The sequence below is a fragment of the Xenopus laevis genome, chromosome 6S, assembly GCF_017654675.1.
Source record: "Xenopus laevis strain J_2021 chromosome 6S, Xenopus_laevis_v10.1, whole genome shotgun sequence".
Taxonomy (NCBI): Eukaryota; Metazoa; Chordata; class Amphibia; order Anura; family Pipidae; genus Xenopus; species Xenopus laevis.
This window is the reverse complement of record NC_054382.1, coordinates 39,192,017-39,264,105: the sequence shown is the minus strand read 5'-3', so window position 1 is coordinate 39,264,105 and position 72,089 is coordinate 39,192,017. Positions and strand designations below refer to the sequence as shown.

General features: G+C 39.7%; 3 protein-coding genes across 7 annotated transcripts; 1 reads left to right on the top strand and 2 right to left on the bottom strand.

Annotated features, from left to right (window-relative positions):
* Positions 1 to 11,769: 11,769 nt before the first annotated feature.
* rpl15.S (ribosomal protein L15 S homeolog) lies at positions 11,770 to 18,038 on the bottom strand. 2 transcript variants are annotated; one of them, XM_018269279.2, is made up of 4 exons: positions 17,923 to 18,038; positions 16,577 to 16,759; positions 15,305 to 15,441; positions 11,770 to 12,116 (listed from the first exon to the last, which is right to left on the bottom strand). In XM_018269279.2, exons 2-4 carry the CDS (start codon positions 16,746 to 16,748, stop codon positions 11,811 to 11,813), a joined length of 615 nt encoding a protein of 204 aa, XP_018124768.1. In that variant the 5' UTR covers positions 16,749 to 16,759; positions 17,923 to 18,038; the 3' UTR covers positions 11,770 to 11,810. The 2 variants fall into 2 exon arrangements, with proteins under 2 accessions (XP_018124768.1, XP_018124769.1); XM_018269280.2 differs by having other exon boundaries at positions 17,642 to 17,933.
* Positions 18,039 to 19,224: 1,186 nt separating this feature from the next.
* Positions 19,225 to 28,606, top strand: nkiras1.S (NFKB inhibitor interacting Ras-like 1 S homeolog). Of its 4 annotated transcripts, XM_018268523.2 has the most exons (5): positions 19,772 to 19,789; positions 20,728 to 20,791; positions 21,113 to 21,222; positions 23,679 to 23,920; positions 28,200 to 28,606. In XM_018268523.2, the coding sequence occupies exons 3-5, from the start codon at positions 21,129 to 21,131 to the stop codon at positions 28,440 to 28,442; spliced, it is 579 nt and encodes a 192-aa protein (XP_018124012.1). In that variant the 5' UTR covers positions 19,772 to 19,789; positions 20,728 to 20,791; positions 21,113 to 21,128; the 3' UTR covers positions 28,443 to 28,606.
* Positions 28,607 to 34,248: 5,642 nt separating this feature from the next.
* On the bottom strand, positions 34,249 to 71,275 carry ube2e2 (Ube2e2 protein). The gene is given in 5 exon segments (NM_001094478.1): positions 34,249 to 35,058; positions 36,835 to 36,982; positions 40,904 to 41,036; positions 60,781 to 60,831; positions 70,872 to 71,275. Coding segments are annotated over 5 exon segments (621 nt in total). The 5' UTR covers positions 71,063 to 71,275; the 3' UTR covers positions 34,249 to 34,960.
* Between the last annotated feature and the right edge of the window lie 814 nt (positions 71,276 to 72,089).

The following is a 72,089-nucleotide window of genomic DNA, read 5'->3' as shown; positions in this document are numbered from 1 at the left end:
ATAAGGATATAATTTACAAGATATTCATGGCTTTTGTGTATTATATATATGATCTATTGATAATGAGAGGTTATTACATTGGTGTTGTGAATATTGACTTTATTTCTAATTAAATTGTATAAAATGTGTTTTTCTGTCGTGTTTATTGATGTCTTAAAGGAATTGTTCAGTGTAAAAATAAAAACGGGGTAAATAAATAGGCTGTGCAATATAAAAAAATATTTCTAATATAGTTAGTTAGCCAAAAATGTAATGTATAAAGCCTGGAGTGATTTGATGTATAACAAGTCAGTCAGAGCACTACTTCCTGCTTTTCAGCTCTCTTGGTTTACACTGACTGGTTACCCTGGCTACCAGGCAGTAACCAATCAGAGACTTGAGGGGGGGGGCACATGGGTCATACAGTATCTGTTGCTTTTGAATCTGAGCTGAATGCTGAGGATCAATTGCAAACTCACTGAACAGAAATGTACCATGTGCCCCCCTTCAAGTCGCTGACTAGCTCAGAGTTATAGAGCTGAAAAGCAGGAAGTTGGATTCTGGCTGTTTTATTAGACATCTGTTCACTCCAGCCTTTATATATTACATTTTTGGCTAACTAACTATATTAGAAACATTTTTTATTTTGCACAGCCTATCTATTTATCCAGTTTTTATTTTCATACTGAACTATTCCTTTAAATATTTAAATTGTTAGTATATGGATCAGAGGAGCATGTTAATGTTTTATAAAGCAAATTAAAGTATGAGTTCATCAGTGCAATTTCCACCCTTACTTTCTTGTTACAGTTGGTATGGTGGATTTCCAAGTTAAATCAAATAGAAAAGTTAATGTTTAAATTTTGCCTAAGCACACTTAGGTCAGTTTTAACCCTTTACTTTTTTGGGAATCCAATTAGCATAAAAATTGGAGCATTGGATTGTACATGCTTCAGTGAAATGCACTTATTTAACCAGGAGAAACTTGAATATTGATGAATTAGCTCTGCTAATGTACCTAAAACTGGCCATACTGTAGATGTTGAGATTTTTAAAAGAGCCGATCCTCATCGTGAGACCACAATTTAAATATACGAATTGAACATCAACTAAAAAGACCAATTTGCCAAGAAAACAAAGGGGAGCTGCCTGCTTGGCCCTGCAAACATAGATAGATTGCACTGGGACCGACAAAGATTTTTTGACCAGGCCAATCAATTTTCTGACAGATGTCGGCCGAAAAATCGTAAGATGTACGATGGTTGGAATTCCACTAACCGCACGATAATTTCGAAGGATTGGTCGGACTTCCCTAAAATCAGTCGTTCAGCAAGAAGAATCGTCGCGTCTATGGGGAGCTTAAGTGTCCCAGAGTCTGATCAAATGGTTGGACAACCTTGTGTTATATGCCTTTGTGAGATGTTATGTGCTATTTCATTCACCAAAGAATATGGTTATAGGTTTACCCCTTTCAGTTTTTCCAGTTTCCTAAAGCAGAACAGTTCAAACATCATCACTGGCAGAGGTTGCAGATTTGCATCATTACATTGTTATGCAAAACAGTCATAATAAAATGCAGAAATGAGAACTTAAAAATTTTGGCTCATGAAGTTATTAGGAGCTGCTTTTTGCTGCCCCTGCTAACATTATTTGGTTCCCTGTGAGTTATCTACTAGAGCTCCGAATGGGGCTAGAAATGTAATATGGTCTATAAAAAGTTAATATTGGAATAATATGAGAATATTAAGGGAATATTAAGGGATATAAAAAGGCCTTTCATATATAATTAATTGACAAATAATCATCTTGCTATAGAAGATACCGCTGAAGAATTACACTAAAATATAACTAAGGGTGGGATAGCTAGATACTGGAATTGCACAGGTCTGGTTAACATGGTGAACAAAGTTGCACAAGTCAGAGCTGGAAGATGAAACACAGGCTGGAGAACCACCAGATCATACTGGCCTTTATTATGGCCTTTAATTGTCATAGGGGTCATTGCCTTGCTAAAAAATACAATGTCCCAGAACACATCCAGAAACATCTTAAGCAGGGGTGCTTCGCCAATGAGGCGAGTTGAGGCTGTCGTCTCAGGCGGCAGCACCCCACTAGGTACCAGGGGCAGCAAAAATGCCACTCCTAGTACTTTAAGAGCCGAATTTCAAGTTTTCAAACCAGAAATTTGGCTCTTCTAGCGCAGAGAGCACGGAGAGCCCAGTTAGGCTCTCTGCGCTAGCGTACTGGCCCTCTCTGCCGCCCTCATTGACCCAAAGAATTGACCAAAAAAGTAAGAACACGGGGGAGGGGAGGCGGCAGCAACTGCTGCTGCCTCAGGCAGTGGAGGGTCCAGGATCGCTCCTGATCTTAAGGACATCACAGTTATGGCCTTAGAACAAATTCTTACTCAGTTCCTACTATATTCCTCCTCAATAAACAGGTTACATTGCCTTAAGGTTACAATCAGACATGTTACAGGTTTTACATTGCAATAAGATGTCCACAAGGGGGAGCCAACGTGTGCCAGTGATATAGTTTACATACCGGTATTTCTATACCAGCTTGATGTTTTATATTCTTATGTGTTACTGATCTGTCAACCCATTCTTCAACATGGGATTATGCTGTAATCTGATTCACAAAAACTTTTTCTGTGCCACAAGCTGCTTGTATTGTCACTGTTGGAAGTAATAATCTAGCTATGTTGGCTATTAAACGACAAGGAAAGTCTAAAATAGAATAAGGCTAGAAATGCTGTATTTTGTATACTAAACATAAACATGAACTTACTGCACCACAAAGCCTAATCAAATCAAATGACTTATGCTTTTAAAGTTGGCCACAGGGGGCTGTCATCTTGTAACTTTGTTAAACATTTTTGCAAGACTAAGACTAAGTGCACATGCTCAGTGTGGTCTGGGCTGCTTAGGGATCATCATAAACAAAGCTGCTTGAATTCTGCATGGCTGGTAAGTAAGGCGGGGACTCCCCCTGCTGTTCATAAGAATAATTGTTTCCCTGCTCAGCAGTTAGGGACCATCTGACAATTCCTATCCACAGCAGTAAATGAAGGGAGAATTTCACTGCATACAGTCACTGCATAAAGTATATTAGAGATAGGTTTCTTTTTCATTAAAGAAAGTAAAAATGGGATTTTATTTTTTTGCCTTTCCTTGTCCTTTAAGTGCTGTAGGTTGGGTGACACTGCCATATACAGTAAGTGCCAGTTCCCAGTTCAGGTGTTTTACAATAGAATTTAATATATTATTACTTTGCCATTGTATCTACACCTATATCAACTGCCCTATCAAGGCTACTCTCTATTAGTCATTGGTGATGCCTGGCTGCAAATCTGACCCATCAAATAATTCCAAATCTTTCAGTGTAAAAACGGATTATTTCCCTTTACCAAAACCCCCAAAAAAGTGGCCCTATCAGATGTTCACTTTCACACAGATGACAATCATGATGATTAGCTGCTATAAGATACTGGACCATGTACCTACTTTCATTAGCCCCCAATATATATTAATTCTAATTCAGGAGCAGACATGGAGCAAGATAAGATGTAGTCTATATAATATGCACACAGACAAAATATCTAACGATAATGACATTTCATCACCTGTTCAGAAATTAACTTTAAGGGCTCTTACTCACCGGCGTTCTGACCTGCGCTCCCCTGCGTTCCGTTTTTTGGCGTTAAGCCGCAGGGGAGTGCAGGAATAGACGCATGTCATTATTTCAAATGGGGCTGTACTCACTCAGGCGCGTGTAGGCGCCGAACGCAGGTTGAGACGCAACATGCTGCATTTTTCCTGCGTTCGGCGCCTACACGCGCCTGAGTGAGTACAGCCCCATTTGAAATAATGACATGCGTCTATTCCTGTGCTTCCCTGCGGCTGAACACCAAAAAACGGAACGCAGGGGAGCGCAGGTCAGAACGCCAGTGAGTAAGAGCCCTAAAGGACAAGGCAACCACAATAAATGATCTACTTGCACTGAAGTCTGCAGCACTGCTGATTCTTCTTAGCCCTGCACAATATCACTGTACCACAGTCATCCATGTAAAAATATCCATTACTTAAAGGGGTTGTTCACCTTCAAACAACTAGTTGTTTTCCATAGATCGCCAGAAATAACAACCTTTTCCAATGACTTTCTATTTTCTATGTGTCATAGTTTTTCTAATATTGAAGTTTAAAGTATCTTTTTTCACCTTCTAAAGCAGCTCTGGGAGGGGGGGTCGCAGACCCTGTAAACTGCTCTAAATTGATACATTTAGTTAATACATTTCTTATCTTTGTCTCTGCTGAGCAGAATCCCTGGGTTTCATTACAGACAGCTGTTAGAATTGATACAATAGTTGCTAATACTCCAGAGATGCTGCTGAGAAATATAAATGTTGCAAAAGTTTTAAATTACTGAGCTGCATGACTCAAACACCAAAGACAGGGACATTCAACTTTAAACTTAGATTTTGGAAAAACGGTAAAAAATAAATAATGTAAAGTAATTGAAAAAAGTCTTTATTTCTGGGGAACAATCTGAAAACAACTGAACTGAAAAAAGTGTTTGGAAAGTGAACAACCATTTTAAGCAATGTAAATTTCCCATAATTCACCGGCCTAAGACAAGACCAAGACTGGGATTCTGTGCAGAATAATCCAAGCAAGGATTTGTGTATTCACAGATGATCCAAGACAGTGAGAAGGAAAATGTGGCGCATGCGCTGAAGTTATTTGGCGGCCAATGTGACACTGTGTGGGGGGGAAATGATGACTGCGATAAATGAAGCAGCATACGTTTTAAATAAAGTAAGATCTGTAGGGCAATACAAAGTTAGCATTTGCATAATATCAAGTGGGACAATATTGTTTTAAAAGAAACAAATTTTTTTTAATTTTGCTACACACAAATGTTGCTGAACAACTCTCAGAGTACTGTAACATTTACCTGCATAAGGTTAAAGGAAAACTAAAGCTTAAAGGGATACTGTCATGGGAAAAAAATAAATTTTCAAAATGAATCAGTTAATAGTGCTGCTCCAGCAGAATTCTGCACTGAAATCCATGTCAGATTTCAAAATTGAATATAAAAAAATCTGTTTGCTCTTTTGAAAATGGATTTCAGTGAAGAAGTCTGCCGGAGTAGCACTATTAACTGATGTGTTTTGAAAAAAAAAATGTTTTCCGATGACAGGATCCCTTTAAACGGGACTTGTTGCATAAAAAGTTGTATAATAAAAATTATTTTCAAATTAAAATTCTTTCGTTTTTAATTAAACCATTCATACCTGTTATAAACTCGTTTAAAAGTCCGGAATTGTACTTTATAATAAAGGATATTCTCTTGACATAAGTATATATATTGTTTTGTTCTCTCTTATATGAACACATTTCTTAATACTACCATTAAGAACCTGCAATAAGCTTATAAAAAACTTAAATCTTGTCAGGTCAGCACCCCTTCAAATTGGGACCATCCCAATGATTATTCTACTGCTGAGAGCAGTAATTCCGATTTAGCTCCTCTCCTTCCCTCTGTGAGACGATTCCTGCTATTCAACGCCACAATTCTTCTTGCCGAACGACCAATTTTAGGGAAGTCCGACCAATCCTTCGAAATTATCATGCGGTTAGTGGGATTTGAACGATCTTACATCTTACGATTTTTCGGCCGACATCTGTCAGGAAATTGATTGACCAGGTCAAAAAATCTTTGTCGGTCCCAGTGCAATCTATCTATGTTTGCAGGGCCAAGCAGGCAGTTCCCCTTTGTTTTCTTTCTGGTCTTTTTAGTTGATGGTCAATTCGTAGGATCGTACGATTGTTCCGAGAAAATTGTGGTCTCACGATGAGGATCGGATCTTTTAAAAATCTCAACATCTATGGCCAGCATTAGAGAATCTCCTTCTAATGAAAGGGCATGTAAAGGCAACAAAAATAAAATCCCATTTTTACTTTCTTTAATGAAAAAGAAACCTATCTCCAATATACTTTGATTAAAAAATGTGTACCGTTTTTATAAGAAACCTGACTGTATGCAGTGTAATTCTCCCTTCATTTACTGCTGTGGATAGGAATTGTCAGATGGTCCCTAACTGCTGAGCAAGGAAACAATCATACTTATGAACAGCAGGGAGAGCCCCCGCCTTACTTCCCAGCCGTGCAGAACTCAAGCAGTTTTTTTTTTCCCTGTATAGTATTTTCCCTGTAATACTTTAAAATCCACATTAGATTACACAGGACCCAGAGCAGTCTGCATATTCTGATTATTTGACTTGTGCTGTTTTGATAATTTATGACGATCCCTAAGCAGCCCAGACCACACTGAGCATGTGCACAGTCTTGGTCTTGCAAAGATGTTTAACAAAGTTACAAAATGGTGACCCCCCTGTGGCCAACTTTGAAAGCATAAATTATTTGTTTGATTAGGCTTGTGGTGCAGTAAGGTCATGTTTATGTTTAGTATACAAAATACAGCATTTCTAGCCTTATTCTACTTTAGACTTTACTTCCCCTTTAAGAAGGTCTGCCAAGCTGTGTGTGATATAGAGACTATAAATGAACCTGTGTATAGCTGTGTAACTACATTCATTATTGAATCTTATAGGTACAGTTTGGCTGTGGGTTTTGCCTATAACCATTCTCACATTAACCCCTGCAGTTCCTTGCCCTGATGCTCCATTGTATGATATCCCCCACCTATCCATGGCCTCACGCTGCTCACTGTCCTCCTTTACCCAGTCCCTTCTCCCCCAGACTCACCTCTCTGTCTCTAATAACCCCCTGCCTCACTCTATATATCTGTATAGATAGAAATATATCTTATAATATATATTTTTGCACCTCACCCCCCTCTCCTGCTCCTGTATTCACCTCATTTCTTTTTGGATGACTCATCATTTAACCCTTCTGCCACTCTGGAAACAAAGCAGAGTTTTTACCCTAAATTGAAATAGAATGTATAAATATAGATTATATACTAGTGACATTTTGTTGTGTACTACCTCTTCCTGCTGTTGTTACTCTACTTTATGTACAGTAGAACCCGCATTTTACATTTTTTCAGGGGACCAGAAAAAATTGTGTAATGTCAGGGAAATGTATTATATATTGGTGGTACCACAAAAAATGGTATAACATATGGAAAAACTTACAATGAGGGTACATAAAATGGAGGCTTCCAGTGTCGGACTGGCGCCGGGGGACACTGCTGCGCATGCACACCGAGCGGCTCCATGAAGAATTCAAACTGATCTGGCGCGTCACAGTAGGGGGCAGGGGGCCCTGGACAGCAGTCCCAGTGGGCACCGGGCCCCCCAGTCTGACCCTGGAGGCTTCACTATATGTATACAACTCTTAACTATAGCTCTTGAGGTAATAACATTCTACAAACCGCTGGCTAGTAATTGTGCTAAGAAATAGAGAATACCAAGTGCTGTCCTGGCAAAGAAGGCGTTTGTGACACTTATAGAATGGCAATACTATACATGTGTAAGTTTATATATATTTATATATATATTTATAGAAATAGCTGTTGTATGGTTTCTGTGGAAACCAAAATATGGGTACAAGTAATTTGTGTAATATGTTTTCTTCCTTGCCCCCCCCCCCGGAAAATTTTCTGCGGACGCCCATCTAATGATGCATGGGCATTAGTTGCCCCATTCTGGCAAATAAAGAAGATTTTGACATGATGCAAAAGGTTGTCTTAATAACAGTGTCCACAAATGGCAACTACCTGCTTATTGTGATTGTGACTTCAAGGACTAAAAAAAAAAAACAAACATTATTTATATGGTATAAGTGAAGTTTACTTTGATGACTAACATATAATGGAATTTGGAATTATTTCTGTCCTTTTAACCAAAAAAATGGAGCAGCAATGTTGTATATTATGCTGGGCAGGGGGTGGGCCCCATGAAGTCAGTGGCGGACCTCTTTGATGTCAGGGGGGCAGGCCAGTGATGATCCGGGGGTGTGCCCATGATGATCCGGGGGTGTGCATATGCACATATTAACTCTCATGATTTACCATGTAAATAAAGGTTTTTAATATGGAGTTTTACAGCCGATAGAAAATTACTCCTTAAGCACTTTGTTTTAACTTAAATTAATATGATTTTACCACTCAAAAACAAATGTATTCTCAAAAATATTTCCGCTTGTACCTGAAACATATCACAGATCACCTTTAATAGTAGGTCCCAACCCTATGTCCTTCATTTATGCTGGTAATGGTTTTGGATAAAGTAATAATCCTTCTGTAATGGGGCCCTGAGTAGCTGCCACTATTTGCCTGCACATATATCTCTTCCGTGTACTTTCAGCAGCTGAGATCAATTGTATTCCAATTTATCCTTTATTAGCTGCCTGTAATAGTGCCCCACTGAAGATGTCAAACAGGCATAAAGATAGGCTAAGAACACACACTTTTTGCACAGGTGTCATGCCAAACAGTCCAGGAAAATAAAAGTAAAGGGGTTTAGCAAACGGAGCAATACTCATTTTGTGCTGTGCGAATACAACAGGGCCCTGGACCTTTATTTTCAAGTTCGACTTGAACTTGAGCATCCTTTTGGTGAAGGAAGAACTTTCCTGTTCATTCGCATGGCAGTGGGCACCAATGGGTTCATCCCTGTCACGTGACCTAAATTAGCAAGCATCAAATTTGGCTACCCACCCCCAAGCATTATCTCATTTCCTGTCACTCAAGCTCACCCAAAGTGCCAGTAGGGTCTCTGGGCTCTACCTGCTGAAGCTCCAGGTCTGGGTACTATTACCTGTATGAGGCCTGTGAGGGTCCAAGGAGGACTATGGTCATGTGTGCCTAGCATCGCAGTCGCAAAGACTTTGGTATAGGAGTCAGTGCTTTTGTTCATGTCTCCCCTGGTATTGAGACTGGGAGGAGGTTGGGTGAGAAGAACATCAGAGCACCTGTTGCCGGATCATCATGTTGATTCTTACTCCTCCAGAGAAAGTTTGGTAACCTAACATGTGCTAGGTTCACAGTTTGACAGAGCAGACAAGCTATTTAATCTTTGTTGTCCCTAAAGGGAAAGGCTCCTAATGCAAATAGAGGCTGATGCATACTAATTGCCTCCAGTATGCAAATGACTATTGGATTCTTCTGAACCTTTCAGGAGGTGCTGCAGGTGTATGAGCTTGAAGTAGCAAATTGGTGGTCCGGCCATACTAGTGAATACAAGTAGAATTGTTTCTGCATTGAATTTGTAAGAATGTTGAATTAATAATCTCTCTCAACAGCAGATTTAACCAGGGTCTCACCTATCAAAAACTGTAAGCATATAAATACAGTATATTGTCAGAGCCCGAAAGTGCAACAAATATAAGTCAGAGTGATGATTATGCTACAAGGTGGTTGTGATGCTATATTGCAGGGATCCCCAACCTTTTGAACCCACAAACAACCTTCAGAAGAAAAAGGAGATGGGGAGCAACACAAGCATGAAAAATGTTCTTGGGGTGCCAAGTACTGTGACTGGCCATGTGGTAGTCCCTATGTGGATTGTCAATCTACATTGAGGCTCTATTTGGTAGTTCACTTGGTTTTTATACAACCAAAACTTGCCTCCAAGCCTGGAATTCAAAAATAAGCACCTGCTTTGAGGCCAAGGGGTTGGAGAGCAACATGTTGCTCACGAGCTACTGGTTGGGGGACCACTGCTATATTGTATCTTTCTGGTGCAACTGTATTGCCATGTCACTTTTCTGTGTTTAATGTCTCAATAGAAAAAGTTTCTATTAATGAATTCTGCAACTATGCAGTGGTTTCTATTTTAGTAGGGGAATATTGTTGTATTAGTCCTTAGGTCACTGCCATCACAGATATCCACAGTATCACAGTTACTCTAGTTGGGGGGTTCAGTAGCATATATGTCAGTTAGCTTTCACCGTTATACCCTCCCAGTGTAGCACTTGTACATCCCATTGGTGCCCACTGCCATGCGAAGGAAGAGAAATAGTGAAAATCCTATCATACGCACCAAGATTTTCCTTACTTGTACTGTAGCATGGCAGTAGGCACTAGGCTTCCCAACCCTAGTGGGGAGAGCTCTCTACTTTCAGTCAATGAGATGAATGTTTGGGGGGTGGGGAGCCAAATTTGAGTGCTTGCTAATTTAAATCACATGACGGGGGATGAACCCATTGGTGCCCACTGCCATGCTACAACCCAGGAAAGGAAAATCTGATAGGGTTTTCACTATTGCTCCTCACTCACTGAGAAATCCTGGTGGCTCACAGATTGCCAGATACCCGGCTGTCTCCACACCCACGAACTATAATTACAGACAGAATGCTGGTAAGTATAGTTACTCCAGCTTTTACTCGTTGTGTGGTTTATTTATTCCCATTTCCCTGATATTGCAGCAATTTGGCTGTTTGAAAAACAAACACTTATGCCATTAAATCTTTAAATGCTTCTGATGAAGTGACTCAGAGGTCACGAAACGCGTCAAGCACATCCCCTGCCCGCTTGTGATTTTAGAAGGATTTTCAATAAAGTATGTACGATTTTATCATGATGGTTTCCACGTGATGACTCAATTTGTCCGGTGAAGTCCCCTTCCTACTCTTTGAAGTGCCATTAAATCTTTACCATTCTCAGGATATTATACATGAAATTGCCTTTGTGCCATCCCGCTGATTTGGTTGAGTACAAGGAATTGCCTCTATTTTCATTAATATATTCACCAAGGGTGTATTTGTAAAATGGGGAGTGGTTAGTGTGTGTGGGGGGGGGTGTCTTGACTCTACCATCTCCGGATTTTTCTGAAAATCTGGTCACCTTACTCTTGTATATTTTAATTTTACTGTTTGCAGCTATAAGTTTTCACAAGTTTCATTGGCCTACGTGTACCTAATAAGCTTCCACTGATCCAACTAACTTCAGAATATTGTTCCTTAAAGGAGAAGGAAAGGTTAAAACTAAGTAAGCCTTATCAGAAAGGTCCATCTAAATATACCAGTAAACCCCCAAAGTAGTGCTGCTCCGAGTCCCCTGTCAAAAGAAACACTGCATTTCTTTTATTCTATTGTGTACACATGGGCTTCTGTATCAAACTTCCTGCTTTCAGCTTAAACCTCATTGCCCTGGGCAAGAGCATGCTCAGTTTGCTCCTCTTCCCCACCCCCCTCCTCCCTTCTCTACTGTAATCTGAGCCCAGAGCAGGGAGAGACTCAGGCAGGAAGTGATGTCACACCATGTTAATACTGTAGCTCCTATCCTAAACAAACAGAGTTTATAGAGCTTTTTACTCAGGTATGGTAAAACATTCTACAGAATAAATATAGCATTCTAGCTTGCACTATTGCAGCTAATCTATTGGCAATAAAATGCCTCCGTAGCTTTCCTTCTCCTTTAACCAACCCCTATGCTAACCTTTTAGCCTTGCCATGCTTTTACTTCTTTAAAAATACAGATGTATATGAAGTAGCATTTTGAAGACATTCCATTTGCCTTCTGCTTAGTCCTATTAAAACACTGTCCTAGATATGCTGAAAAAATGCCCTATATAATGTGTCATTTATATAGTTGCCTCTACAACAAAATCTCAAAGATAAGCTAAGAACTAGCCCACACTAGTGCTGAAGATAAATTTTAAGCTTGTGCCCAATTTCTTATTTCAGTTAAGTACAATAATTTTAGTTTGCGTTTCAGTGGCCAGCCAAAAGTGACTCAAGCAGAAGTTAGAGGTAATAAATGTCTCTAGGAAAGAGAATTGTGTTGCTACACATTGACAAAGAATTACACAAAAATGGCTCACCAAAATGTTTACTTTATTAGCAAATTTACAAGTACAATTAGCGGTAACGGTGAAGCTGAAGAGTGTTGCGTCTCTTCCAGCAAGCACGACGTGAGCCACCAATTGTGATGTGAAATTTGTGGCCTTTGCCAAGACCACGGCTTTTCTTGCCAGCTGATGTCAACCCACGCATCTCCCTGTGCTTGTGAACCGACTTTGTGATCCATTGGGTGTCTGGGTTACGTCTGATAGCCTTGTGGAAAGTATCAATAAGTATAACCTCAAAGAATTTGTATGTGGAGTCTTCACCAACCCAGTAAGAGGCAAGGACTCTCAGGCCACCACAATGACGACCAGCACGCTCCTAATAGAGAAAAAAAAAAATTCAGTGAAGTAAAAAAAAAAAATAACACATTAACAGACTTGACGTTTGTGAAACAGAAAATTCTCACCCATTGCACAGAACTATTATAAACATTTGCTTAGAAAAGTATTAAGGCAAGGTTCAAGATGAAACTATGCAATTAGCCAAGATGTTAGCTCTATTACAAAGAAAAATGGCTAGTGCAAGTGTACTGTTGCAAGAAAGGCTTTTTTTTTTTTTGAAGTAAGGGACCAGTTTGTGCAGCATTGAACCAGCCAGCATGTGGGCTGAAAAAATGGATTGTTTGTTATTGGTAGGGATGCACCGAATCCATTATTTTGGATTTGGCCGAATACTGAACCAAATCCCAATTTGCATATGCAAATTAGAGGAGGGACAGGAAAATATTTTTATTTTGTCTGGTGATATATGTAAATTAGGATTTGGTTCAGCCGGGCTGAAGGATTCAGCTGAATCCTGCTGGAAAAAAAAAAAAAAAAGCTAAATCCTGGCCAAATCCCGACTAATCCTGGATTCGGTGCATCCCTAGTTGTTGGCCATGCATATTCTACGGAACAGAGGGGGTATGTATGTCTCCTGCAATTGAGGTGGATCTAGAAAGTATTAAAACACTAAACAGATCAGTTTTTCCACTAACAAATCCATGTCACAAAAACATTAACCCATAAATGATATAAGCAGGCAACCAGAAAATGCTACCTGGAGCTGTCCAATCAATCATGGGTAAATGCACCTGGGCAAACGTTATGACTTATTACATACATGTATAGAGCAAGGCTTCACTGCCCGACATGTTCAGTGCTGCATGCACAATATATGTAACTTTTTGAAAGTGTGAGTGGCAACATCTCCAGCATAATTATTGCATAATACAGCTTTCTACCTGAAGTCATATGTAAACTCCCCCAGGATTAGATTTGCCATACTGGTGCCCTATTCCTTCATCCAGAGCAACATGCAAGTACATCAGAATCACAGCAGTCTAACCAGCCTCTTGCAGTCAATGCTTAGGGACACTTCAGTCTTTTCTCAAGCCAAGTACAGGAAAAGCACTCAAAAGTGCTGGATGTTGCAGTTTCCACACAATACAATGTGATATTATAGACAATGTGTTTAAAATGGGAATTGTATAGAGTTTATTCAGTCAGTGACTGAAACCCAAGCACTGCAGACCTGCAAATAAGTTTAATTTCACTTTTTTTTTATTCAAGAACTGCCATTTATACTCTAAAAGGTGAAGTATATCCCATTTGTGACATAAGCTTGTAGACAATTTGCATAAACACCAACAACTTCTAAAGGTGGCCATAGACACACAGATCCTATCGTACAAATCGAGGATTCGTACGATTTTCAGATCGTGTGTGGCGTGTGCCGACATCTTTCGCCCGGCGGAGATCGGTCGTTTGGTCGATCGGTCAGGTTTGATTTTGACCCGACCGATCCCGCCGGAGCTCATGGCACATCGTAATCTGATCGTTCGGCCATACGGCCGAACAATCAGATTACCCACGATATAGCCATGCCTGTTAATGGCATATCAGGGAAAGATCCGCTCGTTTGGCAACATCACCAAACGAGTGGATCTTTGCATCTATGGCCACCTTAAGAGGCGTTGGGAAATGGTCTGGACAACCATCATTGTTTCAGTCTGTGGAGTCAGATGTGTGTGAAAAGTCAAAGATATTTTAGGTAAGAAATAGAAATGTCAGATGAAGTCGCAGTGTGCATCCGATCCGACTGTCACATGCAGCTTCTTTGGTGCATCCAACTTGATGCCAGCGTTTCATCACATGGCATCGGATCAGACCTAAATCGCCGATGTAGTTCTACCCTTAAAGTTCAGAAACCTCAAACCTAATTTGTGCGGTACATCTATGTTGTGTATAGCCCCATGGTCCTAGAGGAACATTGTTTTGTTTCACTGTGTACTGTACAAACGTATATGGACAATAAACGCACTCTTAGCTGAACAAGCTTATCAGAAAGTTATATTTTCCCCTTTAACAGGTGACAATGTTGCATTGTTGTAAAATATTACACATTGTTATAAGGCACAAAACCAATACTAAGTTACTTCAATAGTACATCACCAGGGTTACTTGGGACAGTATTGGTTCTGGCTATAATCATACATCAAGCAGCAGGGGAGTGTGGAAAGCCTATACTGGACTGGAGAAAAGCTACACCCCCTCAAATATCAAAATATAAGTCAGTGCAATCAGTGTGTTAACAGGCTCCTTAATACAGAAGCTCCCAAAAAAAAAAAAAACTTGGCAACAGTTTTGATTGCAAACCAGCCCTCAAAGCCTTTATTCACAATGGTTTAAACATTTGGGATAATCCATATTGGGGGATAAAAACCAATGAACCAGAGCACAAAGTAATATTAACTGTTACCACAGGTCAATGATTTTAAACCAATTTCTGCATCTTTACAGATTACAAGTATAGCAGGTTGAAAATGAATTTTCCATCAATACTAAAGCTGTAAATATTTCAGGATGCATATATATGAAGAGTCCCTATATATGTGATTATAGCAAAGGTGAAAGTTCGCCATGGCAATTTTCACACTTTAAAGGAATTGTTCAGTGTAAAAATAAACAGGTAAATAAATAGGCTGTGCTAAATATAAAATGTTTCTCATAGTTAGCCAAAAATGTAATGTATAAAGGCTGGAGTGACGATGTGTAACATAATAACCAGAACACTACTTCCTGCTTTTCAGCTCTTTGTTTACACTGACTATTTACCAGGCAGTTACCAGTCAGTGACTTGAGGGGGGCCACAGGGGTCATAACTGTTGCTTTTGAATCAGATCTGAATGTTAAGAATCAATTGCAAACTCACTGAACAGAAGTGTCCCGTGTGGCCCCCCTTAAAGTCACTGACTAACTCAGAATTAGAGAGCTGAAAAGCAGGAAGTAGTGTTCTGAATATTATATTAGTAATTTGCTCTCTCCAGCCTTTATACATTACATTTTTGGCTAACCAGCTATATTAAAAACATTTTATTATTTTGCGCAGCCTATTTACCCAGTTATTTTTACACTGAACTGTTCCTTTAACAAGTCCCATTAGATGACAATCTTTAAAGCATGGAGCCAGAACTACAAGTGCTAATAAAGTTCATGATAGGTCACCTAACAACTGTGCAAACTTACCTCAGCAACAGACTGCAAACTGCGAGCGAACTTGAGCTGATTTATACCATGGTTAACAGGTTTTCCGTAGGTTGCACCTTTGGGGACTGGGCGTTTGCGTCCACCACGGCGAACTCGAATACGGTAGATAACATACCCTATTCAGGGGGGAAAAAAACCTACCATTATTTATTAAAAAAATTTTTTGCAGAGGAACAAGATTCTCAGCCAAATCAAGGGTATAACAGCAGTACTGAAAAGCACCGTTATAGGAAGAAGCAGTTGATTTTAGAGTTTTTGCATTTTTTTTTTAAAAAAAAAGCCTAACTAAAGAAGTAGCTAGAAATGTTGTACATTATGTTTGGGGTTCTGCAACAGCCCAAGGCAACCACAGCCCTTTTAACAGTAAGATCTGTGTCTCCAAAGATTCATTGCACATGCTCTGTGCTGCTGTCACTTACTGAGCTTAGGGACTCACTCAATATACAGTACATAGAATAGAAATGTCAATATAAGGCTGATTAGTAATAAATACAGATAATTACTACATGGTAGCACAGAAAACAGTGCAACTAGCATCAGAATTTAATCATCAGCCCTGTAGCATCAGCTTATATTACAGACAAACCTCATTTTCTGCTTGATAATTTGCAACAACCCTAAGTTTAGCTTCTCAACAGCTGTTCAGAGCCAACTGAGCATGTGAGTGTCGCAGACACTTTCCAAGATGGTGACCCCGTGACAAGTTTGAAGTTCTGGATCATTGCTGCTATTGACAAGCTTGAAACTTCAGGTTGGTGCAATAAGTTCAGTATATAAAATATGGCTTTTTTAGCCATATTCATTTTTAGGGTTTAGTTTGCCTTAAAAAGCCATTACAATTCAGTTACTTTAATACAATCTTAAAAAAAAAATGACATTCTGCTTCCAAATTATGGGAAGGCTATCCCCCCCCCCCCCCACGGACTCCATTTAAAACAAATTCAGTAAACTAAGGGGCCTATTTATCACACTGAAATATTTATAGTGTAAAATAAATGGCAGAATTTATCAAGTTGTGTTTTAATATACTCTGTCCAAATCCCGTAGTTGACACTTATTTTACACCTCAGAGCTAATGTAATCCATTAAAGTAAATAGGAAAATTTCAAATGTTCTGGTGGGGAAACAAAAAGCCATATTCTCACACAGCCGCATCTAGATACATTTATTTACACTCATACCTGGTGATTTTTTTTTTTTTTACACAGCATGATAAATAGGTCCCTAAGAATAAATAAAAGTAGTACTTACCCTGCTTGGCTTTGTAGCCGAGTCTACGAGCTTTATCTGGGCGAGTTGGCCGTGGGGCTCGGTGGAGGGAAGATAACTGGCGGTACTGCCAGCAGCGGACACGCAGAAGGAAACGCATGACATCCGACTGCTTCTTCCTCCATAGCTCTTGCATGTACTTGTAGGCACCCATGCTGGCTTATACTAAGAAACAATAAAACGTTTACAGTCTATGCAGAAACAAACGACTCATTAAAGCTGCAAGTTAATATAGCAAGGATGAAATCATGATGAAAGCTGAAACTGGCAAAGTATTTCATTTCTGTACGTTAAAACATCTTGATTTTATCTCCAGGTTTTCGGGGAAGGGCCATGCAAAATAAACGGTTAACAAACTGCACTGATCACACTTAAAAAGGGGTTCACCTTTGAAATTACATTTTAGTAAGATGTAGAGTGATATTCAGAGACAATTTGCACAGGGTTTTCATTTTGTACTATTAGTTTTCAAGTTATTTAGCTTTTTATTCAGCGGCTCTCCAGTTTGCAGTTTCAGCAATCTGCTTGCTAGGGTCCAGATTCCCCTAGCAACCACACACCGATTAGAATAAGAGACTGGAATATGAATTGGAGAAGACTGAATAGAAAGAGGAGTAGTATAAAAAATAGCAACAAAGAGCATTTGTTTTTAGATGGGGGTCAGTGACCCTCATTTGGAAGCTGGATAGTCAGAAGAAAGCAAACAATTAAAAAATGAAGACCAATTGAAAAGTTGCTTAAAATAGGCCACTCTTTATCATACTAAAAGTTAACCTAAAGGTGAAGCACCCCTTTCACGAGAACAGTGTTACCTTATGGGAAAAGTAACAATAACTAAAGGGACTGTCACACAGAAAGTAGCGTTCAACTACAAGTCCCAACATAGAGACATAGGGAGCTGCAGTAGATGGGTACAATACCATTATTAGAAACTCAAGACACGCAGGATCCAATAAAGAAGAGTCTAAATAGGACTTTCCCATATTAAACTGAAACACGAACACTAAGACATAAACTCTAACACCGTGACAGAAGCCACACACGGACCTGCCACAAACCCACTGTAACGATTAGTGCTGCAGCGACAACCTCCCTTCGTTATACACATGGGTAAGGACTCCGGAGATTCAGGAAGAGACAGCGGCTGTTCTAAGCAGTTTATTTGAGTCAATAAAGCTTTTTACTACGGGCAAAGCAGGCAAACTGGCCACGTAAAGGTTAAGGAAGATAAGCAAATATAAACAAAAGACGGATGGCTAAGAAGCAGCCTGATTAAGAACGGATTCTACGGAAACCATTGGCCTGTATAGCACTAGCTACGCCATTACCTGGTGGCTCGGCAGCCGGAAAGAAAGGACGAGCTTTCCCAGCAGGCCTTATTACAGAAATGAATGACTGCTTCCGGCCGACTCGCTTAGTGCTTGCTGGGATATGTAGTTTAAAAGAATTAGTTCGCGTTTGTGGGACTACGGCGATTTTAGCTAAACGGGCCGGTATAAGAACCAGTTTAGGGGTTGGGGATTTGGGATATTATCTCGTCTTCAGTTCCAAACTTTTATTTCTCGTAGTTATACATTAAGGTTGCATTCTAGTGTTTTTATAGTTTGTCTGAAATACAGTGAAATTGACTATCGCCGTGAATAAACATCCAATATTGTGTATAAAAGCTGATCTGCATGAGGATATTCCCTAATAAATGAAGCGTAATAAATAAATAAATGCTGGGTTCATTGGTAAATACATGTTTTGTGTAAGTAATATCTGAAACAAAACAGTTCAATTAATAATTGACATCAGTGGCGTAACAAGTTGTTACTGGGCCCCATAGCAAATTCAATTTAGGGCCCCAAAATATTTATAAGTTGGCCTATTTTACCAAGATATATTAAAATTGCTAATTAATTAGGGTCTCACTGGGCCCCCTACACTCCTAGGCCCCCCTGCAACCGCAGGGTCTGCTTCCTCTATAGTTACGCCCCTGATTGACATCTTTAATTGAATGTATACAGCACCCTGCATTAGTAGGATATTTATCATTTAGGGTGCGATATAACATCACAGGCGGTTAATCTCTAGCCAGCGCTCCATGCTTCAGTCACATTGGGTTGTACTGGGCCGGCGGGGCACCGGGACAAAACACTATGGGCCCTGCCCTCATGGGCCCCCTACACCCAGGACTCACTCTCCATTAACCAGGGTAGGGCCTGGAGATTCGGCCAAAAGTGGGGTTGCTACCTGGCCGCTATTTTACTGACCTGGTGAGACTTTCTCTGTGAGACTTTCTCTGCACTGAACAGCCAGAAAAAGAAACAAAGATTCTAACTTAATTGGCTTTTACACCATGTAGGAATGCACGCACACATTTACACAGCAAATTTAGAAGTAAAAAGCAGTAATGCAAAATGTTTTTTATTTATGTTAAATAAAGCTTTGTGACAGACCACAAAAACTTGAAACATCTTTCCAAGATAGTGGTTGTTGTAGGCATTGAGTGTTCTTATAAAGTTGTAGTTTAGCACTGAAATATAAACCATTCCTTTTAAAGAGGGAGACATAAATATGCCTTATGCAGGGATATTTTACAAACTTGAATTGTGTCTTTCCTAAGGGCTGTTACACATGGGCATTTTTTTATGCATTTGAGACACAGGTTTGTTTTACTTCATTTGAATTTCATTGCATTTGTTTAGACACTGCATGCTGCATTTTCTTGCCCTTGATGCACATTCAGCTATGATTAGAATAGAAGGTTACATTTGCATGCATATAAACACAATATATGTGGTTTTGAGCTTAGAATGTGTTTAAAAACCACATTTAAAAAAAAAACACCTGTTTGTAAGAGCCCCAAAAATTTTTTATTCGTTTTTGGCACTGGTCTACTTTCTTATAAATGCTCAATGCACATGTACAATGAGCATTTTGTGATGTCACTGCACATCCACAAACACCTAGCATGGCAGCAATCAAAATGGACAGCTCTGCATTGGGAACACTGTCTCAAGGTGGATGGAGAACAGGCCCAAACGCAATTAATTCTTTTAAAGTGGCCTGTACTCACAACGACACATGTGTTCCACCTGTGTTTGCATGCCCCGTCATGAGTACATGGCCATAAAGAGTCGGCTGCATTTAAACCTGTGTCCACTTGCAGTTCAACCCATTAAAACACAGGAGAGTGCAGGAAAAACGCTGGTGAGTTCTAAGGATTCTTACCCCCATGCACAAATTTATAATGCTCTTCTGTGGGGACAGTCCCTGTTGAGCATACTCTGCCTATTTACCTGAATGCATGATGTTAATCCCTCTGAATGGGTCAAATCCTTAAAGGGTAACTTTTGTAAAATAATGAAGTATAATTGTAAACAGGTGAAGTTTTATGCTAAAATAGGAACCCTTTGCAAACAATCTCAAATCAGTTTTAATTAGTTCAGTCCAGTTAAACAAGTGATGTTTAGTCAGTTATTGCTGGTTATAACACCAGAAAACTAGAAAAAAATTAAACCTGTTTTGGAAATTCTTTTTTGATGTGTGGCTGCAAAGATTTCAGCACAGCATGCACAGGTGCTTGGGATTTAAAGAGGATAAAAATATTATGTTTATGAATTCCTCTTCCAAGTGGATGCTCAAAGGTAGAATGATAAGCTACTGATAAGACCCTAAGCTAACCTTAAAGGAGAAGGAAAGGCTAGAATTAAGTAAGCTTTATCAGAAAGGTCTATATAAATACACCAGTAAACCCTTAAAGTAATGCTACTCTGAGTCCTCTGTCAAAAGAAACAAGGCATTCCTTTCCTTCTATTGTGTACACGTGGGCTTCTGTATCAGACTTCCTGTTTTCAGCATAAACCTCCAGGGCAGGGCTTGAGCATGCTCAGTTTGTTCCTCTCCCCCTCCCATCCCTGCTGTAATCTGAGCTCAGAGCTGTAAGTGAGCAGGGAGAGACTCAGGCAGGAAGTGATGTCACACCAAGCTTATATGGCAGCTTCTATCCTAAACAAACACAGACAGTGTCTAGAGCTGTTTACTCAGGTATGGTAAAGTATTCTGCAGAATAAATAGAGCGTTCTAGCTTGCACTATTGTGACTAATCTGTTGGCGATAAACAGTCTTGGAGCTTTCCTTCTCCCCAGGTGTGTCAGCACAAATGAGTTTTGTCACAGATCAACTGTTTACTAGTCTGACTTTCATTTTCTGGTGAGCATTTGCCTGTTCCTTTGTGTTCACTGTATTTAATTCTGTTGGATTCTACGATTTAATGCCAAATAACAAACCTGTGTTGTATTTTAGCTCTCCTAGTCTTCTCAGTAGACTAGAGCTATTCCAAATACCACTTTGCATTTTGTAAGATCATTGATACAGTAAATTGATTAAATAAGTCATGTAAGGGAACTATAAGCAGGTTCTTAGAACATTAGTTCCCAGCTGTAACGTTCAAAGGTGGATTCAATATGACAGATAAAGCACTTGTAAGGCAAAATTAATGGAACTGACACTTTCTTTGTGTGTGTTTTGTAGAATTTTCTTCTTTACAATGGGGAAAGGCAGCAAAGTGGTTGTTTGTGGTTTTGCAGCAGTTGGTAAAACTGCAATCCTAGAGCAGCTACTATATGGAAACTACAGATTAGGTAAGTTTTGTGTGCCATGCAATATGAAAATAATATGATTCAGAAATTCAGGACTTGCATGGAGTAAGCCATATCCGTACAATTTTGACAATGCTGTGATACATTAAATAGTTAGTATTCAGTCATGCTGAATCTGAAACGGAACTGTCAACCTATAAATAACATTTGCTGGGAGATCATTCACATGTGCTAAGTGCTGCCAGCTTTTTGTGGAGGTGATGCCTGGGATCTCCCTGTGATGTCACCGTGCAAATGTGCAATGATGAAGCTATGGGCTCTTACTGACGAGCATTTGAAGCTGCGCTCCCCTGCATTCCGTTTTTCTGCGTTCAGCCGCAGGGGAATAGACGCATTTAGCTTTTTTTCAATTTGGCTGTACTCACACAGGCGCGTGTAGGCGCCGAACACAGTCAGGAAAAATGCAGCATGTTGCGTCTCAACCTGAATTCGGCCCCTACACTCGCATGTGTGAGTACAGCCCCATTGAAAAAAGCTAAATGCGTCTATTCCTGCGCTCCCCTGCAGCTGAACGCAGAACAACGGAACGCAGGGGAGCGCAGCTTCAACCACTCGTCAGTGAGAGCCCTTGCTCTCTTTGGATGTGGAACTGGGGGATTCACTTAAACAAAGAGAGACCAGGGGGTGGGCAGGAATTTCAGGTAAAGCCCGACTAATCCAGGTTGTCAGAACTGCTGAAACCTTACTGTCTGCACCAGAGCAAGCATGGAATTCACTGAGTGTCATTAACACAAAATAAAATTAGATTTACACCAGAAAATCATGACTGCCAGCAGTTTGGAGTTGGAGTAAAGCAATTTTGCCAGTTTAACTCCATCTTTCTGAATATGATATTATTAACATTTAACTTCAACTGGGTGTAAATTGTAATTCAGCTTTATTTGGAAAACTTGGTTCTCAAAGGGGGGGGGATATTCACAAAGGTGGAGTAAACTAATATTAGAATGAATGTGGGGATTTAGTACACTTTCTTATTAAATTGTCCTTCCAGAATGCTACTGAATTTGGCATAGCTAACTTCCCCATAAAAATCTGGAGTACAACTTGTGCCATGTTAGTGGTAAAAGTTTTGCTGGTTTTAATGACATCAGATTCGGAAAGGTGGAGTTCAGCTAGTGTAATTGCTTTATTCAACAAAATGGTTCAGAGTTTCTATAGTAAACAAACATTTTACTGCAATGTAATGCCAACATTCAGTTTAATGCCACTTTTGTGAATTCCCAATTAAAAATACCATGCCAGAGTCCACAAAGCCTGTGTAATCCCACAGTGTTTTTTTATTTCTTTTATTTTATTTATGAATATTTATTTTTTAACCAATGCAACTACATCTATCTTTGTAGGATACAATCTATTCATCTGACATCATCCTGAAAAATATCCCATGTAGTTTAGCTAGATGTGTTAGAGCTCACTCAAATAATTGATTCCAGTGCAAATGAAATCTAATAAAATAACTGAGTGATTATTCAAGAGAGTAAGCTCTAATGCACATAGGTAAAAGAAGCACCCCTCAAAGTCTACAATAGACCTAAATGTTGACTCCTGCATGAAGAGAAAATGAAGAGAGGCAGATGTTGACTGGGCTAGTGAAGATGAACTTAATATTTTCTGAAATAGGTCATACATTTTGCAATTGGTTTTCATTCATTACTATTTTCTGAGTTCTTTAGCTTTTTATTCAGCAGCTCTCCACTTTGCAGTTTCAGCAATCTGGTTGCTAAGGTCCAAATTACCCTAGCAACCATGCACTTATTTGAATAAGAGACTGGGAAATAAATAGGAGAGGCCTTAAATATGATAGAATGACAAGTAAAAAAGTAGCAACAACAATATATTTGTTGCATAGCATTTGTTTTTAGATGGGGTCAGTGACCCTCCCATTTGAAAGCTAAAGAACGTCAGAACAAAAAGGCAAATCATTAAAAAAAAACTATAAAAAAATAAATAATGAAAACCAATTAAAATGTTGCTTAGAATTGGCCATTCTATAACATACTAAAAAGTGAACCACCCCTTTAAGAATTTTTTTTCTTTCAGTATGATGAAGCTTTATGTTCATTTTTCATATTTACTATACTGTACTTCCCCTTTAATAAATGCATACTGATACCTGGATACAAGGCATATCCTTATTGTAGGAAAGGCATGAACTCTGGTACCTGCAGGGCCGCCATCAGAAATCGCAGTGCCCCATACGAAAAAAATTTCTGGGCCCCCTGGGCTGCAATATTTTTATAGTTTATAAAAACGTTAAATACAAATGTCGTGTGCCCTTGCTCTTAAATCTTAATGTAATATAAAATAACATTAAGGGCTTATGTCTCATTCAGTCAATAATATACTCAAAACTGATGAGCCAGTTTTTCAAGCACAAGCTTGAGATGTTGTTTATACATAGAATATCATTTGATCAATTTGCTTAAATATTATACTAGATCTGGAACATATTGAAACCCTGGAAGATGTATATATTGCTACAGTGGAAACAGACCGTGGCGTAAAAGAGCAGTTGCGCCTTTATGATACCCAGGGAGTGCGAGAAGACACTGAATTGCCCAAACACTACTTTTCATTTGCTGATGGCTTTATTCTTGTCTACAGTATCAATTGTTTAGAATCATTCAAGAGAGTTAAACTGTTAAAGAAAGAAGTAGACAAATTCAGCGACAAGAAAGAGGTAGGTATACCTATATGTTATTATGGGGTAATTATAGGCATTTTAGATGAATATAGAACAGAAAAAATGTCTTTGATACTGCACATTATAATATATGAAGGCTACAGACAACGTTTAGATTACACTAGTCAGTTTTATTTGAAGTTGAACTTTCCCTTTAATGAGTAGATTGCGTTTCTCTGCCATAAACAAACATACAGGGATCCTTGCAATCCTAGCCCCTTTGCCGTCTGATGTGGCTTGCTGCTGCCCCCCTCCACGCTTACCTTTTTTTTGTACTGGAGGGGGTCCAGGGAGGACTGGTGGGGGCAGGGTGTTATCACAAAGAAGCACAATTGCGCTCTCTGGGCTAGAAGAGACGAATGTCTGGTTCGAAATTTGAAAAATTTTATTGCCCCTGGTAACCAACTTCATTGGTACAGCGCCCCCTTCAAATATACACGAGACTACATAAATAAGACTCGTGATCTCTACAAACATGTGTGTGATATCTGCTACCAGCACATTCAGACTTTCATTCAGGGCTGGGCCAAGCCAACAGGGCACCCTAGGCAACCTTGGCCAGCCACCTCACTTCCCCCACTCCCATGCGTGTGCGTACCTGTTCGCCCGTGTGCCATGATGTAACATGGGGGAAGGGCTGTGGTGAAACAGGGGAGAGCAGCGTAGGGGAGGAGAGGGGAGAGCAAACAAGGACTAGGGGTAGGCAGAAACCACCCTATTATTGCGCCCTAGGCAGGTGCCTCTTCTGCCTACCCCTAGTTCCGTCCCTGCTTTCATTTACAATATAACAGACACGATTATTGCTAAAAAAAGCCCAAATTAAACTTCCTCCCCTGACAAATTTGTGGAATTTAATTTGTTGCCTAGCGTATTCCCATTTATAATTTTTATTGATTTTCAGTTGTCAGAGAAAAGAATAACGTCAACAAATGGAACAAAGGATCAACGTGCTAGGTACAACATCCATAACTGTAGTCTGATTCTTTAGTCAGTATCGTGACATATTATTCATACACTATTATCCATCTATGATATAGTGAGTCTCCTCTTATCCCATTTCTCCTAGTTCAGCATATTTTGTATCGCTGGTTATTTTAGGGGGGGGGGTTAAGTGATGGAAAGAAGGGAGAATCAGAGATAGAGAAAGGAAGGATAAGAGAGAAAAAGTTTTCGGGTTCTAGCTAAAAAAAAAAAAAAAAAGGTTGAAACATCTTGCGCTCAACAAATGGTACCTCTAGCCTGCAGGTTATCCAGGTACTGGGCCCACGGATGCCACTCCAACTCCCCCTCGTAGCTTCTGTCTTGAAGCCTGTTTCTTATGGATTCCATTGCTCTGATCCAGTTTCTTTGATATCAATTCTTGTCGCCCTGGTTTGTTTGGTTGTTTCCAATTCGCTGATAATAGAGACCTTGCTGCTGTAAGAATGTGATTGGCTAATTTGCAAAATTGTTGAGAGTGCATGGCTCTGATCCTCATTCCTAACAAGAATGTTTGTGGCGTTGCTTGTATAGTGCAATGCAAAACCTCCGAGAGCAGAGGTTACCTAACACATTCCAATAGTTGTAGTTCTCCGAGGACAGCTGTGATTTTATTTAAAGCGATACTGTCACGTTCCTATAGAAATCATAGGAATGTGTCAGTATCAAGTAAATGCTGCACCCGGAATAGTTCCTCTCAAAGCCCCTCGCAAAGCCGCCCCGCGAACCTGTGTGCAGCAGACCGGCTGACACTACTAACAGATCTTCCACATTGCTTCAGTGACACTGGGCTGGGGGCAGAGCGATCCTTCCATAGGCTGAAGTCCTGAAGACAACCTGACTCTCTCTTTTTTCATCAATTCAAAGTCACTGGTTAACATGGACCAGGCCCGGACTGGCAATCTGTGGGTTTTGGCAAATGCCAGAGGGGCTGCTATAAGGTCCCATAGAAAATCAGTATTTAGTGGGCTGGTGGGGCTGTTTGGGCCTCTATGTGGGCTGATTGGGCCTCTGTGTACCTGAAATGCCAGGGCCTATTTTAATTCTCAGTCCGCACCTGACATGGACCATGTTGTGGCCTCGGACCCGATAATTATCTCTCAAGTGTAACTTTTCACTCTGTGGTTATAGTTATTAAATATAAGCTTTCTACACTGTTTTTCTCCGCATTATTCACTTTACACAGCATGATACATGGGCCCCGTTTTTTTTAAAGCCCATTCAGTCAACACCTTGCTTTTACCTGCTTCTTAAGGAGACAATATAAAGTACAAAATGAAAAGTTCAAAAAAGTTTGCAAATGATCTACAAGCTCATAGCAAGCCATTAGCATTCAGTGGTCATTGTTTCAAAACAAACATCGATAGTTTGTATGAAATAGAATTGGTTCATTATCCTTAGGTGCTCATATCCGTAGGTGCCTGGATATGCTAGCGTGTGAGTTATAGTTCAGTACTTAACAGCATATTGAATAAGAACATTACACATGGTGCCACCATTGCAGGTGTGATATAGATGAACTCAATATTAAATACTAACTGTTTCATACACTGATGTAGCTTCCGTTAAGACCTCTGTCTAATTACATCCAACTAACGGCATATCTCTCTTATTCACCTAGGAAGAGACTGTTAAAAGGCATGTAAAGTCTAAAATAGAATAAGGCTAAAAATGCTGTATTTTGTATACTAAATATAAACATGAACTTACTGCACCACAAAGCCTAATCAAACAAATTCTTAATGCTTTCAAAGTTGGCTACAGGGGGTCACCATCTTGTAACTTTGTTAAACATCTTTGTAAGACTAAGACTGTGCACATGCTCAGTGTGGTCTGGGCTGCTTAGGGATCGTCATAAACAAAACTGCATGAGTTCTGCATGGCTGGTAAATAAGGTGGGGGCTCCCCCTGCTGTTCATAAGTATGATGGTTTCCCTGCTCAGCAGTTAGGGACCGTATGAGAATTCCAATCCACAGTAGTAAATGAAGGGAGAATTTCACTGCATACAGTCAGGTTTCTTATAAAATTAAACTATTTTTTTAATTAAAGTATATTGGAGATTTATTTTTCATTAAAGAAAGTAAAAGGGGATTTTATTTTTTTGCCTTTACATGCCCTTTAATGGAAGACTTCTGTTCACAGGATCAGAGGGTATTCATTTTTGGTGGACTTTTTAGTTCAATACTAACAGCAGTTATTATTCACAGTATTGTGATAACATTATTATTTTATAATACAATTGCTTGTGCCACAGGGGGGAGGGGCCCCATCTCTTACAGGAGTCTACCCTGGACACACATGCGGGTCTTTGCCGCGGTTCGTGCCACAGTTTTCAAATAAGCCGACCACTGCTGTACATACGCTAGCAGGTTTAAACCTTTCGCCAATGGCACACTACACTATCGATCAGTTTTTATAAAACCGTTGTACAGACTGCGCGGTAAAAAGGCATGTGTGTCCGGCGCCTAAGGTAATGTTTTTGATATGTAAGTGTTGGCATGGTTGACAAATAAAATTGCCATTTTACCTAATCCCAATATTACAGATTAAGTATTTTATCTGGCTTTCTGGGGATGAAGTCCTATTATGTTTCTTGTTTTACATAATTTATATTAACTATTAGAGCTCCTGAAGCAAATAGTCTTTTTCAGAGTAGTTTTTTTTTATTTATTTTTTTATTTAAGAAATACTGTCATGAAACTTTTAGGTCCCCTTTGGGTTTATACATTTTAAAAAATTTAAAAAATATTTATTTGCTCTGCCTTAGCTAAGCTTTATTAACTTATTCTTCTTATACAGGCTTCTTGAGACAGTAAGGGAAAATTAACCTTTTAGATCAGTGTTTCCCATCCAGTGGCTCATAAGCAACATGTTGCCCACCAACCCCTTGGATGTTGCTCCCAGTGGCCTCAAAGTAGATGCTTATTTTTGAATTCCAGGCTTGATTGGTTGTATAAAAACACATGTACTGCCAATCAGAGCCTCCTGCAGGCTGTCAGTCGACATAGGGGCTACCAAATGGCCAATCACAGCACTTATTTGGCACCCCCAGGAACACTATTCATTCTAGTGTTGCTCCTGAATTCTTTACATCTGATTATTGCTCATGGGTAGAAAAGGTTGGAGACCCCTGTTTTAGAGAGAATATTTTTAGCTTTCCATTTGTCACATGAGACGATAACTATATCTGTAGAATATGTAGTGTAACAAACCTAGTTACCCATATAAGGGTGAACTAGTATCAGATATCTTTATAACCCTTCTGTATTAACAACCCCTCTCCTTTTCTTTTACAAGGTTGTAATTATTGTTTTGGGGAACAAAATGGATCTTGCAGGACAGAGGCAAGTGGACACTGACATGGCACAGCAATGGGCAAAGAGTGAAAGAATGAAGCTATGGGAGGTGTCTGTAACAGACAGGAAGACATTGACAGAACCATTCACATTGCTGGCTAGCAAGCTAAATCAGCTGCAATCCAAATCCACTTTTCCTTTGCCGGGAAGAAAAAGCAAAGGCACACCATCTTCTGATAACTGATAGGCATCATGTTGTTTTTTTATTGACCCCATGCTACTGCACAGAATGAGTAATGAGCATCTGGTGTCATAACGGATACAAACTACTTGCTAATTTGCCTTTTGTCTGTATTTTATAGTTTAGCTTTGACTGAGGTCTGTCTGATTAAATAATTAACATGCTAATGGCATCTCCTGCTCATTTCTGTCCTGTCTAAAAGCTAAAATGTTATTATAGCTACAAATTAGGAATCCGGACAGGACATTGAAAATAATGACAAGGCGATCAGCCATCACCAGCCCTGCCCCACCTCTGACATCATCCGTTCCGCCCCCTGCCCATTTTCCTGTCCCAGAAAAGGTGGCAACCCTACTACAGTCCCAGTAATACTTGGGTCTTCTGAGGGACTAGGGGGGGGATTCTCAGTGTTGCATATAAAGAATTCCCCTGTGCTTATACCAGTTCTATCATAATGCAAGATGATGGTGAGACCAAAATTTGCTTATAATGCTAAAGAATTAAGAAAAATATTCTATATAAATGATTATATTCTGGACCCTGGATTAGTACAGAAGAGGTTTACAGCAGCTGCTAGTAGAACAAACTTTACTTCAGAAAAAACATGGCTGAACTAGCAAGTTGGGAGGAAGGAAAAGGAAGAGAGAGGCAGGTGCTAGGGAAACAATTAGCAGCAGAACTAAAGTATTCTCTAGTGCAAATCCTGTATAAGACCGCAATCTTACTGTTACCTAATATAAAAGACTTTTAGGGGCAGATTTTATTAAGGGTCTAATAGTAAATTCAAATTTTCTTTTGGTCAAAACTCTTAAATTGTGAATTATCAAAAATCTATTTTAATTTTAAGATTTATCAAACCTATACCCTGGGAATAATTAAAATTAGACTATTCGCCACCTAAAACATGCTGAGTTCATGTATAAATCAGTGGGAGAGGAACAGTGACCAATTTAAAGATGTTTGAGTTTTAGGGTCGTTTGAATTTTAAAAACTAGGATGAATTGAAAGACCTGAAAACTCAAATCAAATTTGATTCAAATTCAATCAAACTCTATTTGAGTTGAATATCATCATCATCATCATTTATTTATATAGCGCTGTCAAGATACGCAGTGCTTTACTGCAGTTATAGCAAACAGGGAATAAATGGTGGATAACAGACAAGGATTACAGAGTACAATAGGGTTTACAAACTAAAAGGTTAGGGTACAATTGAGACATTAGGATTGTATAAACAATTTGTCATTTTTGATACACCAATGATTAGTTAAGGTACATCGAATAGGCCTCTTTAAACAGATGGGTCTTTAAGGAGCGCTTGAAAATTTGGAAAGAAGGAGAAAGTCTGACAGCTTGTGGCAGAGAGTTCCAGAGAAAAGCAGAAGCCCGAGAGAAGTCATGTAGACGAGAATGGGCAGAAGTGACCAGAGGAAAAGTGAGGCGAAGATCAGAAGCAGAGCGTAGGTTTGAAGGAGTGTATTTGGAGATTAGAGATGAAATATAGGGAGGGGTTTCATTATTAAGGGCCTTGAATGTGAGTGTAAGTAATTTGAATTTGATTCTAGAAGAGATTGGGAGCCAGTGAAGGGACATACATATGGGAGCAGCTGATGTTGAGCGGCGAGCTAGATGAATGAGTCTAGCGGCCGCGTTTAGAATAGATTGGAGTTGTGAAAGGTGACTTGTTGGAATACCTGTGAGGAGTAAGTTGCAGTAATCAAGGCGGGAGATGATGAGAGACTGAATCAGTGTTTTAGTTGATTCTGAACTGAGATATGGTCGTATTCGAGCAATGTTGCGCAGTTGAATACGGCAAGATTTTGCAAGTGTTTGAATGTGTGGTGAAAAAGACAGATGAGAGTCTAAGATGACTCCTAGGCAGCGTGCCTGTGTGGTGGAATGAAAGGTGTTGTTGTTTACGGTGAGTGATATCTGAGGGGAAGATCTTGGAGGAAATATAATGAGTTCTGTTTTAGAAAGGTTCAGTTTCAGGTGGCGTTGTGACATCCAGGAGGAGACAGCAGAGAGACAGTCTGTGACTTGGGAAAGGACAGAATTAGAAAGATCAGGAGTAGACAAGTAGAGTTGGGTGTCATCAGCATAAAGGTGATACTGAAGTCCAAATGACTGAATGAGTTTTCCTAGTGAAGTTGTATAGAGCGAGAACAGCAGGGGGTCAAGAACAGAGCCTTGAGGAACTCCAACAGAGAGTGGGAAAGTAGTAGAAGTAGAGTTAGAGAAGGAAACTTTAAAGGAACGGTCAGACAGATAAGATGTAAACCATGAAAGAGCAGTGTCCCGAATGCCAGCTGAGTGTAGAATGTCAAGGAGGAGTGTGTGGTCAACTGTGTCAAAGGCTGCAGAGAGATCTAGAAGGATTAGAATGGAATAATGACCTTTAGAATTTGCCAATAGAAGATCATTGGTTACTTTGGTGAGTGCAGTTTCAGTCGAGTGTGATGGGCGGAAGCCAGATTGCAATGGGTCGAGGAGGGAGTTGTGAGTGAGATGCTGGATCAGGCGTTTGTAAACAAGCCTTTCTAGTAATTTGGATGCGAATGGAAGAAGGGAGACCGGTCGATAGTTAGTGGGAGAGCTGGGATCAAGGGAAGGTTTTTTGAGGATAGGAGTGATTAGTGCTTGTTTGTATAATGATGGAAAGGTACCAGTAGAGAGTGAAAGATTGAATAGGTGGGTAAGTGCAGGAGAGAGTGTGGAGAAGGCGAGAGGGTATGGGGTCAAGGGAGCAGGTGGTGGGTTTTGAGCTGGCTAGAAGTTTGCTAACTTCATCTAGAGTTGCAGGGGTGAAGGAGTGCAAAGTAGATGTGAGTGGACTGCACGTTGGTCTGAGATTGTTGTCGGACGGTATGCTCAGCCTAATGAGATCGATTTTTTCATTAAAGAAATGAGCAAGGTCTTGGGCGGTAACATTAATAGGTGGAGGAGGCGGAGGGGGGCATAGGAGTGAGTTAAATGTGGCAAACAGCTGCTGTGGTTTGGAGGACATAGTAGATATTAGATAAGAGAAGTATTGTTCTTTGGCTAATGATAGAGCTCGGTTATAGCAGGAGAGCATGAATTTGAAGTGGATGAAGTCAGGATCAGTTCGATACTTTCTCCACCGTCGCTCAGCTGATCTACTACATCTTCTGAGGTACCGTGTTACACTAGTGTGCCAGGGTTGGGGTTTAGCGGGCCGGCTGTGACGGGTGGTAGAAGGTGCAAGGGAGTCAAGTGCTGTTGAAAGGGCATCGTTGTAGAGAGAAGCTGCCATATTGGGACAGGAGAGAGTATTAATATGAGATATGGATTGTGCTGATACTGTTGATAATTGTTGTGGTTCAAAGGCATTAAGTTTCTATACGTGTGGGTAGAGAGAGATGGTTGTGAAGGTGCAGGTGAAAGCAGTATCTGAAAGGAGAGTAGATGATGGTCAGACAGAGGGTAGGGAGAGTTAATTAAGTTGGATGGGCAGCATGAGTGGCAGAATATAAGGTCAAGAGCATGACCCTCGATGTGGGTAGGTGAGTCGGTCCACTGAGAGAGACCAAAAGAAGCTGTTAGAGAGAGAAGTTTAGAGGTGGCAGCAGAAGCAGAGTTATCAATGGGGATGTTGAAGTCCCCTAAAATGAGAGCAGGTGTCTCACTGGAGAGAAAGTATGGAAGCCAGGCAGCAAAGTGATCCAAGAAGGTGGAGTAGGGTCCTGGGGGGCGATATATGACAGCAACACGCAGAGAGATTGGAGAAAACAAACGTATGCTGTGGACTTCAAAAGAAGTGAAGGAGAGAGAAGTCGGTGTAGTTAGATTTTGAAACCTACATTTGGGGGAGAGAAGAAATCCCACCCCACCGCCATGACGGCCATCCGGTCTAGGAGTGTGAGTAAGTGAGAAGCCTCCATAGCAGGGGGCAGCAGGTGAAGCAGTGTCTGAGGGGGAGAGCCATGTTTCAGTGATTGCAAGAAGGTGAAGGGATTTAGCTATAAAGAGGTCATGGACTGCTGTTAGTTTATTGCAGATTGACCGTGCGTTCCAGAGGGCACATGAGAAAGGCAGGGAGGGTGCTGGTTTTATGTGAATTAGGTTTGCAAGATTAGAAGTGCGTAAAGACTGAGAGACTGGAAAAGACCTTGTTGAATGCCTGAGAGTAGGAATAAGTGAGGGTACAAATGAGTGAGTTGGACCAGGGTTTGGGGAGATATCCCCAGCTGCAAGTAACCGTAATAATGAGAGTGAGACAAGGTGTGACCTAGATTTGACAGTGCGAGCAGTGTATTGTTTGATGGGATGAGAGAGGATAATAGATTTAACAATACAAGATAGTGTGCTTAGATTGAGAGAGGGTGATGGGAGCAGTGAAGAGGAGATTTCAATTTCAGGATAGTTTGATGGATGTTGGAGTGCAGAGGATATATGCAGAAGTATAGAGGAGAGAGAGAAAAAGAAGGCAATCAGATTAAACATAGTTGGACAGTATAATCCATCTTATCTTGTTGGTAGAAGAATTGTTGATCAGTGATGTCCAGTGTTTGCTTGGAGATTCCAGTCCAACTCTGATCCAACTGCTGTTCAACTCTGTCTAACTCTACTGTATATGTTGTACTTAAACTTTCTGTACTTTAACTTGATGGACTTAAGTTGTTAAATCTGCCATGGCTCTCCTGCCATGCTCACCCCTGAATATCAGGAAGGCTGCAAACATCTCCAAACTGATCCCTAGACCTGTCCCATGACTTACAGTAATTCAGCAGGTTTTAGGTGGTGAATAAGTAGAAGAATTTTGAAACAGCACCACCGTATTTCTTAAAAGCCTTTAATTGTGCATAGGGGCATCACAGCAACGTTTCAGGCCTTGCAGACTTTTATCAAGCTTGATAAAAGGCCACAAGGCCTGAAAAGTTGCTGCGATGCCCCTATGGACAATTAAAGGCTTTTAAGAAATAAGAAAAATATGGTGGTGCTGTTTCAAAATTCTTCTACCTATGATGATTCCAGTGGAAAGTGGCCATTGAAGTAACGTGCACTGCCTTCAAAGAATTTAATAATCATTGTGCAGACTACTTGCTACTACATTTAGGTGGTGAATAGTCAAATTTGAATTATTAAAAGGCCAGAGTATGATAAATCTTGAAAATCGAATTCGAATTTTTTAAAAAAACTAATTGAGTTTGGATAATTCCCTAGTCAAATTTGAGAGTTTTGACCATAAAAAAAAGTTTGCATTTTCAGGTCGACCCTTAATAAATCTGCCCCTAAGTGTGGTGTTTTGGCTTAATATTTTACTTACTTAGCAGGGAGATTGGGGGGGGGGGATTGCTCCCACTGTAAGAATAATGAAATGGGACCCATGTGCAAGACAACCATCATGTTTTCTATTGAGGAGCTACTTTATCACACTGAAAAGTACTAACTATTTGTTTTTGGGGACCTCTGTAGCTGTACTACCTCTATTCCTTAAATTGTGCCTATGCCCATGAAAGACACACAGCAGAACATATAATTATCTTTGGGATGAACCGCTATTCATTCCATTCACAAGTACAATCGCCATGGGGAGGAGGGGATGAATTATTTCGTACAGTAAAGAACACAGAAATATTCTTACTGGACCACTCCCAGCAATTGAATTTGAATTGAATGAAATGAATGAATGCTGGGAGTTGCAGTCAAGCAAAATTTACATTGGCATGTTTGAGCAAGTGTTTACATTCCCTTAGCTAAATCACTCCTGTTGATTCACTTGCCCACTCTTACCATTTTATTAGTGAATGAAACATCCGAGACAATAAATAACTGAATTACATCTGGAATCTTTGTATTTTTTTCACTTTTATTAGCACAGTAACAAATGCAGACGGAAGTCTGAAACATATAAGAAATCCACAGAGTAATTATTAACCACCTTTACAGTTAAACAGCTTAATGTATATCCTAACAGGTCCTGTTAACTTAACGCTTCAGATTAATACACACACATACAAAAGGATAAAATATATATATAAAGTGTATTTAGGGATTCTTAATACACAAGACAAACCAGACATTCATATCCTATGCCAGGGAATGACATTCACAATCCCCACTGCAGAGCTCTTTGGTAGAGACAGGGTTATGCTGGTCTCAGTCTATAGCCCTCTTTTACATACACACAAATAAGGTTCAAAATAAACTCCATTCAATTCAATACTTTACAAGGACTTTACACAAATGCCTACATTTATATGCAGTGTCACTCACTGCACAAGGTACATTTCTTGTTTGCCCATCTCTTCCAAACATCTGCCTTCTTATTACTTCATTAGAAGACAAATAGTTCTTGAATTACAAAGATGTCCCTGCTCAGTCTAAGCAGCTGCTGCAGAAAGATACCTTAAATTACAATAACAAAACTCTGGAAATAAAAGGCTGAATAAAATCTGTTATAGAAATTCTTTACCAGCTCCCACCCTCCATTTCCCCTTCAAATGAACAAGCAGCTCTCTCTGTCAGACAAACAGCCGTGTTTGAGGGAAGGCTGGGGTCTATGTTGCGTATCTCTTGGTCCACTGTCTGGCCATTTTGTCATGTTCCGCTCTGTTGGTCGTGTACTGAGTGGCGATACTTCCAACAAGAGGGTCCGCTATAAACAAAGAAAAAGAAAAGTTTTTGAAACTTTTTTTTTTTTTTACGTTTTGTTCTGATCTATATGCATCTAGTCATTTCCTATTTAGTACATTTTAACAAGTATATATTCACCAGTATTCTTCCGGTTGATGACAAGCGAGTTGAGGAAGTCTCCCATTTTCCACAAAGAAAATATTCAGTAGAAAAATGTACCTTACTCTGTGTGCAAAATACTATTCCAAACACCTAGAGAACTTACTAGTGGACTTGTTTCTAGTATAATAAGCTTTAAAAGTGTTATTTTACGTTCAAGGGTTACAAATGGGAAAGAATAAGAGGATCCTACTCACAGTGAGGGGCTGAAATCAGCCTGCGGATTTCAGCAGACTGATTTCGGCCCCTTGTGGCCCTAGCCTTAAAGGAAGTGTAAAAATAAAACCTGGGTAAATATAGGCTGTGCAAAATAAAAAAATGTTTCTAATATATTATTATTATTATTATACTAAATTGTAATCTATAAAGGCTGGAGTGACTGGATGTCTAACAAAACAGAACAGAACTTCCTGCTTTTCAGCTCTCTAACTCGGAGTTAGTTAGCGACTTGAAGGGGGCCCCACATGGGACATAACTGTTTGCAATTGATCCTCAGCATTCAGCTCAGGTTCAAAAGCAACGGTTATGACCCGTGTGGCCCCCCTCAAGTCTCTGATTGGTTACTGCCTGGTAACCAATCAGAGGAAATCAAGAGAGCAGCAAAACAGGAAGTTGTGTTCTGTTAACATACGTATGTTATGTTAGACATCCAGTCATTCCAACCTTTATACATTACATTTTTGGCCTAACTAACTATATTAGAAACATGTTTTATTTTGCATACACTATTTACCCAGAACAGTGGCAGACAAAACACCTCTTTCCACGTGTCATCATTCTGAATACTGCAGAACTGAAAGCATATAGTCGTGCGTATGATTTTTGGACCACCTTGTGTAATCACCCCGGCAACTTATGTACCATGGCGATTGGTTGTTTATTCGATCTGACAGGTTCGAAAATTTCTGTTGGGAAAGAGATTTGATATTTTTCCTACTTTATTTCAACAATTTAAATATGAATGGTTAGTTTTAGATTGTTACATTAAAACAAACGATTGCTAACCGACAGCTCGTTGTAGTGAACGTATATGGCCAGCTTAAGAGTGGTAACAGGTGGATTTCGGCAGGCCTGTCTCTAGGGAGTATTTTGGTGCGGATGTTCCGTGTGCATCCGTTGTCATTCAGTCTTCCAAGCAAGGACAGACATTTGAGTCATGTCAAAGCACCCCTCCCCTTGTGCCATTTGTCTAAAGTGGGGATCCCCAATGTTATTTACCCATTAGCCACAATCAAATGTAAAAATAAAGCTGGAGAACAACGCAAGCAGGCAAAAAGCTCTTGTGGACGTCAGATATGGGCGCCTATGTGGACTGGCAGCCAATACAATGAATACTTTTCTTTAAGCCAGCAATTAAATAATAAGCGCCTGCTTCATGGGCAACTGGGAGCAACACGTTATAGGTTGGTGTGCAACACGTTGCTCGAGAGCCACTGGTTGGTGATCACTGTTCTAAAAGATGCTTTGGACATATTTTTCAGGTGACCATAAAAATGGTGTAAAATCCAGGAAAATTTTAAAAGCAGCCAAATGCTGACAGGATCACAAAAACTGGTGTAAAAAAGGAAGAACTTAAAATCATAGAAAATGTATAATTGAGGTTTGACTGTAAAATTAAAGTGGGAAGGTGGGATCCTACCAGGGTTGCAGTCTGTGAGCAAAGAGCAGATAGACAGGAGGACTTTGGAAATTGTGAGTGCTGGGCTCCAGTTATCTTTCAGGATGTCGAGACAGATCACTCCCTGGCTGTTTATGTTACAGTGGTAAATTCTCGTCCGAAATGTCACCTAATTGGGAGTAGAGGAAACACATATTTAAATCAAAGAGCTGAATATACTCTTCTACAAAAGGCGCAATTCATTCATAATAATAATGTGCATTTCGTTCTCTATTTCTCCAGACCTACAGCTGCTTTGCCATGGTGAAAATTTAAAGCTGTGGTAGAATTATACATACTATGTAAGAGAGTACATTACTGCTTGGTGTATATGTTCTGTTTATTGCAATATACAGAAAAATCATGAATGGTTTTCTGACCTCTTGTGGATGTTCAGAATAACTACAGGTCTGAAATGCCCATAAAAACGGAAAACATTAAAAAAACGTTACCACATTATTCTGGTACACTGTATTTCTGTATAAAAATATAAAAGGGAATATGCAAAGTAGTATGGTAATGTGCTATATACATACACAGTATGTATGCAATAGAATATCCAGAAAGCTTGGGAACTGGGGTTTTCCAAATAAAAGATATTTCCATTCATAAACTTAACTACACGGCATGGGTGAGGACATGCAGCTGGCCCCACCCCAGAAGTGTTCTCCGTAGCAGGTTCAAATTTAATTAGCCTGGAAGCCACATGCTCATTACAATATCGGAAGAGACACCGTGTGGCAGATTTATTACGGGTCAAATTTTTTTATTGTTGAAACTCTCAAATTCGACTGGGGAGTTACCCAAACTCGATTTGAGTTTTTTTTAAAAAAATGTTAATTCAATTTGAGATTGATCATATTCTGGCCCTTTAAGAATTAGAATTTGACTATTCGCCACCTAAAACCTGCCAAATTACTGTATAAGTCAATGGGAGAGGTCCAGGGATCAATTTGGAGATGTTTGCAGCCTTCCTGACATGTGAGTTTTTCTCATTGAAAAGTTGTGAGTTTGAATTCGTCCAAGTTGGAAAAATTTGATTTTATAAATACATTTCAACTAGTCTTTTTCGAATTTATGGGAGTTTATGGGAGTCTTCAAAAAACTCACATGAATTTGAAATCTTACCCATGATAAATGTGCCTCTGCATATTAGTACAAATAATGGCCCAGGGGCCACACGAGTTCCTTTAAATTTTTCCAAATTTTGTAAGAAACGTCTTAATGACAAATTATGAGGTTTTTTTTTGTTTTTTTTTTGCTATAATGTTCAGTTGGAATCCATCTATAAGTGTACCACATTACTTTAATTAGTACCTAAAATGATGCAGACAATTGTCAATATGGAAAATTACATACAGTGCTGCACAATTAAATGGTAAAGTACACAGTGATATATGAATCAATATGAGCCCAGTCATCCAACAGTGAAATTTCTTTTAAAAAAGCTGAATCGTCAGATATACAGGTAGATATACGGGAAGAAACAATAGAATTCTACCTGTACCTGACGATTCACCACTAACAATGGGCGATGTTTGGTTCCCTTCAAATGCACCCGATCAAAATTTTCCGTCCAGCCCGATCGACGAGCCAACCGATCCAAGTCTTCTGCCGATATCGGTCGGCTCTTTTTCCACCATACATGCACCGCATATCGGACAAAAATCCGTTTCGTACGATATTATCTGTGCGTCTATGGCCACCTTAACTTGCAGTAAAGAGTGATTGAAGTTTATCAGAGCGTATACACGAACAGATGGGCGGCACTCCGATAAAAAACAGGTATTTTATTGCTGGGCACTGTAAAAATGCATAGGCCTTACGCGTTTCGGGAACACCTTCCCCTAATCATAGGTTTACAAAGTGAATCGAGAATTTGCTTTATATACAATAGGTCTCCAGCGATCTCTATTGGTTGTCTGGATTATTGCAGTTAAAAATGCACATAAATTGGTATGTGCACACATATATGCGTATATAAGGAAGGAGAATTAACATAGTCAGATTCTAATGAAGAAGATGGGTTAGTCTTCCATTAGTTTATATGGTTATTACATGGACAAAGCCAGGTGTCCTAATGGGTTGTCCTATAACTCAAACTGGATCAGTAGATATTTATATAAATACTCAAATGATATAACCTATATTCCACATATATCAGTATAGGTAGGTGATATCATGTCTTGTATTCAAGCCTTTTGGCGTTCTGGTTTCAAGTTTTAGAATCCAGAAGGCTTCCCTTAGGTTAATGGAGTGTAATATCAGAGCTGGGAAATTGACAATGTTTAGCCCCATGTCAGATTTCAAAATTGAATATAAAATAATCTGTTTCAGTGCAGAATTCTGCTGGAGCAGCACTATTAACGGATTCATTTTGAATTTTTTTTCCCATGACAGTATCCTTTTAATTTTAACACAACACAAAACACAAGGGTCACTTAAAGGGGAAACAACCCCTTAAAAAAAACCCTACCCCCTACCCTACATAGACCCCCTCCTTCCCTCAGCCTAGCTGCTACCCCGGGGAAATGCCCCTATCTTTTTACTTACCCCTCCGTGCAGATTCTGTCCAGCAGAGTTCATGGGATCCATCTTTTTCTCTCCGGTAATCTTTGGAATGAGACCGGGAATTGGCGCAGGTGCAGTTGGAGCAATTTTCTGTTTAGCGAAAACTGCATGAACTTGCGAAAATTGCCTAAGCGCTGGTCTCATTCCGAAGATTACCGAAGCGCCTGAAGATGGCGCCCGTGAACTCCGCTGGACAGAATCTGCATGGAGGGGTAAGTAAAGAGTTAGGGGCATTTGCCCGGGGTGGGGGGGAGGTCAGCTAGGCTGGTGGGGAGGAGGGTCTATGTAGGGTAGGGTTTTTTTTCAAGGGTTTGTTTCTCCTTTAAGTAAACTAAATGCATGTGTTTATATGTGTGTTTAACTGATATATTGATTGTCAACATTAAGCTTCTCTATGCATATATTGTTAATACATTGCAAGGCAACTAACAGACCTGATGCTGATAAGATTACACAAATTACACTTTCTACAATGATTACGGCATTCAAACTGGATGTGCAGTCAGTTATAACCTTTTTAGACTGACTTGTCTCTTAAGCTGGCCATAGACTCAACGATCCGATCGTACGAATCGTGGATTCGTACGATTTTCGGACTGTGTGTGGAGAGTCCGGCGGAGATCGGTCGTTTGGTCGATCGGACAGGTTAGAAAATTTCTGTCACCTGCCGACTGTCACTAGCTTTGTCAGAAATAACTAGCGTGCGTATGCTTTCAGAGGTAGTACATTGGCTGATCTGTTCTTTTACTACTTTATTTGATCGGAATGGTAAGACTTTGATCTTTATGGTTAGTGGAGGGTCGGGAGATGGGAAAGTCTGATTGTACGTTGATTCTTACGATCGGATCTTTTCGTCTATGGCCAGCTTTAAACTGCAAAACACTACCTGTACTAAAACACAACTTGGCATTAGGGTTAAGGCCACCTTCTGTCCGTTGGAACTCCCGACAGGGGGCGGAGCTGTGACATAATGGGGGATGAGCGGCAACGTAATGGGGCAGAGCTTGACTAAAGGGGGCAGGGCCATGAAACGGCAGGGGGCGGGCCATGACATCAAGGGCAGAGCTATGATGATCGTCATGTCAATCATAGTAAATCCTGTCCAGTTTTTTGAAGGGCTGTCCAGGTCAAGACCCGCCAGGTGGCAACCTTAATTGGCATGTTTTTATAGAAATAAAAAGTAGATACCCTATTAGGTACGGTAATATAGTAAAGTTAAAAAAAAAATGAGTTTGAACATATTTAGCTTAGGTATATGCTAGGACTCAACTTTTTTGTTAATTTACAGTTAAAATTTTACTAAAATTCTAATTCCTATATTTTCTATAAAAACGTGTTTTTAAAAAAAATTCTAAAAATTTAGATTTATTAAAATGTAAAAACCATGAAAAACTCCCAATACTAAAATCTGTCAGATAAAAGCTGTCGAGGTCCTATAGAAGTCAACACAACTGTCAGAAAGCAAAATCAGCATACTTACTTTTGGTGGCTTAAATGGGTATTCAGGTGTGAATGTGATATCCAAGAAGAAAACACCACCCTCATATACTGATCCTGGTGGACCAAGGATAGTAGATCTCCATTCATAAATGTTGTCTCCCTTTGGACCAGCACTGTAACAAAAAGATATAGTTTTCTTGGTGCGGTTACTCACTTTCACAAGATAAAACATATATGCAAATAAACACAAGACAAAAACATCAGCAACCAAAGGCAATGCTTTATCTCACTGCAGCTTTAGATTTATGGAAAAGAAGAAAAAGAAAAAAAGTATAAGCTGGAACATGTTTTTTTTATAACTAGCAATGCTGAGAGCAAGGAGATTGACAGACCCTGGAAATAAGCAAAGGAAGGACACAATGATCATGCTGAAAAAAAGCTGAGCTGGTCCAAATCAGTTGGATTCTTCCCAAGAGCCCAAAGTACCTTGTACTTGATAGTGACTAAACTGCATAAATCCATTTTGGTGGCAAACACATCTCTCAGGTTTATTTCATACTGAAAAACACACTCCAAAATTAAGTTGCACAAATAGCCCTGCTACTTTCTAGATAGACAATGAGCATTTGTGGGACTTTTACATACACTCGCACCACATTACTGGCTGCCATAACAGGAACACTTAATATGTAAGATGCTACTTCCCTCAGCATCAAGACTGTAGATATTATGTTTCTAATAAAGAACAGAAAGACATTTCCAGTGACTCAACCTATTGTTGTAAGAGTATACGTGTCCAATATTGCAGAACAATGCTACTAGTGCATGATGGGATATTGAGAAATAGGCACAGTGGGGGATAAGTGGACAGAATCACGAAATGCAATCAAAGGGCTGGGTTATTAAATTTATGTTTTAGTATCTAATAGAATGGCTTAAGGAACTTTTCAATTGGCCATTTTTTCCATATTTTCTAATAGTTGTTTAATGATTTGACCTCTTCTAATTCTTTCCAGCTTTCAAATGGGGGTCACTTACCCCATCTAAAAACAAATGCACTGCAAGGCTACGAATGTATTGTTATTGCTACTTTTTATTATTCATCTTTCTTTCCAGGCCCTCACCTATTCATATTCCAGTCTCCTATCAAATCAATGCCTGGGTGCTAAGGTATTTTGGACACTAGCATCCAGATTGCTTAAACTGCCAACTTGAGACCTGTTGAATAAAAAGCTCAATAACCTGAAAACCACAAATAATAAAAAATGAAAACCAAATGCAGAAATATTATAGCTGAGCTGTGACTAAAGTAGTTGTTAAAGAAAAAATAATTTAGCGCTTATTGTAACAGGAAGCAATATAGTAAAAGACAGAGCCCAGTGACTGATGTTGATTAGTGTATATGTGTGCCCATCGTTTGCGTACTTGCGTTTGCACGAGATAGGGGATGGGCCATAGTAATTCAAATAGCAATTTTCTATTTAGGATTATGTGATGTAGAGTCCTGCGCAGGTCCATTCTTTGGAACCCAGACCCATATTCTTACCCGCTTGGACCCGCTACCCGACCCGCAAGTACCTTAAGCGCAACCCGGACCGCTGACCATCAAGAATCGTGAAGTGCTGTCATTGTAAACCAGAGGTGACATCATCGGAAGTAGGCATGATCACAAATAAAGGAGTAAAACAGGAAATACTGTCGTAAACCGGAAGTGACATCATCGGATGTAGGCGTGATCAGAAAAAAGGAGTAAAAATCGCTATTGAGAAGACCTGCGGCCCAACCCGCAAACCTGCAGAACCGCCTCTATACCCGCACCCGGAACTTCTACCCGCAGCCCGCAGGCTACCGCAGGTTTTTGTGGGTAACCCGCAGGTACCCACACCCGCTGCAGGACTCTAATGCGATGGCACATATGTCTATGTATTATATTACTTTATGACTTATTTAGCTGGAGCAGGGTTTTACTGTGACGTCAGAAGAAATTTAGGGGCAGATTTACTAAGGGTCGAATATCGAGGGTTAATTAACCCTCGATATTCGACTAGGAACTAAAATCGTTCGACTTCGAATATCGAAGTCGAACGATTTAGCGCTAATCCTACGATCGAACGATCGAAGGATTATTCGTTCGATCGAACGATTAAATCCTTCGAATCGAACGATTCTAAGGATTTTAATACAACGATCGAAGGAATATCCTTCGATCAAAAAAACGCTGGCAAGCCTATGGGGACCTTCCCCATAGGCTAACATTGACTTCGGTAGCTTTTAGCTGCTGAAGTAGGGGGTCGAAGTTTTTCTTAAAGAGACAGTACTTCGATTATCGAATGGTCGAATAGTCGAACGATTTTTAGTTCGAATCGTTCGATTCGAAGTCGAAGTAGTAGTCGAAGGTCGAAGTAGCCCATTCGATGGTCGAAGTAGCCCAAAAAACACTTCGAAATTCGAAGTTTTTCTTATTCGAATCCTTCACTCGAGCTTTGTAAATGTGCCCCCTAGAGTACCTGGAGTAAAAAATAAAAAAAAGTACCAACTGCAAATAAATTTAAATTTGAAGTGTTAAAATGTTAAATTGTCCCCTTTCTTAGAGAATGGCCATAATAGAGTAATTCTCCCGCTGTAAAAAAAATCCAGTACATAGTTGTTTCACTAGTGTGAAGTCCAGCTGAGCAATTATAACTAGTTAGGAGCAAAATTTTTCACCAGGTTTAGCTACGAAAGATATGCCCATAGATGGGTAAAAAAAGTGTTATGCATCAAAAATAAAATTTGCCACCCATAGACTTCAATGCATTTGATGAATGCTTCAGCTAAGTGAAACAAGTCAGATTCAACCATCACTAATTATATTCGGTTTCCATTTTTTTTTTTTTTTTTTTTTACATACCTCCCATTTGAAAATGGTAAAGAGGGACAAAACAAATCTGCTGCATGTAGCATGCCGAAATGTATTGACCATACCCATTTTATGGCCACACCCCCAATTACCATGTCCATTTTACAGATTAGGAAAGTTTGAACACTTTTTTTTGCTAATGAAAGTGAAATAGTACTTTAAGCTGTGAGTCACAGTTCTCCCAAAAGACTTGTTTATCTAAAAAAAGTTACAGTTGTATCTTTGCTTATTTTAAATTGTTACAAATGTATCTAAGTGCAGGTGCTCAGTGTTCTGAGCTGTCTGCCAAAAAGCCTCTTATTTTAAAGGGGAACTCCACAAAAACAGAACAAGCTTTTTGAAAAGAAAACAATTTCAAGCAACTTTGCAATATACATTAATTAAAAAATATGCAGACTTGTCATGCTTTTTAATGGTTCCTGACAGTTCCCTAAGCCTAGCCCCCTGCTCTCTGCTGATCTCTCTGACAACTTTGCTGAGCTGGCTGACTACTGTTACTTTGTATCAACAGCTTGTGTTAGGGAGCTACTATCTGGTTACCTTCCCATTGTTCTGTTATTAGGCTGCTGGGGGGGTTGGAGGGGGATGATATCACTCCTACTTGCAGTAAAGAGTAATTCCCTGCACACATGATCTTTAATAATGAACAGAAAATCACAGTGCAATGCATTGTGGGTTATGTAGTTCCTGCATGCTGTCTGTAAGCTGTGGAGAAGTCGTTACAATTTGTAACATTAGTGTTTAGTCCCTGCTTCCCTGCAAGGATTTCAAAGATGCAGAAAGAGAAGAACTGTGAAACAGCTGGATCTCAGCATAGAAAGTGTTATTTATTTATACTTTTTGAAGAAACAGCTAACTGTGATGGGTATATTAGGGGTTTCTGTGTTATGTGGGCCTCTTTATCAAATTATAGTTTGGAAGCCGGAGTTCCCATTTAATTATGTTTCAGAAACTTTGTATATTTTTTAGTGCAGGAAATCAAAGAGAAACTGACTTTTTAATAAAAATCCAGGACAGCAGGCTGAGCTGTCAAAATCGGCACTATCTCACAGAACATTTTGGAGGTATGTGTTTATCAGGTTTAATGTATGTTAGTAGTTTATATAATTAATACAATTAAAGCCATAATAACATAGATGTAAGATGGGCATAGACGTACTAACTTCAGACCGTGTGAATTGTCCCGACATTTTTCATACCATGGTGATTGAACGTTAAACAGGTTTCTGTCGGCTAACGATAATATTCCTGCGTGTGTTGATGATATCTGACGATATCAATGGGTGACTGTCACTACTAACTGCCAGACCTAACTTTTACGATTGCGGTCTATCATTTCATGGCCAGAACATAAGTCTGTACTTTTTACTACTTACGTTAATCTGAACGGATGGTTGCATGTCTATGGCCAGCTTTAGTTACTGATTTAGACCCAAACTTGAAGAGTTTCCTCATTCATGTTGGCAGTAAAAGACTTAAGGTGGCCATACACGTAGAGATCAGCTAGTTTGGCGATTTCGCCAAATGAGAGGATCTCTCCCCAATATGCCCACATTGAGGTGGCCGATATTGGGCTGATCCGAGCGTGGGCCCTAAGGCCCAACAATCTGATCATAATGTAGCCAATACGGGCGGCCGGATCGCATCAACGAATATATATACGGCCGCGATCAGATGAGATTTTTAACTGTGGCAAACTTTCGGGCAGTTATCGAACGGGAAAGCCCGTCAGATGGCCATACATGCTGGGCCAATAAGCTGCCTCGGTCTGTTTAATTTTGAAATCTGACATGGGGCTAGACATATTGCCAGTTTCCCAGCTGCCCCCAGTCATGTGACCCACTCTTTACTGCAAGTAGGAGTGATATCATCCCCCTCCAACCCCCCCAGCAGCCTAATAACAGAACAATGGGAAGGTAACCAGATAGCAGCTCCCTAACACAAGATAACAGCCGTCTGGTAGATCGAAGAACAGCACTCAATAGTAAAATCCAGGTCCCTCTGCAACACAGTCAGTTACATTGAATAGGAGAAACAACAGCCTGCCAGAAAGCAGTTCCACCCTAAAGTGCTGACTCTTTCTGAAAGCACATGACCAAGCAAAATGACCTGAGATGGCTGCCTACACACCAATATTACAACAAAAAAAAAACACACTTGCTGGTTCAGGAATAACATTTTATATTGTAGAGTGAATTATTTGCAGTGTAAGCAGTGTAATTTAGAAATAAAACTACATCATAAAAATCATGATAAAATCCCTTTAAAAAAAGCAATCTTAAATAGGGACCTTACAGTTACAGAGGGTGGCTTATTGTTGTCCGTGGTAAAGTACCATGTACTACAGGGTTATGTGAAAATGCAAAGACACACATACAGTAAGTTGGTTATGTAGTTTCCCCATCTACTCCCAAAAAAACATCTGCAGTGTCCTTTCAACTGTCAAGCAATTAAGGCAAAGTTCAATATTTTGAACCTGGCAGCCTTGTCACATGCTGAGAAGGCAGAAAATAATTGTAGGTCCATACCCATCACCCCAGACGCTGAGCTGTGTCCATGTGCTTAAACTAGTTGACGGTTATGAAAGTTTTAAACGCTGTGCATTTGTATTCACAACACTGTGCCCATATCCAGTGTGAAGTACTGCTTTCCTGGTGAACACAGGCTGAAGCTATTTCCATTCTACGCTATTGTTTCTATTGGAATTTTCCCAATCATGCACCAGGACAAATGGCAAATATACACTAGCTAGAAGTATTATTTATCATAGCATTATATTGTCATTTTATCCCACAAAGAAGTTGCTATAGTGAAATATGTGTATAGCCCATTTCCTCTTATTCCAGGCAGTGCATGTATTTGCAATCTCACTGGCAGTAAATTGACTGCACAATCGATATAGAGAGAAACCTCTGAAGAATCATGTGTATATTTATACAGTATAGAGAGTTCAGGAATTGCTGCAGTAAATGTATGAAACTAAATGAGCCATATATTTGTTTTCAGAAAGGAGAATTGTAATGATGCAGAGACAAGTGCACTGTAGGGCCCAGGCAATTACCATTTAAATCAATGGAAAAATGAGAGCACTTTGATACCCAATGAGCTGGAAGACGAGTGGCCTACTCAACTTTCCTCCCACAAACCAAATAAAACATACAGGAAGGTTAATTGTCTGCTGCTAAAATATATCAATGTATGTTATGTGATAGAGACCTTCTACTGTAAGCTCCACTTGGGCACGGACTGATGTGAATGAAATGATTGTGATGTACAATGGATAATACATTTTGCTCCTTCCATAGAGTCCAATGAATTAACCGGTTTGCTAAAGCAGTAACTATACTTGCATTTTGTATCAATGTGCCTAAGGCACTTCCATATGTATATCTCAGAACAGCTGTCCGGAATGTGACATTATGGGGGCAGGACAGATAATGCTGGGGGGGTGGGATGACATCAGAAGGTTTAGGGGCAACAGCCAGGAATTGGGGGTTATACAAGAAAAGTTTTGTCTTTATAACAGGGGGTCGGTATTGTCCCAGTTAATTATGCACGTGGGTCATGGCAGTCCTTGTGAGTTTAGGCTCTGGAGCCTTTATGTTCAATTATAATTTGCCTTAATGCTGAGGGCATACAAGTGGTTGCTATGCTTCTCTACACCTAATGAACATTAATGAGGCAGAGAGTAGAGTATACGCTGAAATCAGCACTATATTCAATATAACAGTATCCGCCTGTGTGTGGATATACAGAGCAAAGCGGAGATCAGCCTGAAAAAAATGTGAAAGCAGGTAATCTAAAGTAGATCTCCGCTCCGTATATTCATTTTCAATACAATCGTCAGATATACAGGTAGAAACAATAGAATTCTACCTGTACCCGTCAATTCAGCACTAACAGTGGCCAGTGTTCAAGTGCCTTCAGAGGCTGCCAATCAAAATTTACTGGCCAGCCCTATTGACTAGCTGACCAATATTGGTCGGCTCGTTTCCCATTATACACCAACCAAATATTGGTGCATCTATGGCCATCTTAAGGCTTAATATGTCCAAATTAAAGGGGAACGGTTATCCCAATAAATAATTCCAAATTCTTTCTGCCATGTTAGTTGAACAAAATAAATTTTCCATACATTATGTTTATTATTTAAATTTGGCTTCATTTAGTCTTGGAATTATACAATCAAGCAGCAGGCCGTGCCATTTTTTGAACACTGTAATTTAAGAAAAATTGAGTATTTCCCCAAAATCTTGTGTATGCACCAGAATGAGGGACCTCATGCGCAGTGCCGAACACAATTAGAGAGCTGGAGGAAGGAGGGGGAATGCAAGAAGAGCAGTGACATATAGGAATGGATGCTGAATGGAAAGTGATTGAGGCATAGCGATGGGGCAGGTAATACTGGATTGACAGCTAAGATATTTAAAAGAACTTCATAAACAGGTGTGGATGTTTTAATGAAGAAAATAATTTGGGTTCCATTTAATATGTAGATCAATAATAAATAAAAATATTCAAAGATATTTAAATATTTTTTAAAGAGCTTGAACATAAAAGGTGCCAGGCTCTAAAAATTCCTAGAAAAATTTTTAGAAAAAACTAAAACCCAGAATTGATAAAACAGGATCAGCGCAGCTCCCACTGACTTTTATAGGACCTCAACAACTTTACAAGGTGAATTTTTGTAGTAATTTTTTTATTTTTTTACACTTTTCACATGAATCTCGATTTTTAAGAAAAATAGTAAAATCAGGAATTCTTAGAGATTCGGGGGGGGGGGAAGAAATTTGAATAGGCCCCTAGGATTGCAGGAATGAGCTGCCCTATCCGTTCCGTTCATGTTGCGGAGTCAGTTTTAATATTGTATATAGTATACCATTGATATGTTCGAATACTTTTCTTCTCAGTGGCCTTGCAGTTTTTCACACATACCACTGGATTACATCATGTTGTACATCAAATTGTTTCATTTTTGAGGATACTATAAAACTTGAAATAAAAACCTACATGCTTTAGTATTTGCCACATATTCACTTTTGGCAAAATATAGATTATGTGATGCATGTAGATATACAGTAGCTATGTAGGCAAACTAAAACAAAAATCAATGAAACAAAGTTGTGCATAAAATACCCTTACACACATTATTATTATTACCGTATGTTTTCGGAGTGTATTTTCTTTCTTATGAAATGATCTATGCCCTCACAGAGGGCAATTCAAAATTTAATAATTCACAATAATAATTCAAGTGCTTTTTCCACTTTTGGGATTAGTAATTATCCCTGTGGATATTCTACAGAAGGAAAAAAGATTTACACAGCTTTGCAGTGAAAGCTATTGGATATACAAGCTTAACACTCAGCAGCAGTCTGTGGTATAAATTAACAGTGAAATGTTAGTACATATTAGTATTCGGTGTATAAAGATTTGTGTCAACATAAGCCACCTGGGACTTCCTACATTTCAGCAGATTTTTTTACTCCCTCTGTTCCTTCAATTTCCAACTGTCGGTATTGTCTCTTTACATATTTTAACTTGGAAAATAATTACGGACTTATCGGAAAACTTGTGTTTTGTGTAAGTACAATGACAAAACCACTCCTATTATGCATAGCACCGCTTAGCACAGTGCATACAACATAGGTAATGCCCTGTTCTGAACTACAGAGGATGAAGATTATCAGCCCACAGGGGCTGATAACTGGCACGTATAATACCTAAAAAAAAGCCTAATTCAATATGGCTAGAATTTTATAACCTGAACTTACTGTGCCAGCCCAGAGATGCAGAAACCATATATCATACAGGATGTCAAAGTGGTCCAAGGCTGCTGAAAGGCTAAGGTTGCGGGGGGGGGGGGGGGGTCAAAGTCATCAAGCAGAAAACTAGATTAATTTGTCATAGAAGAAGAGGCTGCAGGGCTGATTATTAAATTCTGATGCAGGATGAGCTGCCATTTAATATAAATCCGATTTACTAAATAGCCTTGTATTGCGATTCTAATATTCTATATATACTGTATATTGTAAGTTGGCCCTTAATCAGCAGAAAAGAATATGCAAAGCTTCATCTTTACAGGAAAGTAAATACACTGGGCAAATACTTGTATTGCAAAATTAAAATTGCATGCAAAGACAATGTTATTAGGGCTGCCACCTGACCTGGACACCCTGGTTTTAGGAAGGGGTGTCCGGGTTTTCCAATTTGGAAAACCGGGCAGGATCCCCTAACATTGACATGGGGATTAGCCAATTGCCAAGACATAACTCATCCCACTAACCTGCCGTGCAACGTCACTGTCCTGGCCACAGCAATATCTTCCCACCCCCATGACGTCATTGGCCGACCACCGCCCAGAACTCACATTGGGGAAAGGTGGCAACCCTAAATGTTACGATGGATGTAAAAGAAACCTCTACTTAAGCTGAATTTCTGGTGTCCACAGAAACTGAAAAGCAAACTGGCAGCGCCTACTCTACTGTATAAGTAAAAATATTATATAAAATAGGAATGTTTGTGCAAATACACCCTTATGCCTTCTTAAATGGATTCTGTCATGATTTTTATGCTATAGGTTCCAATACTATATTAAACTGCAAATAATACATTCCACTATTTATCAATTTAACTTGGAACCAATAAATGTTTTAAAAATGACTATTGAACACTAGGTGGTGCATGAGAGAATTTTATAGAACCTAATACCTATACATTTAGCCTATACAGTATTACGAACAAGCTCATTCTGAGTGTCTGGAGGTAGTTGGTATAGAAACTCCAGAAACCACCGATACGCCCTCCTTTTTATGACAATTGAAAATGCCTGACGCAGCACACACAGCTGGTTCTTCACCTAAGAGCATTTTAACAACCACCAGTGCTAGCAGTATTAGCCATTAGGGCTGTGCCATACAGAGTATTTTGTCTGACAGTGGCCAGAGCAGCTAAAATGTGTTACCATGAATGGGATGCAGAATGAGCGATAAAAGTGGCAGAAGCTTATCAGAGCAAAACTCTGAGGGCACTAGAGAAACTTGCCTCATATAAAATTTCGACAATTAAAAATAAAATGGTGTTTGTTCTTCTAAGTCTAAGTAAACCTTAAAAATAAGTGAATGTAAAATTGACGAGGGTGCTATTCTAAGCACTTTTACTTTTTTTTTTACTTCCAAGATATCAAGGGATACATGCACTGTTAATATGAATAAAATTTGTTCTAACAGTACCTACCACCTGCTGGTCGTTTTGTGGCCATTCTGACCACCAAGTAGTCAAGGAAGTTGTCAGGAGAAAGAGGCTGCTCTGATGTTCTTCTGCTTAGGAAAGATTTGAGAAAGGTGGGGCTTGAACTCAAAGACAGGAAATGCTTAGACGGGGGTGAGGTTTTAGTACCAATACCAATGGGTTAATGACGTTAGTGGGACTGCACGTCTTTAAATGAGAACTAAATCTTTTAACTAGGGCAGAAATGCTGCACATTATGTTGTGAGCTTCTGCACCAGCCTAAGGCACCCACAGCCCTTTAGCAGGAAAGATCTGTACCCACAAACATCCCCCAATCTCCTTTTCTTTTGATTCACTGCACATGCTCTGTGCTGCTATCACTTACTGGGCTTAGGGACTGATCCACAATATACTGAATCTACATCATATATATCATTTCATAATACAAGGCAGAGGTGGATTAGTAAATTATCGGTACATGGCAGCTCAGAAACCAGCGCTTTTATCAGGATTTAACAATGGGGCCTGTAGCATCAGCTTCATATCAGGCAAACCTCATTTTCTGCTGCTCAAACCTCACTGAGCATGTGCAGTGTCATTGACACTCCTAATGGAATCCAAGATGGAAAACTCCTGCGACAACTGGTCTGGATCATTACTACTATAGTATATAACCTGTATATAACCTTTATGCTTATAAAAAATATGGAATTTTTAGCCATATTAATTTGTAGGGTTTAGTTACCTTTTTTTTTTTTTTTTTTTAAAAAGTCGATTTTAGTATACGATTCTGCTCAAGAAGCACTACTATCGGACAACATCAAGGCCAAATAAAAAAATGCATTTATTCAAAAAGAAAAGCCTGATGCATTTCGTGCCCTCATAGCACTTAATCATAGGCCTGGATGTTGGAATCTGTGCAAGCCTTGTTTTATTTACACAAAATAAACGTAAGCCAAAAATTTATAAGGGCATATTTTCTTTTGAAATGAGCAACAAACTTTGCTTATCACAAGATTTTCTAACACGATAAGTGCAAGCAGAAATTCTGCGACTGAGGATAGATGTTTCTCTTTCTACCCTTGGTTAATTTCTCATACTTGTAATGCATGCTGCCTCCAGGAAACCTGACATTCAAGACCAACAATAAGGTCACAGTTCAGACAAATCCCCTGTTAAACAGCTCATAGGAATCACTGAAGTGGAAAGCTTTTATTTGAATCAGAAAGGGAACACAGAAAGATTTATATGGTGGGGTATGATAAACCACCACTTGACTGGTGAGGGGGGGGATTTCACATTCTGCCTGTGTCCTTGATGGAACAGTACGCCGTGACAACTCCAAACCACAGACAAACCTGTATTAAGGAATCCTTAATTATTGTACATTTCTATTCAACAGTGTTCCAAATATACACAGACAGCAAGCATATCAACACTATTCCAAACCAGTATCATATATAGAAATACAATAATACGTATGTAAATACATAATGTATTGCAAAATTAAACAAAAAGGGTTAATAATAAAGAATTTGATAAATAGGAAATGTCAGGCATTATTTACCACTCAGTAAACATTGGCACATGATAAATCAGCACCTGTAGCCAATGCACACAAAACACATTAAAGGGCGATTAACAAGGTAACACACTACTACGTGAGCATTATATACTGTTAGCAGGAGCGAACTGTAAACTTTCTAGCAAATAAAACTGCTATACATTTATGTTGCCAGTTCTGAATTACGGTTTATGTACATTACAAAGGTACAAAAGTGGATCCTATGAAAAATGGATTGTTTTTGTTTTCTTTGACTAGCAGCTGCTTTTATTCAGAGTCGGACAGGCCAACCTGGATACCAGGAAAAATCCCAATGGGCCCCGTTCCTGCAGACTGTGCCACTAGACACTGCTAACAGCCACCTCCCTCCCGTTTGGAAAACAACCCACCACCCTGCTGGGCCCTCCCAATTTTACCAACATAAAGCCAGAGACACATGGGAAAATAAATGAATCTAGCAAAACTAATTACCAGATCTTGCCATGTATGGCCCCTGACCTACAATTAGGGCCAAATTAGCCGATGCATTTGATGTGGGCAACATCCATGTCCTGAAGGAGCTGCTGACTGGCGAGATTTGCAGCCTTTTTAATAAATATCTGAACAAGCCTTGATCAGAGAGGAAATTGTTGAAGTCCCAATCCAACATGCTGTAGTCTCTGCTGCCAAAATCTGCCTGTTGATGGCCAGTTTAAGAGAAATAAGAAATCACACCAATAATTTGGTTATAGTAAATTCCTTGCATTGCAGGATTATGTTGGGCATACAATTTGAGAACTGTTCAGTCATTTTCCACCAATTTCAGTCAAAAGGTAGCCTCCATGTTATGGGTTTCCAGCAATTTATAGTCCTTACTAACTTCACAATAATGCTATATGAACAATGGCCCCAATGGGTTTAAAAATGTAAAGATGGCTGCGTGTTTCACAGTGGAAAGTATCTGTCTGGTTGGCTAGTATGCCTGGTGATTGGGCTTTTGTTAACTGAAGTAAATGGAAGATTTCAACCAAAGTGGTCTAACACTGAGGTTTAATTTATTAATCAGGCCGAATGGATATTCCATGACTGAATCATGCTGAAGATGCAGCCGGAGACGACTACTCTAAAATAGATTCACGTCAAAGGCTGAGTAGTTAGATAAGTCAGAGATATACTAACAACAAGAGTAGTGCATAGGCAGCTTTTGTGAACAATGGCAGGTACATTGAAGAGGATGTTCGTGGCACTTCAGTCAGAGAATAAGTCTTAGGAAAGGCTGAAACTGCACACAGACAGGAAAACTGATATCAGCTGGGAAGGAGAAAATAATACAAGAGATAAATAATTGTAATATACTCGGCTTCATTTCACATATTATTTCACCGAAAAAAACCCCATTTCAGTCACCAATTAACTGAAGTAGTGAAGGAAGGGTGGGATAGATAATGGGTGAGATGATGCTGAAGTTAGTACTGGACTATTGTGCTACACATTGGTATAACTATAGAGAAAGCAGACCCTGCCGTTTTAATATATGTTAAAGGGGTTGTTCACCTTTGAATTAACTGTTAGTATGATGTAGAGTGATATTCTGAGACAATTTGCAATTGGTTTTAAATTTTATCTGTGGTTTTTGAGTTAATTTTTATTTAGCAGCAATGTCATTGCTAGGGTCCTAATTACCCCAGCAACCATGCACTGATTTGAATAAGAGACTGGAATATGAATAGGAGAGGCCTGAATAGGAAGATGAGTAATAAAAAGTAGCAATAACAATACATTTGTAGCCTTACAGAGCATTTGTTTTTAGATGGGGATTCCATTTGAAAGCTGGAAAAAGTCAGAAGAAGATGGCAAATAACTCAAAAACTATACAAAATAAACAAATTGAAAAGTTTCTTAGAATTGGCCATTCTATGACATACTAAAATTTAACTTAAGGGTGAACCACTCCTTTAATTAAAAAAAATGCCTCATCAACAAGCTTTGGAAGGGCCATTAGCAGTGGAGCATTTTTTAAGGAATAAGCAGCCCATGAATAGTGCAGAGATGCACTGCCTACACTGCTGAGCAAAAAAAATACTTCTCCCTCTGCATAAATGCCTTTGTCGATTTCAAAATGTGTGGCTTGTGTAAATGAGCTTTTGCATAAAACAAGAGATGTTTGTGGCTTGAGTGCAGAAAGTGCTTCTTTCTCATCACCCTGCCATACAGATGTTCTTAGTGCAAAACTGCGCTGAATTGTAGAACGATGTACAGATACACCATCTGCAGCAAGATGTTCTTGCAGGTTTTTGGAGGTGATCTTTGGGTTGTCTGTAACTATTCTAACAATCCTCTGCATATGCCGCTCCTGTATTTTTCTTGGCTTGCCAGACCTTGGTTTTACAGCAACTGTGCCCGTGGCCTTTCATTTCCTGATTACATTCCTTACAGTTTAAACCTCTGAGATAGCTTTTTGTAGCCTTCCGCTAAACTATGATACTGAACAATCTTTGTTTTCAGATCTTTTGACAGTTGCTTTGAGGATCCCATGCTGTTACTCTTCAGAGGAGAGTCAAACAGAAGCACAACTTGCAATTGGTCACCTTAAATACCTTTTCTCATGATTGGACACACCTGCCTATGAAGTTCAAGGCTTAACAAGCTAATCTGGTGTTGCCAGTAATCAGTATTGAATTCTGATTTAATAAAAATCTTTGTTCAGAAAACACCCCAGTACTCAGATGTTCCTGGGAAATGAAAGACATACCACCATATCTTTTTTGTTGAAAGTGTAGAAAATTAATATGCAGACTGTGAGGGGTTCCCCAGTTCAGAAACTGAGCAATGATTTAGCATTAAAATATATTAATACACAAATATTTAGTGGCACATTTACTAAGCTCGAGTGAAGGATTCGAATGAAAAAAACTTCGAATTCCGAAGTATTTTTTTTGGGTACTTCGACCATCGAATAGGCTACTACGACCTTCGACTCGAACGATTCGAAGTAAAAATCGTTTGACTATTCAACCATTCAATAGTCGAAGTACTGTCTCTTTAAAAAAATCTTTGACTACGTACTTCAGCAGTTTAAACCTACCGAGGTACAATGTTAGCCTATGGGGACCTTCCCCATCACTTTTCTAAGCTTTGTTAGATCGAAGAAAAATCCTTCGATCGATCGCAAAAAATCCTTTGATTCGAAGAATTTTATTGTTTTTGAGGGTTGAATATTAAATTAGAGGGTCGATTTTGTGGGTTTATTAACCCTCAATATTCGACCCTTAGTAAATGTGCCCCTTAATATCGTTACATGGAAAGATCCTTGCCAGTTCGGTCAGTAAGTTGCACTACCAAACATTATTTGTACAGTGCACTGAGAACACAGTCGCTAACATGCAACAACCTACACAGACCAATTGGAAATTGTTTTTTGTAATGCACCATCTATAAATTTCTTTGTAGGATATCCAGCTAGAAAACATACTGTGCACACTAGATATTAACAGTTTCATAGTGCAAGGCACCTTCTCCTGAAATATCAAAATAAAAAAAATTTAAAAAAATAAAAAAAAAAAAGACTAAGTCGCACCTGTAGCCATTTTTAAAAGACAGAAAGGTTTGTATTATTTTAGCTGCTATTAGGAGATGCCTGCTGTTGTGTGATGATGCAATAAATAACAGGGAATTGCAGTCTCCAATTGTGGCACAGTCAGCAAGTAATTATATGTATTTTGCTCTGACAGCAGACAAAATTGTGAAACGGCTCACAGAAAAAAATATTTCTCTCTTAATTCCCGTTGAGGGTTAAGAATGAAAACGCTTCTGAACAAAATGATACATATTTTCTTATTCATGCAGATCTGTTCCAAAGCAGCAAGCACCGTGACCTCTATTTTTAGAGCCCTTACGATGCATTAGAAAGCACATTTCAGGGATATACACAGCTGCTAATTTGCTGTTGATCTTCACACAATTGCCTTTCAATGTGACAATAACAATGATAGGAAATGCAGTAATGACACTACAGCAGCCGCCCCATGAGAATAAATGAAGGGTTGGAGATATACAGTACTGCTAGTACTTCTATTTAAACATCACAAGGAGTAAATGCCTGGCATGAGGCTTCTCAACAAGTTTATGTTTGGGGATGTTATTATGCCATATGCTGTGAAATCTGCAAACTGTAACTGTGTTACTCCATGGTAATTACAGTTCTCCTTTATTTAATGGAGAAATGGAAAGCTAATTAACTTAAGTAGAGTCTCTTCCTAAACCTAATTTTAACAAAAATATTTAGGCTAGAGCCACATGGAGGCTGAAATCAACTAGCTGAAATAAACTGGCTGATTTCAGCCCTGCCGCATTGAATCAGCTTGTTGCAAACTGATTTTATTGGATTTTGGCTCAAAATGCAGAGACTTATGAGTCTGTATGGGCTGAGTCAATTCAATGCGGAAAATAGAGGAGGCTACTGCCAGCAGTAGGGCTGAAATCTGCCAGTATATTTCAGATAGCTGATGTTGGCCCCTGTATGGTCCTAGCCTTAAAGGGTTGTTTAATTTACAAACACTTATTTTCAGTTTAATTGTTTTCAGATTGTTCACCACAAAGATTTTTTTCAAATTGCTATCCATTTTTTATTGTTTTTCCAAAATTTAAGTTTATTGTTTGTGTCTCTGTCTGGCAGCTCCGTGATCCAGGAGCAGATTCTAAACTTACAATTAGATACATTTAGGGGCTACGTTAGTTGATACATTTCTCAGCAGTATCTGTAGAATATAAGCAACTATTGTATCAATTCTGCCTTTAAAGGGATGATTAACCTTTAAGTTAAAGTTAAGTATGTAATAGAATGGCCAATTCTAAGCAACTTTCCAATTGGTCTTCATTATTTATTTTCTATAGTTCCTTAATTATTTGTCTCTCTTTGTCCGACTCTTTCCAGCTATCAAATGGGGGTCACTGACCCCATCTAAAAAGAAATGCTCTGTAAGGCTACACATTTATTGTTATTGCTAATTTTTATTACTCATCTTTCTATTCAGTTCCTCTCCTATTCATATTCCAGTCTCTTATTCATATCAATGCATGGTTGGGGAGGTTTGTGGTTTTTAAATAACTGAAAAACCACAAATAATAAAAAAATGAGAAGGGCAATGTATTAGCTTTAAAACCCTGTAATGTATCATTTCACAAGAATTTCTTCACCCACTGTCTGACAATATGGCTTTAAAGTAGGCAAAACTATCATTAGTTTCTTTCAGTACAGGTATTGGAACGTTTATCCAGAATACTCTTCGTAATTTGGATCTCCATATTGAAAATCATATATACATTAAACTTAGTAGGATTGTTTTGCTTCAAATTGCAAATTATCTCAGAATATCACTCTCTACAATGTCTACATCATACTAAAAGTTCACTTTCTTTCGTCCAGCTAATCTTTCTATTTCATTCTAGATAGGTGAGATAGAATCAATCACAGCTTGCTTCTCATTTGTTTTTCCTTTATTATATCATATTAAAACTTGTTCATAAAATGCCAAAATATTCCACAGTATTGTACAACAAATGGGTGTATAAACTCAATACACAGATCCCATACAAAAACCCATCTGTAACCGATACCAGTAGTAGAGGCCCCTGCCCAAAAGAACAGAAGTGATCAATAGCAATATACTAGAAAAAAAAAAACAAAAAAAAAAATACAGAAACATAGAACTACATTAAAATCATATATCATCCCAATTTGTCTTTAACAGATAAACCAACATGATTAACAAGAAGCTTAATAACCAGTTTTATCGTATGCTGTTTATGTATACAGGATTGGGACATGGATATTTGGATATCCATTTGTTAAGTTTTAAAAATAATTGTAACATATATCCTCATTGGGAATCAATCGTAACTGGAAACAAAGAAAATAATAAGTTATATATATGAACATGAAGCAGCCATACAAGTTATGTTTTGTAGATAAAACTTTCAGTAGACAAATACATCTTAGTGAATTCCCTAGATGGAACGATATAGTTGTATGATGTAAAGAAAGTACTGCCTGTATATTTGTTTGAATGTTCATACTATACATTGTACAAACAAAACATGTATACTTATGTATTTTATAAAAATAAAATGATTGAAACATTAAACAAACCCAATAGCATGACTTTGCCACCAATATAAATTGATGCAGCTTACTAAAGGTGGCCATAGACACAAAGATCCTATCGTACAAATCGAGGATTCGTACGATTTTCGGATCGTGTGTGGCGTGTGCCGACATCTTTCGTCCGGCAGAGATCGTCGTTTGGTCAATCGGTCAGGGTTGATTTTGACCCGACCAATCCCGTCGGAGCCCATTGCGCATCGTAATCGAAACGTTCTGCCATATGGCCAAACAATCAGATTTCCCCCGATATAGCCATGCTCATTAATGGCATATCGGGGAAAGATCCGCTCGTTCGGCGATGTTGTCAAACGAGCAGATCTTTGCGTCTATGGCCACCTTTACTCTCAAGTACAAGGTCATTTTTATTATTACAGAGAAAAAGGAATTTAAAAAAAAATGCTTAAAATGGAGTCTGTGTGATATGTCCTTCCTGTAATTCAGAGCTTTCTGGATAATGGTTTTAGGATAGGGGAACCATTCCTGTACTATAGTTTTATGACACAGAGCTAACTGAAAAGAACGGAGAATTGTAACAATAATGAAAAACGTACATAGCTTTATTGCAATAGACAAAAGAAGACTGCGTCTTTGGTTCTTTGAAAACACTTAGGATAAGATAAGTGACCATATCAGATAAACAATTAGAGCAATGCTAGTGGTGTGGTGTTGTACCTTATTACAGACATTATGGTGCAGCGTCACTTAAATAAATTGTTTCTGTAATACAAAACCAGGAAATATCTGGTATGATGAAAATTCTGCAAGAAAAACAAACAGTTCTACTTTAGCTACCAGCAAAAATTCCTCTGCCCTTCTATGCTGTGATGTAACAAAGTGAATAAAGCCTTTGCTTCACTTTCTCATTGAGAATGGGCGAATGGAAAGGCAGCAAGTTACTGGCTGTTGGAAGGGGGCTTGTGTGTAAGGACAGCACTGCTTAGAATCAGAATTCTGCAGAATCTAAGTGCTGCGTACAAACTGTACTTCTGTATTTCATTTTAGACTTGATAGGTCCAAGCTGGACATGAATACCCTGAAGCACTCTGTGGCTACAATAAAACTATTGTGCACAATGGTAACAAAAATGATATAAACAGCACCGCCTGAAATATTTATTTGCACATCTCTGGCCTCTATACAAAGTTAATGCATGATGTTGTACTACTCTAATGGAAAACTTGCTGTTTGCGGCAGCACTCAACTTTGTATGATTATAGAATACTGCCCCCCCAACACACATCCAATCAGAACTCTCATTCTCAAACAAAACTATTCATAACACTTCACAACACTAAACATTTCACATACCACAGATAGTAACTACAGAGGAAGCAGACCCTGCAGGTTGCCACCTGGCCGGTATTTTACCGGTAAAAAATGATGGCTGGTCCCAATGTTATTAATAGGAAAAAAAAAATATATAGAAAGGCCGGTATTTTTTTCCCAGAAAAGATGGCAACCCTACCCCATGAGACCCTAATTAATATACAATTTCAATACATATTACTAAAACAGGTTAACCACTAGACATTTTGGGGCCATTTTGCTAGTGTGCAACATGATTTTATTATAATTATAAGCAGTCATTCTGTTGCTATGGCCAGTTTTAGAAGACCGGAATGTTGATGTGGTTATTAAAACTCATCCATGTTTAAGGCACTGTTGTGAATCAGTCCATTATATCTACAAATTAGGGGATGCAGCTCCTTAATATCATAACTGCAACTTTGCAAAAGATTAGTGAAAATTTTCTCCAGGTTACACATGAAAAAGACGCCTATAGACTCCAATGGGTGAAAAAATTGTCGAACTTTAAAAAAAAAAAAAAAAAATTTGTGATCCAATAGACTTCGATGCATTTGGCAAATTTTTTGCAGTTTTGCAGAAGTGAAATGAATCAGATTCACCCATCACTACAGATGATTAATGATGCACAGATTTGTACAATTTATGGCAGTGTCATCAATGCCCAGAGTAAAAAAGTGCCTTGAAAAACCACTGTTCCACATAATTATATACAATTTAAGTACAAACATTAAAATGTTAGCGAAGGATCCATAAACATTAAATGTAAGTTCTGACCTGCAGTTTGGTGGAGGGTCCAAGGTAATATCTGCCAGCTCTTTTTGAATCCTAAAATGAAAAAAGGAAACAGTTAAAACTACAATTGCTACAGACTTTTGCTAATGTGATACTCATTATAGCATTGCTTCTTTACTAAATTTCCATAACATTAAACAGCTTTAGAGATCTAGAGTCAGGCTTGATCATGGTCCAGACACACCCAGAGAGGTGAAAAAATACCCTGGTATACTTTGGCACACCATATACATGCAAATATGTACAGCAAGTCTAAACAGGACCTTTCATGCCCAGTTGCACTTAGCATTTAAAGGGGAACTCCATCCAAAGAATAAAAAATGAACTTCCGCATGATAAACGGAAATGTTATTTTAAGCAACTTTCCAATAAACAAATTAAGAACAGGAGGAGACCTGAAATTGAATACATTGTTTCAGGAGAATCAGTGCAAAGAGCAGAAAGTTACAGACTGATTCTACTTTCAACAGCAATTACATGTACAATTACTTTAAAATCATTGAAACTTTGTAATTAATGTATAATGGAAGCTTAACTTCATGCAACTCCAGAGATAAGCATCTGTAACCTAGTGGTGTAAAGTGCATTGGATGCATTTTGTCTTCCCAGACACCCAGCAAGAAAGTTGCTTTTAACAATGCAAAGAGTCTCCAGTTTCAGATTCACTAATAATCAAACCTTGCATATTTACAAATATTTTATGGCATTGCAAGGGAGAGGTGTATACGTAGCCTAAAGCTGGCCATAGACGCAAAGACCCGATCGTACAAATCGAGGATTGGTATGATTTTCAGACCGTGTGTGGAGAGTCCCGACATTTTTCGTCCCACGGAGATTGGTCGTTTGGTCGATCGGCCAGGTTAAAAGATTTCTGTCGGCGATAATTTCTCTGCATGTATTGCTGATTTTCAGTGGGAGACTGTCACTAGCTTTGTCTATCATACGATTGCTGTCAGGGGCAGAACATCGCTGATCTGTTCTTTTACTATTTGATCGGAATGGTTAGTGGCAGGTCGGGAGATGGGGGAAGTCCAATCGTTTGAGGATTCGAACGATCGGATCTTTGCATCTCTGGCCAGCTTAAAGGAGAAGGAAATCCCTCCCCCCTCCCTCCTCTACCCTGGCCTACCTGTCCCCCGGGCAAATGCCCCTAACTTGTTACTCAACTCTCTGCGCAGGTCCTGTCCACGGAGTTCACAGACGCCATATTCTCCCAAGCGGTCTTCTTCCTGCTTTGACCGGCGTTTTTGGTGCATGCGCAGTAGGAGCATTTACCTGTACGGATCTACTGCGCATGTGCCAAAAGTCACATTCGGCGCAAGCGCAGTAGACCCGTACCGGTAAATGCTCCTACTGCGCATGTGCCAGAAGATGCCGATTAATCAAGGAAGAACACCGCTTGGGAGAAGATGGCGTCTGTGAACTCCGTGGACAGGACCTGCGCAGAGGGGTGAGTAACAAGTTAGGGGCATTTGCCCGGCGGGACAGGTAGGCCAGGGGGGAGGGTTTTTGCGCCCAGGGAATTTCCTTCTCCTTTAAGGCCCGGAGATGTTGCCACACTGCAACTTCTAGCACCCTAATAAATGATGGGAAGTGTAGATCAGCGTGGTTTCACTAGCCACACTCTAAAGCAAAAAGGGTTAAACAGCCTGGATGAAAGGCAATAGGTTTCAGGTTTCAGTCCACTTTAAGGTTTTTCTCAAATATATAAAACACGCATAGAAAGCAGTTATAATATCAATATTTCAGCCTATTCTAAAATGTTGCATTGACAAAAGAACAAAATGCCTTTTGTCCAAGCCTGGTCTGCCTGCCTGTGCTCATAGTGGGTAGTTCGTTTCACTGTGTTTGCACCCAGATATTAATTTATTCCTTTTCCTGCATAAATACACAGACACACACAGATAGCAAATCATTAGCATTATCAATCATAGAAGACTAACATCAAAATGCAGTTATTGGAGCAAATTCAGTAAAGGACGAAGTGGCACTTGCTAGGGAAAATTTGCCAGAAATTCAATCCGCAGGGACATCGCAAATTTACTAAAAGGCGTAGAGGACAATTCACTAGCGAAAAATCATTGCTAACGAAGTTTCTCACCCTTTCGGCAGGCGAATTTTCACTAAGGCGAACAATCGTTACTCTGCAAATTCACTAAAGTGAGAATTTACCATAATGTTACCCCTTTCGCCAGAGTCTCCTTCACCAGGTTACTGGTAAGAAGAAACTACATCCTCCTCAATCTTATGTCATTGACATCATATCCTGTATGCCAAAAAGTCATGAAAAAGTGGGCTCATGTCTACGACAGTAGAGCATCTCGTTTGTCTTTATTTTGCTTCCTTGGATATTTTTAATAACAAGTGGCCACTTGGATATTTTTAATAACAAGTGGCCACTTCAAGCGATTTCCCCAACATCACTAATAAAAACGAATATATATGACCTATTTGTACCAGCCCTATTCAAAATAACCTAAGCGTTAATTGTGTTAACGAAGTTCGCTAGGCTGAAATGAACGCTAGCAAAAGTTTGCAAGGAAATGCTCACGCGGACACAAAATGATGCTAGGGAAACTTCGTTATAGACATAACTTAGCACTTTGCTTAATTAATGTTTGCTCTGCGAATTAACGTCTGACTAGGTGTGGTAAAGTGTCCCTAAGTGAAAATTCACCCTTTTTTGAATTTGCCCCATAGAATGAAACATTACAATGATCAGCTTGCCAAACTCAAAACAGCCAACATGCCTCCATAAACACTGCCAAAAGTGCAAGGGCCAGTAACCGCAAAACAAAAATAAAAGGGTTCCATAAGCATCTACATATATGTTATTATTACCTTGACTGTATAAACTCTATACCCTACAAGCAGCCATGTTGGGCTGATTAGGCATGTAGCACCTGGATTACATAACATATAAGCTAATTCAATATACGATATGCAGAGGTCCAATGACATTAATGGGTTTCTACACAATTAAAAACTTTCTATGTTATAGCAGACAAGACAATGTATATCCAGGCCCCTTTGCTGCCTGAGACAGCTTGCAGCTGCCCCTACCCACCTTTTTGGAGCCGGAGGAGTCCATGACGATACCAGGAACAGCATTTTTGCCGCCCCTCGTAACCAATGTGGCACTGACACCTGAGGCGAGTTTCTTAACTCAACTCATTGGTGCAGCATCCATGCGTGTAAAAAACTGTGTAAAAACTGCTGTGTAAAAAAACATGGAGACAAAATTACACCACACCTCACCATGCATCACTAAGGTCATTTATCAACACTGGGCAAATTTGCCCATGGGCAGTAACCCATGGCAACTAATCAGATTGCTGCATTCATTGTTCTACAAGCAGCTGGCTTTCAAAAGCTAATCGCTGATTGGTTGCTATAGGTAACTGCCCATGGGCAATTTGCCCAGTGTTGATAAATAACCCCACTGTGTAAAAAATGGCAAATTTATCAAGCTGTGTACTGATTTTCAGTGATTGCATACCTCTCTGTTAAAACCTGCTACAAACAGAAGCAGCCATTTGAAAATGCCATGGGAAAATAGTGTTCATCCATCACAGTTTTCTCTGCTTTTTTTCCCTACCCACCTGGAACTTCCTTGCTGCTTAGTCATATTTCCTTATTATTATTATTATGTTTTATTTTGATAGTGCTGACATATTATATATATATATATATATATATATATATATATATATATATATACACACACAGCAGCATACAGAAATTGTTCTTTGACCCCAGTGATTCAATTACCATAAAACACACACGTACTAGGTAGGATTGTCATCAGTCTGGTATTTTACCAGCCTAGTTAGCAAATCACCAGCTAAGACCAGGGCCAGTATTTTAATTTCAACAGCAATGTACTTGCAACTTCATTTGGAATTTACTGGACCTTGATTCACTCCAATAGACACTCTCTCCACATCCTTTTCCCCTTGACCCTTTATGTCCCAGTCTCCATCCCTGTGATGCCACCACTCTGAACCCTTTAGGTTATATATTATATTACAAAAAAGCTATGAATATCTCATAAATGATATAGTGAATAAAGTAAAATATAAGGATATTATAAGTTACCGAGGAGTTTCATGACCATATAAAAACACGAGGCCGAAGGAACTCCGAGGTAACTTCTAATATCCTCATATTTTACAACTGGGGGTACTTTATTTATTATAATACACAAATTTCAGTGAGTCATGTGACAGAAATGACATCAGAACTCACCGTTTATAACTGATGACATCAGAACTCACTGTTTATAAGGATATAATTTACAGGATATTCATAGCTTTTGTGTATTATATCCTTATAAACAGTGAGTTCTGATGTCATTTCTGCCATATGACTCACTGAAATTTGTGTATTATAATAAATAAAGTACCCCCAGTTGTAAAATATGAGGATATCAGAAGTTACCTAGTAGTTCCATGACCTGTATAAAAACACTCGACCTTCGGCCTTGATTTTTATATGGTCATGAAACTCCTCTGTAACTTATAATATCCTTATATTTTACAAGAGGGGGTACTTTATTCACTATATATATATTTTATATTATGAAAATTGGCTCACCTAACATTGTTTTTAATTTCAACAGGACCAGTTACCAGTCTGCGAGGTTGTTATTTGGGAAGAAATGGAGCAAACGCAGGCAGACATGGCTGACTAATAGATAAAGCAAGGTCTGAAGTGGTGGAAAATATCAGCGTCAAATCTAGCATTTAGAAGAAAATTAAACAGACACTTTGATGAATTCAACATTTATTTTACACAATTTTTCTGGCATCACTACACAATATGATGAATAAGGCCCTGAAAGGTGTAACAGCAAAGCAATAGTCACTGGGACAAGGTAACCCATATTGAAAATGAACTATGGTACCGCACAAATGGAAATATATATGGACAAGGGCATCACGGAGTTTAGATAGACATGTTATACTCTGCATGACATTTAAAGTGGGTGCTTGCTTATCTGCCATGTGGTGCAGAGTAGAATTACTGATGAATGATGCAGGCATGGACAGGGAGGCAGCAAGACATCACATGCATTTTCTTTCACTGCTGTATATATATATATATATATATATATATATATATATATATATATATATATATATATATATATATATATACACATACACACATATACACACATACATACACACACGCCAGCAATTAAGTAAGGGACCAATTTAAAGGAGAACTAAAACTTGCAAAGTAGGCTAGAAATGCTACACATTATGTTTTAGACTTCTGTGCCTCTGAATATGCATTCTACCTCCCTCCAAAAACCGGATTATTTCTGCACATATAGTAGTGCCTTGAGTCTGGGGGCAATTCATGTAAACAGCAATTGAAGTTGCACTTGTGTTTTAGGGGAACGTTGTGTGGAAATCTAGATTGTTTGTCTCATGTTCTAATTATATGGCATTAAACATTGTTTTGTTTTTATCCTTACTTCCTTTCCCTCCCCTTCCCCTTTTATTTAAACAGAGGTAAAAACATGTTATCTCAAACCAGTGATACATAGGCTGACGCTGTCTGCCAACTCAATTACTCCAGAACATTATCTGCTGGGTAGATCTGAAAATCTCACCAGCCAATGACTGCAATATACAGTTGCATAGGCAAACTATTAAAAGGTTGACACCGCCTTTGCCTGACTACCGTATATACTCGAGTATAAGCCGATCCGAGTATAAGCCGAGGTACCTAATTTTACCTACGAAAACTGGGAAAACTTATTGACTCTAGTATAAGCCTAGACACAACTACAGCCCTGTCTCCCAGCAGCGCACATTCCGCCAAAGAGACTCCCCCAGCGATCAACCGGACTTCTTTGCAAAGTTGATGGTGACAGAGAATTGTGCAGAGAGTGCTGTGTGATATTGCCATCACTGTTAATCTTTCGTATAACCAACAGAGGGTGCTGTGTGATATTGCCATCACTGTTAATCCATTATACAACCAACAGAGGGCGCTGTGTGATATTGCAGTCACTGTTATTCTTTCATATAACCAACAGAGGGCACTGTGTGATATTGCAGTCACTGTTATTCTTTGATACAACCAACAGATGGCGCTGTGTGATATTGCAGTTACTGGTATTCTTTGATATAACCAACAGATGGCGCTGTGTGATATTGCAGTCACTGTTATTCTTTGATACAACCAACAGATGGCGCTGTGTGATATTGCAGTTACTGTTATTCTTTGATATAACCAACAGATGGCGCTGTGTGATATTGCAGTCACTGTTATTCTTTGATACAACCAACAGATGGCGCTGTGTGATATTGCAGTCACTGTTATTCTTTGATATAACCAACAGAGGGCGCACTGTTATTCTTTCATAAAAGCAACAGATGGCATTGTGGGATATTCCAGTCTCTCCCCAAGTGAACTGTTGGTATAGGAATGATTAAAACTGACAGCAATCTCAGCTACTGCCCGCTGACCCGAGTATAAGCCGAGGTAGACTTTTTCAGCACATTTTGGATGCTGAAAAACTCGGCTTATACTCGAGTATATACGGTAAGTAAGCCAGGTGATGGTCTAAATTGTACTAAACTGCTTGACTCCCAAACGTACAACTAGATTAGGCAATTTGGCCTGGGCGGAAAATTAAAGTACTTTACCACTGTGCAATAATCAATAGAAGAAACAAGAACCACTGGTATTTTAAAACAATAAACAGAAAACTATGTGTGCCCAAAGCTCCACTGAGTGCAAAGTGAAAACAGGTGTATATAATTTCAAGCAAGACACCTGGCACTGGATGAAGTAGAAAGACCCATGGCTACCATGAAATAACCAATTAAAAAAAAACAAAAAAAAAAAAACACAATGCTTTTGAAGTAAAACTAAATACAATTGATAGTACTTCTCGTGTATGAAGCCATATCCCATTTTTCTGGCAAAATCAAGTTGCGATGACGGAGCCAAATAAATTAGATGTAGCGATTTGCAACGGTTGCCATACATGGTAAGATTTCTTATGCAGTTTCTACTTCTTCAGTCTGGGTCAGCAACTTATCTGCCTGTATATGGGGCCCTCAGATGGGAAAATCTGGACAGATGGCAAACCTACATCCTTTGGCCAAACAATCAGATCAGTGCCATCATCAATCACCTCAAGGTGGGCATATTAGGGAAAGATCAGCTTGTTTACAGACTTTGCCAAATAAGTGGATCTTTCAATGTATGGTCTGCTTAAGAGAGACAATCAGATAAAGCACTTGGCCCCAAACAGTATAGCTGGACCCTATATAGGGAGGCAAAGCAGTAAAAGAAGCCCTACTGAAAAGCCGGTTGCTAGGAGAAGATTGGCAATAAGTTTTTATATATGGTTTTGACATTTTATCCAACAATATTAGAATCATTAAGAGCACATTTTCATTCTTGTAAGAAATTGACATGACCTAAGGGTAAGGTCACACTATGATTTTCGTGGATATTTAGTTGCCAGGCGACTAATCGCCTCTTCTTTGTGGCGACTGCTTCCCCCTGTCTTCCACCTGCTACAAAGAAAAAACGCCTGCGACATGGCACTCACTGCGCTTCGTTTTCCGAAGTTGCCCGATGTTTCCTCGTGAGGCATTTTCGGCCAACTTCCGAAATCGAAGTGCTGCAAGTGCATTGCCGCAGGCGTTTTTTTAAATTTTAGAAGGCGGAAGGCAAGGCAGTTCGGGGAGATTGTCGCCCCAAAGAAGAGCCGATTAGTCGCCAGGTGACAATCTCCCCGAATCTGCCCGTATGCTTAAACCCTAAGAGTGGAACTTTCTGCTGGGGTGGGCCCTGTATAAACAAAGTATTTGCTTAATCACTGCACTTGTTAAAAGTAAGAATAAAACAATATTAAAGGAACTAACAGAACGGTTGTTTTGCTGGAGGAAGGGTTGCAGGATTTCAAAGGATTTTTAGGTCCCCAATCTGACTAAGTGGTTCACATACAGCTTTTGTGGCCGTGGTATAATATAAGCAGCAAATTACACTGGAAGACTTGATGCTCTAGAAAGGCAATATCAGTCAATTGATGGATTTAACTGGCATTTTTAATAGCATTTAAAGGGCAATTGCAGACTCTGAAGTCACAGAAGCAACATTTCCCTCATGCTTACCTGAATACCAAAAATCTGAGCAATTTGTTTATTCGTGTTTGACCTAAGATCAATCAGCAGGGATAGTCCATGTGGCCAAATAACATTGAAACTGGCCCATACGCATCAGCTTTTAGGCCTTGGCCACTCAACATTCTTATCTGATTCAGTCTAACTTATCTGATTTCATTACCACCCATTTAATGGTTATTTCCCTCTGGCAAGGTGATCACATTTTACCAACACCAGTTCTACGTTTAATAAAGTTATTGCATTAGGGTGTATTGCACCTGAACTTTCACACACTGCCATACAAATTCCATTACTCCGGATAACAAGAACCACCCGGAAGGGCGAACTAATGAAATCGTTTATGGACGGCACTAGATTTCTGTGATGTACTGGTCACCAAACGAAGAGCTCCTGGCAACATGATCTACTTTTTGGGCACCCCTGTTCTATTCAATCTAACTGCATGAAATGGAAAGGGTTTACAGTGTAGCCACTGGGGCATAAAAACAAACTAGGCAACATACAAACTTTGATGATATTATCTAGTGGCCCAGAGAGCAAAGGGCATTTCAGATAAGCACACGGAAACAATTACAAATTTTAGTTTCTTGGGCCAATTCCATGTCATCATTCATTCCTATGGGGTTACATTAAAATCACACGTATAGCTAAATCCTGTGCAACTTTCCAAGAAAAGAAACCCACGCTGACCATTGCCATTCAGCAGAATCCTATTTCCACGCTAGAGTAACCTGACAAACGCTGAACAATGTCTCCAGTGTGACCAGGTCCCAAGAAATGCGACAGCCTGTGACTAGAATACTCAAGCGCAGTTTCTCCGGCTCTCTGTAACCACAACAGTGAATGGCACAAGCGATGCTTCATTGCTGGGAGTTCAGCAACAGCTGATAAGGCCACAATGAAAGGACCGGTAACACTGAAAGTGAAAGGGTTTTGTATGAACTGAAACATGACGCACAGAAGTACTGCCACAGTTTGTATAACTTAAACTACTGTGTGGCCAATGGGGCAGCCACTAAAGCTGAAGATAGGGCTCATATTTACATAGCATAACCGACATTTTTACACAAGATAAAGGAAAGTGAAATAGCATATGGAACTACTGAATGAAAGTTTCTCACATATAATGACATATACTAGACACCAGCTGAAGACACTGCACAAAGCTCTGCTGGTTCCAGTTCAAGCGGTGGCGCTAAGCAGCAGGGCAGCCATATTATTAAAGCTACAGGGTGGACAACTGGATCTCTTATCAGCTCTGGACAAACACAAAATCGTGCTTTCTCATCAAGTCCAAGTGAAGTGTTTAGGTGCACAACAAGGCAGCCACTGTGATTGCTTAAAAACATTTAAAGTGGGTGTCTGGCTGGACCTTCCCAAAAGCATGCCCCCCCCCCTCGGGCTGAATTGGCTGTACAACAAAAGGAAGCCCTGTTCTAGCCTTATACTGTGACCCTTAATCTCCTAATGTACTGCCAGGGAATGGGGACTTGGGGCAGCACCAGATACCAAGCACAAGATATGGACCATACCAAGATATAGGGGGGGCGCGGGGTTAGAACTGACTTGTCTGCCCTACTGTCCCAGTTTGCCCAAGGAGAGAGTTCGCAGGACTAACATCCCTCTTTGTAGTCCTGCGGGGGTGGAATCCAGGGGGAACCCAACAAGTATAACTGCCAGTTTCCCCATGGGAGTCCAGTGGGTGGCAGGGTCTGCTGGGAATTGAATGTGCACAGCAGACAAGGAGACTAGTTGCACCAATAACACCCCCATTCACTTAACCCTTCGTGTCCCGGGCCCAGTAGCCTTCCCACAGCGCAGGCATTTGCTCATCATGGAGGCTGATGATAATGATAGCACAAAGCGTGCTCAGGCTCCAGAGAAGTATGGAGGGGCCTGTTGTGCTCACGTTACCTTTTAGCGCTGGTGGAGAGCAGCTTGGAGTTCTTGCTCATACTGCTGCCCTTGTTCTCCTTCTTCTTGTTGTTGTTACCGTTGTTATTGGCCGGCTCCTGCCTTTCTATGTGCTGCTGCTGTTGCTGCTGGCCGGAAGAACTCGAGGAAGAGGAGCTGCTGTTGCTGGCCCTGGAATCGTCATCCGACATAGCGAGATGATCGCACACTGCCTGCAGCACCGAGTCAGGAGGGAGGGGGAGATGTCTGACCAGATGCAATGTCCTCCCCCCAAATTAGACACAAGTCCAGCTCACTAACCGGACTACTTGTCCCACTGCCTCAGATGCTGGGCCGGAGAAACATGCCTCGCCTGCAGCCACCGACACACACACAATGCACAGCGACTGGCGTCTGCAACTGCAACACACCCCGACAGTCTCTTCCTAGAAGCCAGGCAGGGGGAGGGGTGGGGGATTTAAATGCAAAAGCCTGTGGGCTCCAGCTGTTCTACTAACCCTAGTACCCACAGCCAGGCAGGCGGATACTTGTAGTTCGACTCAGTTACAACAGGGCAGGCTTCAACTCACTGACTCCTCGCAGTTATTCTCATGTCTGTAGCAATCAAAACTGGTTTTTAAAAGCCAATTTCTTAGTAGTTCTCTCTCGTTCCCTTATATGAATATATAGTTATTTTATACAGTAACATTTAAGGATATTAGAAGACTTTTGTGACCTATTTAAAGCACAAGGGGTTTGGTTGCAAGCTGAATATTTGTCTCATGTATCACTAACACCTGTGTGTCCTGATGGAAGATAAAAAAGCAAATGGCCACAACCCCATATAAGACTTGCTTTAGGCCTGATCAGGCCTGGACTGGTAATCTGTGGGTTCTGGCAAATGCCAGAGGGGCTGCTGTATTCGAATTGAAAATATTTCACAGATTCCACCATTCAGGCCTGGATTTGCGGCAAGGCCGCATAGGCCCGGGCCTAGGGCAGCAAAAAATAGGGGCGGCATGCCGCCCAGCCGCAATATGGGGACATTCGTGTCCCCGTTCAACTACACCAGCTGCGCCAGCGTTTTTTCGCCGGCGCGCTGGGAAGGCGGGTGCTAGGGCCGCACGGCCGGTCCGCGCAGCCTAGGGGCGGTCGGAAAAGAAATCCGGCGCTGCCACCATTCGAAAGTCGAAGTACTGTCTTTTTAAAAAACTTCGACTTGGACACTACGCCACCTTA

Bases quoted from the DNA above. Each gene is read 5' to 3' on its own strand.
- nkiras1.S (XM_018268520.2), top strand. The intron at 21,223-23,678 runs GTAAGTTTTGTG...ATATTATACTAG, and splicing joins ATATGGAAACTACAGATTAG to ATCTGGAACATATTGAAACC. The intron at 23,921-28,199 runs GTAGGTATACCT...TTCTTTTACAAG, and splicing joins AATTCAGCGACAAGAAAGAG to GTTGTAATTATTGTTTTGGG.
- rpl15.S (XM_018269279.2), bottom strand. From the start codon at position 16,748: ATGGGTGCCTACAAGTACATGCAAGAGCTATGGAGGAAGAAGCAGTCG. The intron at 15,442-16,576 runs GTAAGTACTACT...CCCCCTGAATAG, and splicing joins CGGCTACAAAGCCAAGCAGG to GGTATGTTATCTACCGTATT. The intron at 12,117-15,304 runs GTAAGTTTGCAC...TTTCTCTATTAG, and splicing joins GTTTGCAGTCTGTTGCTGAG to GAGCGTGCTGGTCGTCATTG.